The 69,820-nt window shown below is 51.3% G+C and overlaps 3 protein-coding genes across 6 annotated transcripts; 1 reads left to right on the top strand and 2 right to left on the bottom strand.

Moving 5' to 3' along the window:
- The first annotated feature begins 16,665 nt into the window (after positions 1-16,665).
- On the top strand, positions 16,666-18,085 carry MARCKSL1 (MARCKS like 1). The gene is made up of 2 exons (XM_054292354.1): positions 16,666-16,766; positions 17,473-18,085. Exons 1-2 carry the CDS (start codon positions 16,704-16,706, stop codon positions 18,019-18,021), a joined length of 612 nt encoding a protein of 203 aa, XP_054148329.1. The 5' UTR covers positions 16,666-16,703; the 3' UTR covers positions 18,022-18,085.
- A 9,989-nt stretch (positions 18,086-28,074) lies between these two features.
- On the bottom strand, positions 28,075-51,821 carry HDAC1 (histone deacetylase 1). The gene is made up of 14 exons (XM_054292248.1): positions 51,751-51,821; positions 46,479-46,591; positions 45,685-45,802; positions 43,284-43,358; positions 39,842-39,980; positions 38,469-38,610; positions 36,852-36,944; positions 35,797-35,905; positions 34,762-34,902; positions 32,735-32,843; positions 32,517-32,647; positions 30,563-30,709; positions 30,006-30,075; positions 28,075-28,102 (listed from the first exon to the last, which is right to left on the bottom strand). Exons 1-14 carry the CDS (start codon positions 51,797-51,799, stop codon positions 28,075-28,077), a joined length of 1,464 nt encoding a protein of 487 aa, XP_054148223.1. The 5' UTR covers positions 51,800-51,821.
- Positions 51,822-53,039: 1,218 nt separating this feature from the next.
- Positions 53,040-61,475, bottom strand: LCK (LCK proto-oncogene, Src family tyrosine kinase). Of its 4 annotated transcripts, none has more exons than XM_054292231.1 (12): positions 61,364-61,475; positions 61,155-61,205; positions 60,961-61,051; positions 60,752-60,850; positions 60,372-60,475; positions 60,134-60,283; positions 58,675-58,827; positions 56,895-57,074; positions 55,210-55,286; positions 54,956-55,109; positions 54,413-54,544; positions 53,040-53,242 (listed from the first exon to the last, which is right to left on the bottom strand). In XM_054292231.1, the coding sequence occupies exons 1-12, from the start codon at positions 61,473-61,475 to the stop codon at positions 53,040-53,042; spliced, it is 1,506 nt and encodes a 501-aa protein (XP_054148206.1). The 4 variants fall into 4 exon arrangements, with proteins under 4 accessions (XP_054148206.1, XP_054148204.1, XP_054148205.1 ...); XM_054292229.1 differs by having other exon boundaries at positions 60,961-61,110; positions 61,142-61,236; positions 61,374-61,475; XM_054292230.1 differs by having other exon boundaries at positions 61,155-61,236; positions 61,374-61,475.
- Between the last annotated feature and the right edge of the window lie 8,345 nt (positions 61,476-69,820).

The raw sequence follows: 69,820 nt of genomic DNA, 5'->3' as shown, positions 1-69,820 counted from the left end.
CCGGCATTTCCACCCCGGTGATGTCGGGGCACGGCGGGAGGAAACGGCCGTGTCCAGCCTTTCCCGAGGATGAGGATTTCCTTCCTCCCATTGAGCGGGGACCCTGGGGTTAGCACGCAGCCGTGGGGCACAGGACAGGACGGGGGGCCTGGCTGGGAATTGGGGGGCAGCGCCCCCCTACACAACCCTGGGGGCATCTCCTTATTCCCCTCTCTGACCGAGAATGAAGGAGCTGGATTTGGGGAGGGGGCGCAGGATGGAGACACGCGGCCATTTCCTCCTCGCCTTCCCTTCTTCCCACCCCGACAGCGCTGCGGGTATTTCTGGCTGCACACGGGGATTCTCGGCTTTCCCAGAAACGCCGCGCTGAGCTGTCACCGGGCGCTGTCACCGCCTCATTTCCCGTGAACCGGGGCTTTCCCGGGGCGGGGATGATGCCCCGGGGGATGAGAGGGGGATCCCGCTGGGAATTCCCCCGGCACACCACGGAGGGGGCTCCGCTGCCGCGGTCACCCCGGGGGTCGCGGGCTGTCCCCACGGGGGGGTCCCGGCTCCATCTGCCGCTCCCGCCCCGCTAATCCCGGGATTAGCAGCCACATGCCTGGGGCAGGTTTGCCGCAGGTAGCGAGGAGCCCTGGGGAGGAGGAGGTGACATCAAAGCGCGGGAATTGCGGCCGGTCCCACCCCAGCCTGGGGTCCCAGCAGGGAGGTCGCATCTGCCAGCAGCCAGCCTGGGGTGTCCCCAAGCGCAGCGGCCGCGCTGGAGCAAAATTCCCGGCAGAAATTCCCTCTAAAATGGGAAAGCTTCACCCTCCTGCTGCCCCCGGGAATCCCCTCCCGCTTCGCAGCGGATGCAGCTGATGGGAAATGTTTGTTTTCCCCTAAAATCCCCTCCCAGCATTGCTGGGAAGCCGCGGTTCCCACCCTTATCCCAATTCCTGGGAGCTCCGAGCACCAATTCCAGCCCGCTCCCAGCCCAGTTCGGCACAGATGGAGGATTGCTGGATTCCGGGTGATCCTGGGCTGCTGCACCCCGCATTTCTGGGGGCTCCTGCAGCTCAGCCCCCTCACTGGGCACCTCCCAAACCCCCCAGCCCATCCCTGGCTGCTTCACTGCCAAATCCAGCACCCAGCAGCTCCTGATGAGGACAAGAAGGCGGGAAAGGACAGGAGCATCCCCCAAAACTCAAGGTGATGCCACCTGAGCTGTGCCACCCTGCACCCAGAGGCTGGCAGCTTTAATTCCTCCCTAATAAAGATTTTTTACATTAATAAAGCCAGATCCCCGAAGCGGTTAATTAGGGATTCATTTACTCACGCTGCAGCAGGTTTGGGGCGAGACAAAGGTGGGGAAAAACATCAGGGAGGGGAAAACACCCCAGAGCTGATCCTGTCAGGGGACCCCTGAGCATCCCCCAGAGCCGCGGGGTCCCCTTGGGACACCCAAACTTTGGAGCTGCTGCACCGAGCCGGGCTGGGCAAAACCTGGGCAGGCCACGAACCCGTCCTGCCGTAATTACAAACCCTTAATTAGCATCCACGCATCCTCATTAACAATCACGCCCACGTCCTCATCTCCTCACTCAAACGAGCCCCAGGAGCTGGAGGGGACCCGAGGCCACCAAAGCCCTGAGGGACAGCGGCGACAGCGCCCGCAGCGCCCCGGGGCCCCTCAGCGGCTCCCGGGGCCCAGATGGCGGCTCCGGGCCGGGGCCAGATGGATCCCCCCGCCCCTGGTGCCCCCTCCGCATTTCCTCCGCTCTTCCTCCGCTTTTCCGCCCAGCCCGGAGCCGCCTTCCTGCCCCGGCCCCGCTTCCTGCCCTCCCGCTCAGCGTTCCCGGCTCCTCCGTCCTTCCCGAGCCCCACACAGGGGGATGCGAGGCCTCGGTGTGTGTCCCCAACGCTGTCCCAGGTCCCTGAGCCCTTCTGGAACCCCAAAGCTCCACGTGGGACCTGTCCCCGTTCCTCCCTCAGCTTCCTCCCAGCTCATCGGGAAAAGCAGGGATCTGTCCCCGAGTTTACCCCAGGGAGCTGCAATTCCCAATCCCAATCATTTTTGGGGCTCCCCCGCTGCCCCAGTTTCCAATCCCCGCTCGGGGATGGCTCGCAGGGCTCTGGGAACGAGCAGGAGCTTTTCTGGAGCATCCCCGCCCTCCCAGCGCGCAGATTTTGGGGAGCTGAGACCCCCGGGGCTGCTCAGGGCAGGACATTCCCACTTTGAACCCCCCAAACCGGTGGGACGGGGGGGACACGGTGACACAAGCGGTGTCTCAGCCGCGGTGACAGCGGCAGGACGGGACCCGCGAACAGGGAAGTGAAAATTTTTTCCTTTTCCTTCCTCCCGCCGAGCTGGGTGTCACCGCCTTGGGGTGACCTTCCCTTGCACCCGGCTGAGGGCTGGGCCGGGCTCTTATCTCCCTCCCAAGGTTTGCCCATCCTGCTGCTCCCCAGGGCCGCGCTGCTGATGGTGGCGCCATCCCCGAGGGTTCAGCGCTCCGTGTGTGCCACCGGCCCCTCCCGAGCCGGGACCAGCCGGGTTTTTACCCCTCCCGCTCGCTGCTTTTCCCCCTCCCAGCGCCCTGCGGGTGTTGGGAGCGGCTGCTCCAGCCAGGAATAAGTGGATTAGGAGCCAATCTCGTTATCGCTGCTGGCGAGGGGACAGTGACGGGGACAGGGCTGGGGACATTCCCGCTGATGGGGGGACAGCGGTGCCCGGTGCTTGGCACGGGTGGGACGCGGCCACCGTGCGCTGATAACGGGGCTCGGCCGCCTGCCGCCCCCAGGATGCGCATCCGGGCTCTAATGAGGCGGGACGGTTAATTAATCAGTGTCAATTCATGTTAATTAGCCGTGGGGGGGAGTGGAGGCGCTGCTGGCGCTGCCACCTGGCTGGGGAAGGGGGGACACGCGTGGGGCTGGGGGTGTCAGGGCAGGAGCGCGGAGCTCCCCGCGCTGAGACCCCGCAGGAAACCCCAGGGATTTCCGAACCGCCCCGGAAACCCCCGCGCTGTGATTTCCTCATTTCTGAGCCTCTTCAGGCGCCGGCAGCAGCAGCAGCACAGGGAGGCCAGGCTGGGAATTTGGGAGGGAAAAGGATGGGAAACGCGGATCCGGAGTTGTTTACTCCATCCAGCTCGCGCTGCTGCCGCTTCCCGAGCTTGTTTCTCCTTCTCCAGACAGGGCTGTGACCGCAGGAACAAAGGCAAAACTTTAATCCTGCAAATCCTCCTCCCTTCCCAGCCGAGGCCGGGGGGGTTTGTCCCTCTCGGAGGGGACACCGGGGTCGGACACAGCCCCGGGGGTGGCTCTGCCGCAGCCGGAGCAGCCAAAAAATCCCCGCGCGTCTCCAGCCACGCAAAGAGACCCGAATTCAATTCACGTTCATGCAACAGCCGCTGTTAACCCTTGCCAGCCCGGGGGGGCACTCGGTGTCCCCCCCGCTGCCCCTCCCGGCTCGCTGCCATCTGCTCCGGGCGTGTTGGAGGCGAGGAGGAGCCGCGGAGAAACGAGGTCAGGGCTGGGATGGCTGCGCCAGGGCCGTGCCACCCTGCCGTGCCACCCTCCCTGGCACCGAGGAGCGGGGATGGCTCTTTGGGGTGTCCCTGCAGCTCCTTGCTGGCATTCCGGGGGGGTTTCGCTCCGCCACGCCGTGCCCACATCGTGCTGCCAAGCGGCGCCGTGCCACCCCCGCCAAATTCAACTCAAACCCCGCCAGCCCCGGGGGAAAAACCTCACCCCAAAATTTGCTGCAAGTTTGGGCAGCCAGGGCATCGCACCCCGCTTTCCCTCCTTCCCTTTCTATGGGGGGCTCCTTATGCCCACCCTGTGCCCACCCGTGCCAACCCCGGTGCCCACGGAGCCCCCGCCCGTTCCAACCCCGGGGCCCATCCGAGCCCCACCCCGGTGCCCACCCGAACCCCAGCCCGTACCAACCCCGGTACCCACAGAGCCCCATCCCGTGCCCACCCCGGTGCCCACCCTCCCGTGCCCATCCCGGTGCCCACCGAGCCCCGTCCCATTCCAACCCCGGTGCCCACCCGAGCGCCCGCCCGTGCCCACCCCGGTGCCCACCCGAGCCCCGGTGCCCGCAGAGCCCCCGCCCGTGCCCACCCCGGTGCCCACCCTGCCGTGCCCGCCGCGCTGCGTGTGCAGCCCCCGCCTGCATTTCATGCATTTTTCAGCAGAAGAAGGTTACTGGGTCACTCCAGCGCCGCGGGCTTTCCTCCGGCTGAGCCGCTGCGCTGCCAAACGCGGCCGGGGCTGGCGGCGCGGGGGCTGGCACGGGCAGGGGGGCGGGCAGGTGGGCAGCACGGGGCTGGCACTGCCACCTCCAGTGTCCCCGTGGTGTCCCCAGAGCGGGGAGGAGCGGGGTCCCCTCAGGGGTGCTGTTCCCAATTGTGGGGAGGGGTCTCTGCAGCTCCTGTGGTGTTGAGGGGGTTAAGGGGGGCAGCACCCCGAGGTTCAGAGCCCTGGGGAGGAAAAACGGCCGCGGTCAAAGGGAATGAAGAGGAGCGGCCGTGCCAAAGCAAACAGCGGCGGCTTTGGTGGCACCCATGGGTGCCCCCTGTGCCCTCTGAACCTCCCCGAACCCCGGGACGGGGCACAATGGGGGCACACCCCGTGTGGGCGCTGCGGAGGGCGGGGAACCCGCCCGGGGAGACACGGAGAGGGGACAAGGAGGGTTTGGGGTGGTGGCACATGTGGGGTGAAGGGAGGCCTGGGGGGACAGAAATGTGGGGTGAGCCCAGAGCTGGGGAGAGCCAAAAGGGGGACGAACCCAGAGCTGGGAAAGGTCAGATGGGGGATGAACGCAGAGCTGGGAGAAGCCAGATGTGTGGGGGATCCTGATGTGGGGTGACCCCAGATGTGGGGTGAACCCCAGACACGGGGAGAAAAGAGATGGGGGGCGAACCCAGATGTGGGGTGAATCTGGACATGGGGAAAAACAGATGGGGGGCGAAACCAGACCTGGGAAAGGTCGGATGGGGGACGAACCTGATGTGGGGTGACCCCAGATGTGGGGGGAACACAGATGGGGAGCAAAACCAGACCTGGGCGAGCCCAAACCTGCGAAAAGCCAGACCTGGGTAAAGCCAGACGTGGGTGAATCCAGATGTGGGTGAATCCAGACCCGGGAAAAGCCGGATCCAGATGTGATCAAATCCAGATGTGGGGTGACCCCAGAGGCGGCCGAGCCGGCCCTGGGTGCGATGGCAGCGCTGCCGCCCCGCTCTGCCCGGTTCCCCCCGGTTGCCCCCGGTCCCCCCGGTGCCCCCGGTTCCCCCCGGCTCTCCCGCATCCCCCCCCACCCCCCGCATCCCCCCGCGCTGCCGTTGCCATGGTTACGGCCGAGCTGCATCCGCCGCTGCATCCCAGCGAGCCGTGGGGGCGGGGACGGCCCCGCTGCCCCCAGCCCGGCCCGAGAGACCCCAAAACCTCCTGGAGACCCCTCGGGGGCTCCCCCAGAGCCGGCGGGACCGGTGGGGACCCCCCGACCCCGAAAGCCGAGCGGGATTTGGGGGTGTGGGAACCCTCAGTGCTCCCTCACAGGAGGATGGAGCTCACAGGGCACGGCTGGGAGGGCAAAGCGCTCCCCAAAACCCCCCCGGAGCCCCCACGAGCTCTCGGAGGCCAAGGGGGAATTGTGCGGGCGGCGATGAAGCAATCCCGGCCGGGGACAGCCCGGCATGGAGGGAAGGAGGGGATTTCTGGTGGGAAGTTGCAGCCAACCCTGGCACGGCCGGGATTCCCCAGCCCGGGCTCCGCTCCCGGCTCCTCTGCAGCCCCCGAACCCCACCCGTGCGGGGTTTTTGGGGTTTTGGGGTGAGGTTTTTCCCTGGATTTCCCTCAGGACCTGGGGGAGAGGGAGCAGCAAGCGGAGCGTTGGTGGTGTTGATGTCGCAGGTTTAATTTGATAATTAATATTCCACCGGGATGAGCGGGGTGGGAACTCCGTGGCTCTCGGGGATGATTTCCCAGCGCCACAAACAAAACCTGAACGCTCGGTTCCAAGCAAACCGAGGTGATTTTAGGCTCCAGCATCCCTCTGCTGACACCCAGGGTCGGTCTGTGTGTCCTGTCCGTCGTGCTGTCCCTTCCCCCCTCATGCCGGGCACACAGCGGCCTCTTCCCCGCGCCCGGGCCCGTCAGATGTGGCTGAAAGGGAACAATGGCTCCTATTGTCTGGCCCCGCTCGGCGCTATCGGCCCCGGCAGCGCAACAAAAACCCGCATTGAGACCGGGGAGAAAGGGGCCCTCGCACGGCGGGGCTCCCGGGGGAGGCAGAGCGGGCCCGGTCCCGGCCCCTGCCCCATTCCCTGTCCCACAGTGCCCGGTCCCGGTCCCCGGCCTCATTCCCTGTCCCACAGTGCCCGGTCCCGGTCCCCGGCCTCATTCCCTGTCCCACAGTGCCCGGTCCCGGTCCCGGCCCCATTCCCTGTCCCACCGTGCCCGGTCCCGGTCCCGGCCCCATTCCCTGTCCCACAGTGCCCGGTCCCGGTCCCGGCCCCATTCCCTGTCCCACCGTGCCCGGTCCCGGCCCCATTCCCTGTCCCACAGTGCCCGGTCCCGGTCCCCGGCCTCATTCCCTGTCCCACAGTGCCCGGTCCCGGTCCCCGGCCCCATTCCCTGTCCCACCGTGCCCGGTCCCGGTCCCGGTCCCCGGCCCCGTTCCCTGTCCCACAGTGCCCGGTCCCGGTCCCGGTCCCGATCCCTGCCCCGGTCCCTGTCCCACAGTGCCCGTTCCCCGGCCCCATTCCCTGTCCCACAGTGCCCGGTCCCCATCCCTGCCCCGTTCCTTGTCCCACAGTGCCCGGTCCCGGTCCCCGGCCTCATTCCCTGTCCCACAGTGCCCGTTCCCCGGCCCCATTCCCTGTCCCACAGTGCCCGGTCCCCATCCCTGCCCCGTTCCTTGTCCCACAGTGCCCGGTCCCGGTCCCCGGCCTCATTCCCTGTCCCACAGTGCCCGGTCCCGGCCCCATTCCCTGTCCCACAGTGCCCGGTCCCGTTCCCCGGCCCCATTCCCTGTCCCACCGTGCCCGGTCCCGGCCCCATTCCCTGTCCCACCGTGCCTGGTCCCGGCCCCATTCCCTGTCCCACCGTGCCCGGTCCCGGCCCCGTTCCCTGTCCCACAGGGCCCAGTCCCGGTCCCACTCCCGGCCAGTGGCGGCCGCCGGCACCGGGGACTGGGCAAAAGGGGCGGGAGGGGCGCGGTGGGGTGTCCGAGGGGTCTGTGGGGTCAATGGGGTCTCTGGGGTCTGTGGGGTCTGTGGGGTCTGTAGGGTCTGTGCCACCTGTGGGATCTCTGGGGGTTTCTGGGGTCTGTGGAGTCCATGGGCCTGTGGGAGCTGTAGGATCCATGGGACCTATGGAGTCTGTGGGGCCCATAGGGTCTCTGGGGTCTGTGGGGATTGTAGGGTCTGTGGGATCTGTCAGACTTGCGGGGTCTGTGGGGTTCATGGGGTCTCTGGAGTCCATGGGACCTGTGGGGTGCATGGGGTCTGTGGGGTTTGTGGGATCTGTAGGACCTGTGAGGCCTGTGGGTTTTGTGGTGTCTGGGGGGTCCATGGGGTCTGTGGGATCTCTGGGGTCCATGGGATCTGTGGGGTCTGTAGAGTCTGTGAGACCTGTGGGGTTTGTTGGATTTGTGGGACCTGTGGAGTTTGTGGGGTCTGTGGGATTTCTGGGACCTGTGGCATCTCTGTGGTCTGTGGGGGCCGTGGGGCCATGGGACCTGTGGTGTCTCTGGGGTCTGTAGGACCTGTGGGGCCTGTGGAGTTTGTGGTGTCTGGGGGGTCCTGGGGTCTGTTGGATCTCTGGGACCTGTGAGATCTCTGGGGTCTGTGGAGTCTGTTGTGTCCATGGGGTCCTTGGGTCCTGTGGGGTCTGTTGAATCTATGGGTCCTGTAGGGTCCGTAGGGTCCGTGGGGTCTGTGTGGTCTGTGGGGTCTATGGGGTCCATGGGACCTTTGGGGTCTCTGGGGTTCCAGGGGGTTCGTGGGGTCTGTGGGGTCTGCAGGGTCTGTGGGATCCATGGGACCTGTGGGGTCTGTGGGGTCTGTGCGACCTGCGGGATCTCTGGGGGTTTTCTGGGGTCCGTGAAACCTGTGGGGTCCATGGGGTCTGTGGGGCCTGTGGGGTTTGTTGGATTTGTGGGACCTGTGGAGTTTGTGGGGTCTGTGGGATCTCTGGGACCTGTGGCATCTCTGTGGTCTGTGGGGCCATGGGACCTGTGGGGTCTGTAGGGTCTGTGTGACCTGTGGGATCTCTGGGGGTTTCTGGGGTCCATGGGGTCTGTGGGGTTTGTGGGACCTATAGGACTTGAGGGGTCTGTGCAGTTTGTGGGGTCTGGGGGATCCATGGGGTCTATGGGATCTGTGGGGCCTGTGGAAACTGTGGGACCTGTGGGGTCCATGGAGTCTGTGGGGTTTGTGGGACCTGTGGGGTCTGTGGGGTCTGTGGGGTCTGTGGGGTTTGTGGGAACTGTGGGATCCATGGGGTCTGTGGGACTTGTGGGACCTGTGGGGTCCATGGGGTCTGTGGGGTTTGTGGGACCTGTGGGGTCTGTGGGGTCTGTGGGGTCTGTGGGGTCTGTGGGGTTTGTGGGAACTGTGGGATCCATGGGGTCTGTGGGACTTGTGGGACCTGTGGGGTCCATGGGGTCTGTGGGGTCTGTGGGGTCTGTGGGGTCCATGGGGTGTGTGGGATCTCTGGAGTCTGTGGGGTCTCTGGGACCTGTGGGATCAGTGGGGGTCTGTGGGACCTGTGGGGTCTCTGGGGTCTGTGGAGTTCCATGGGGTTCATGAGGCCTGTGGGACCTGTGGGGAACTGTGGGATCCATGGGGTCTCTTGGGTCCATGGGACCTGTAGGGTCTGTGAGACCTGTGGGATCTGTGGGGCCTGTGGAAACTGTGGGGTCTGTGGGATCAATGGGGGTCTCTGGGGTCCATGGGGTCTGTGGGATCTGTGGGGCCTGTGGAAACTGTGGGACCTGTGGGACCTGTGGGGCCTCTGGGGTCTGTGGGGTTTGTGGGAACTGTGGGATCCATGGGGTCTGTGGGATCTGTGGTGACCTGTGGGGGTCTGTGGGACCTGTGCAGTCTCTGGGGCCTGTGGAACCTGTGGGGTCCGTGGGGTCTCAGAGGTACCATGGGACCTGTAGGGTCCGTGGGGTCTCTGCGGTCTGTGGGATCTCTGGGATCTTTGGGATCTGTGGGATCAGCACCGAGCAGTCACAGGGCTGTCCCTGTGTGCCCTGCCCAGGTGAGGCCGCACCTGCAGCCCCCGGGGCATCAGGAAGGGTCCGGAATTGCCAGAGGGAGCCCAGAGATGCTCCAGGGCAGAGCTGGGGGTGCCCACCCGGACAGGGGGAGCCTCAAACCCCCCCAGGGGCTCCAAGGGGGCTGCAGGGGTTGGGACAAAGCCCTGGAGTGACAGGAATGGTTCCCCACAGCCGGAGGGCAGGGCTGGCTGCGATATCGGGATCCCAAATCACACCCACCCCTCCTGGCCTGCCCTGCCCTGTCCCTCCACGGCGTGAGGGAGCCAGGAAACAGCGCGGGAAAAGCCGCGCTTGGAGCGGGCCTGGCCTTGGCTCCCGTTCCGAGCTCCCCCGTGGGCAGGGAGGGTGCTCGGGACGCTCTCCCTGCCCGGTCAGGGCAGCCGAGCCCTCCCAGCCCCGCTGGGTGAGCGCTCCCGGCTCTCCGCAGAGCTCAGGGTCAGGCAGCGCTTATCAGCCGGGAGAGGGAGATAAGGGACGGGGGATGAGCGCGGTGCCCGGGCCAGGGCCTTGGGGGGGTTCCTGTGCTGTGCCAGAGGGATCTGCGGGCTGGGAAAGGAAAGTGTGGGGGTGTTGATCCCCAAAATGCCCCAGAGTGTCACACGGTGCCCCCATTGCCACTTGGGGTGCACAGCCCGGCCTGAGGGGGAGCCTGGAGGGGTTTGGTGTTGGGGCCTGGTTCTGTTGGCAAAAATCACAATTCTGGGTTTGGGACCTGGCTGTGTTTGCCAAAATCCCAATTCTCAGTTTGGGCCTGGGCTCTATTTGCAAAAAATCCCAATTCTGAGTTTGGGGCCAGGCTCTGTTTGCCAAAATCCCAATTCTGGGTTTGGGACCAGGCTCAGTTGGCAAAAATCCCAACTCTGCCTTTGGCATCAGGCTCTGTTGGTAAAAATCTCAATTCTGAGTTTGGGACCTGGCTCTCTTTGCTAAATTCCCAATTCTGAGTTTGGGACCAGGCTCTCTTCGCAAAAATCCCAATTCTCGGTTTGGGGCCAGGCTCTGTTTGCAAAAATCCCAATTCTGAGTTTGAGGCTGGGTTCCCTTTGCAAAAATCCCAACTCCTGACCCCTAGGAAGGGCAGATGGGCTCCGAGATAACACACAGAGCAGATTCCTCTATCTTTTCCTGCTCTGTCACTCCCAGCACCTCCAGCAGGAGCAGGGCAGGGCTGAGGGGCTGGGAAAGGCCCTGGCTGGGGCAGATCCCATGGGATGGTCCCACAGGAGGCAGAAGCAGCCAGGACAGCAGGGCTGATCCCATGGGATGGTCCCACAGGAGGCAGAAGCAGCCAGGACAGCAGGGCTGATCCCATGGGATGGTCCCACAGGAGGCAGAAGCAGCCCAGGACAGCAGGGCTGATCCCATGGGATGATCCCACAGGAGGCAGAAGCAGCCAGGACAGCAGGGCTGATCCCATGGGATGGTCCCACAGGAGGCAGAAGCAGCCCAGGACAGCAGGGCTGATCCCATGGGATGATCCCACAGGAGGCAGAAGCAGCCAGGACAGCAGGGCTGATCCCATGGGATGATCCCACAGGAGGCAGAAGCAGACCAGGACAGCAGGGCTGATCCCGTGGGATGGTCCCACAGCCCAGGACAGCAGGGCAGTTTGAGGAGCCGCTGGTTGCCATGGGATCTGCACAGCCAGAGATGGCTGGGGCTCTGGCAAACACAAGAAGGGGCCCTTTCATGGTTTCTATGGGAAGGCAGAGCCTCGGCACAGCCTCCAGGGCTGGAGCCCTGCCCGGGGCAGGAAGGATTTGGGAACCCTGCTGGATTCCCAGGAGAGCTGGGCTTGCCCCAGGAGGATTTTCCCAGGTGAACATCAGAGCTCACTCAGTGCCCAGAGCTCCTGCTTGGCCCAGGGCAGAGATTCTGCTTGGAACAAGGCAGAGATCCCTGCTTGGAACAGGGCAGAGATCCCTGCTTGGAACAAGGCAGAGATCCCTGCTTGGAACAAGGCAGAGATCCCTGCTTGGAACAGGGCAGAGATCCCTGCTTGGAACAGGACAGAGATTCTGCTTGGAACAAGGCAGAGATCCCTGCTTGGAACAGGACAGAGATCCCTGCTTGGAACAGGACAGAGATCCCTGCTTGGAACAGGGCAGAGATTCTGCTTGGCCCATATCAGAGATTCTGCTTGGAACAAGGCAGAGCTCCTGCTTGGCCCAGATCAGAGATCCCTGCTTGGCCCAGGGCAGAGATCCCTGCTTGGCCCAGGTCAGAGATTCCTGCTGCTCCTGCTGTTCCCACCAGGAATCCCCCAGCCCCGAGGATTTTCCTGCTGCAGCCGAGGGAGCTCAGCCCCTTCACGCTGAACCCCATGGGATGCACATCTGGGACATCCCAGGGGAATTTCCACATCCCGGGAAGGCCAAAGTGCTGCAGGATGGAAGGGGCAGCCCCAGACCCCAAATCAGCTCTGGGCTGTTCCCAAGGGCTGTCTCCATCACTGCAGCCCCCAGACCCCATAGGGGCAGACCCTACAGGGACAGCCCCCAGACCCTACAGGGACAGCCCCCAGACCCTAAATCAGCTCCGGGCTGTCCCCAAGGGCTGTCCCCATTACTGCAGCCCCCAAATCCAACAGGAGAACCCCCAGACCCTACAGGAGAACCCCCAGACCTTGAACCATCTCTGGGCTATCCCCAAGGGCTGTCTCCATCATTGCAGCCCCCAGACCCCACAGGAGCAGCCCCCAGACCCCATAAGGGTGGTCCCCAGACCCCAAATCAGCTCTGGGCTGTCCCCAAGGGCTGTCCCCATCCCTGCAACCCCCAAATCCTGCAGGGCAGCCCCCAGACCCCAAATCATCTCTGGGCTGTCCCCAAGCGCTGTCCCCATTACTGCAGCCCCCAGACCCTACAGGAGAACCCCCTGACCCCACAGGGGCAGCCCCCAGACCCCAAATCATCTCTGGGCTGTCCCCAAGCGCTGTCCCCATCCCTGCCCTGCTGGCAGAATCCTCCCCCATCCCTCCAGCCCAGCTCTCCCCGCTGGAATTCTGTCTAATTAGTTCAATTCCCTCGCTATTTATAAATCAGCGTGGAAATCCCTCTGCTTTCATTCCCAGCGCTGCCCCTCGCCCCGGCCGGGCTCCTTTAACCAGGGATAAAATCCCGCCGAGGACGAGCCTGGATCGTGAATGATTAATTACCCTAATTGCTCGTTAAGGAACGGGGGAATTCGGGGCAGGTTCGGTCCCTCCTCGGAGCTCCCAGCTCTGCCCTGCAGCTCCTCCACGCCCCATAAATTAATGATCAGCCGCGCTCTAAGTAGGTCTGGAAAGTGGAAAACAACATCCGAGAGGAGCGGCGGAGATTTGTCTGCCTGTCCATCTGCCGGAGGAGCAGGCAGACCCCAATCTGTCCGTCCGTCCGTCCGTCTGTCTGTCCGTCTGCAAATTCCCAGGCTCCTGATGGGTTTGGAGCATCCCCGGGTCCCTGGAGGAGGCAGCAGGGCAGGGGTGGGACCCAGGGTGGGACTGGTGGGCGCTGGTTTGCGCTGGGAGGGGTTGGTGGTGTTGGTTTAGGGGGGAGTTTGGTGATTTCTGGTTTCTGGTGGGTCCCGTGGGCTCCACGCCGGTGTCACCAAATGTCCCCAGGGACACGGGGAGGGAGGGAAAGGGGGGAGCAGGGAAAACTGGGAGATGGGAAAGGTGGGAGGAGGGAAAGGTGGGAAAACTGGGAGCTGGAAAAGGTGGGAAAGCTGGGAGCTGGGAAAATTGTAAAATCTGGGAGCTGGGAAAGCTGGGAAAGCTGAGAGCTGGGAAAACTGGGAGCTGGAAAAGGTGGGAAAACTGGGAATTGGAAAAGGTGGGAGCTGGAAAAGCTGGGTGTTAGGAAAGGTGGGAGCTGGGAAAAATGGGAGCTGGGAAAATGGGAAAAGCAGGGAATTGGGAAAGCTGGGAAAATTGGAAGCTAGGAAAACTGGGAACTGGGAAAGCTGGGAGCTGGGAAAATGGGAAAAGCTGGGAGCTGAAAAGCTGGGAGCTGGGAAAACTGGGAATTGGGAAAACTGGGAGCTGGAAAAGGCGGGAAAGGTGGGAGCTGGAAAAGGTGGGAGATAGAAAAATTGGGAGCAGGAAAAGATGGGACCAGGGAAAACTGGGAGCTGGGAAAGGTGGGAAAACTGGGAATTGGGAAAGGTGGGAGCTGGGAAAATGGGAAAAGCTGGAAGCTGGGAAAACTGGGAGCAGGGAAAATTGGGAATTGGGAAAACTGGGAGCTGGAAAAGGCGGGAAAGGTGGGAGCTAGGAAAACTGGGAATTGGAAAAGGTGGGAGCTGGAAAAGCTGGGTGTTAGGAAAGGTGGGAGATGGAAAAACTGGGAAAATTGGGATCTAGAAAAGCTGGGAGCTAGGAAAAACTGGGAATTGGGAAAGCTGGGAGCTGGGAAAATGGGAAAAGCAGGGAACTGGAAAATCTGGGAGCTGGAAAAACTGGGAGCAGGGAAAATTGGGAGTTGGGAAAACTGGGAGCTGGGAAGACTGGGAAAGCTGGAAGATGGAAAAGGCAGGAGCAGGGAAAGCAGCCGTGGATGTGCCTGGGGACGGCCAGGGCCAGCCCCGGAGCTCCAGAGGCAGCAGATCCGGGCAGGGAGGAGCAGGGAAGGACAGACGGACAGAGGGAGCTGGAAGGACAGACGGACAGAGATGTGCCCTGGAAGGGGAGGATCCACCGGGAATTGGTTACTTATAACCACAGCCCTCACAGGAGAGGATCCGCAGGATGGGATGGGATGGGATGGGATCCATGGGATGGGATGGGATGGGATGGATGGGATGGGATGGGATGGGATGGGATGGGATGGATGGGATGGATGGGATGGATGGGATGGGATGGGATGTGATGGGATGGGATGGGATGGATGGGATGGATGGGATGGATGGGATGGGATGGATGGGATGGGATGGGATGGGATGGGATGGGATGGATGGGATGGGATGGGATGGGATGGATGGGATGGGATGGGATGGGATGGGATGGGATGGATGGGATGGGATGGGATGGGATGGATGGGATGGGATGGGATAGGGACAGGACAGGATGAGACGGGGCAGGGTGTTATGGGACAAGATGAAATGGAGATGGGATGGGATGGGATGGGATGGGGACAGAACAATATGGGACAAGATGAAATGGGAATGGAAGAGAATTGGATGGGGTGGATGGGATGGGATAGGGACGGGATGGGATGGACAGGACAACATGGGACAAAATGAAATGGGAAGGAAGGGGATGGGGATGGGGATGGGGATGGGGATGGGGATGGGATGGGATGGGATAGGGACAGAACAGTATGGGACAAGATGAAATGGGAATGGAACAGAGTTGGATGGGGTGGAACACAATGGAATGGGATGGGAGGGGATGGGATGGGATGGGGCAGGGTGTTATGGGACAAGAAATGGGGATGGCACAGGGACAGGATGGAATGGGATGGGATGGACAGGATGATGTGGGACAAGACGAAATGGGAATGGAAGAGAATTGGATGGGGTGGAACGGGATGGGATGGGATGGGATGGGGTGGGATAGGATGGGATGGCACAGCAGCACAAGGCCTGTTTGCGTTCCAGGATGAAATTAAAGTGGGAAGAGAAGCGTGAATTCACCGTGGGCATCTCCCAAGGCTGAACAGCTCCTGGCACACCAGCAAGTTCTGCCCAGCCCTTTTCCCTCCCCCAGGAACACCAGCCCGGGGCTGTGATTGTGAACAAACACCGCGTGCCCACAACCCCCCGCTCTCCCAGAGCCAGGAACATCCCCGAGCTCCGTTCCCAGCAGGGAACACCCTGCCCCGCTCCCGTGGGGACACTCGCAGCCCTCAGGGCCGGCCCGGCACCCGGCCAAGGGCTCTTTATCAACCGGCACCCAAAAGTCAATCAGGAGGACGCCGCCTGTTTTAATTAACAGCAATTTGGCTCTGCCGGGCGTGAGCAGCGTGCGGGGAGGGAGGGAGGGAGGCCAGAGACAAAACATGACCTTGTTGGTGCTGCGCACACAGCGGGACATTGTTTTCCCCTCTCGGCCTGGCCTTGGAGGCTGCGGGGCTGGTGGCACAGCTGGGCACAGGGGACAGGGGGTGCTGCCAGCCCTGGTGGGAGCAGGGAAAAGCGCAGGAAAAGTGCAGAGCTGGGGATTTGGTGCTTTAGAGCTGTTATCAGGGGATGTTGGAGGCTGGGAATGGGAAAAAAAGGGATTTTGGGAGCTCTCAGTGAATGCAGCACGGGCTGGGCGCTGCAGGGAGTGAATGGCACTGCTGGGTCCTGGCAGGGATCCAGCGCAAACAGCCCGCGAGTTTTATTCCATTTTCCTTTCCTCTCAGCTCTCCTATTCCGGGAAATCAGAGAGGAGGAATCACCCAGAGGGGGAAAACCTCGCTGTGCGTGTGCCAGGCTGCTCAGGGTGGTGACACGGGGTGACACGGCCTGTCCCCACAGCAGGACCTGTCCCCACAGCAGGACACCCCGGGGATGATGGGGCTGGGATGAACAGGACCCTGGAATGAGCAAAAACCTGGGATGAGACACCCTGGGGTGACAAGACCATGGGTTACAACCATGGGGTGACAGGACTGAGGCCACCTGCACCAGGACAGTTCTGGAGGGGACAGGAAGGGGACAAGTGGCACCGTGGGACCGTCCCAGATGTGACAGGGATGGGGTGAGCAGCACCCTAAAGGTGACAGGAATGGGATGAGCAGCACCCCAAGGGTAACAAGGATGGGGTGAACAGGACCCTAAAGGTGACAGGGCCGGGTGAGAGCACCCCAAGTGTGACAGGAATGGGGTGAGAGCACCCCAAGTGTGACAGAGATGGGGTGAGAGCACCCCAGGGGTGACAGGGCTGGGCAAGCAGCACCCCAAATGTGAGAGGAATGGGGTGAGCAGCACCCCAAGGGTGGCAGGGCTGGGTGAGAGCACCCCAAGAATGACAGGGATGGGGTGAGAGCACCCCAAGGGTGACAGGGCAGCACCCCAAGGGTGACAGGGATGGGGGCACGGGCACTGCAGGGGTGACAGGGATTGGGGCAGGGGCAGCCGGGGGTCCTGGAGTTGGGGGGAACAGCACCCCGAGGGTGACAGGGATGGGGTGAACAGGACGCCAGATCTGTCAGGGATGGGCGAGCAGCACCGCGGGGGTGACGGAGCTGCCGTGAGACCCCACCCAGGAACGGGGGTACCCCAACCCCCCCGCCCCGACCCCCGGGGCCGCACCCGCGGGGAGGGGGCTCTGCTCGGGCCAGAACCCCCCGGTGCGGGCGGGGCGGCGGCTCCGTCGCTCTCCCCCCGCCCCCGGGGCGGGCTCGGCCCCGTCCCGCCCCCGCCCCTCGCCTTATCAGCGGCCGGCGGGGGGCTCGCCCCACTCCCGCCCAGCGCAGCCGCCGCGGCGGGGCCGGCAGCTCCCCGAGGCCGCACCATGGGCAGCCAGGGCTCCAAGGCGGCGGGCGGCGACCCCGACACCGCCAAGGCCAACGGGCAGGTGCGTACCGGGGGCACCGGGGGGCTCCGCTCGCTCCGCCGGGACGGGCGGCGGCGCGGACAAAGCGCGGCGGGGAGGGCGCGGCGATGGAGCCGCGATGGAGCCGGGGGAGCCCTGCAGCCGCTCGGGGGGACTCTGCAGCCCCGCGGGTACCGGGGGATGCGGCGCCGCCCGCGCCGCGCCCCGGGCTCCCCCCGGCACCGGGCGGGTCCCGTCCGCCGCCGCCGCCGCCCCGGTAGCGCGAGCGGAGCGCGGGCGCCGCCCGGTGGTGGCGGTCTGGGCCCCCCCACAGCGAGCGGATCCCCCCGTGAGACCCCAACCCGGGCTCTTTGCACCCCCTTTTTGTGGCTCCTTTCCTCGGGGGAGCCCCGCGCTGTGCCCGGTGCTCCCCGTTTCCACCGGCTCCAAACCCCCCTTGTCCCCGTGCTCGGTGCCTCCGTCCCCGTCTCCTTCCCCGCGGTGGATCCCCCTGTGCTCGGTGCCCCCCGTTTTCCCCGGTGGATTCCCCCCGTGCTCGGTGCCCCCCATTCCCGGTGGATTCTCCTCGTTTCCCCCGGTGGATCCCCCCGTGCTCGGTGCCCCCCATTGGATCTCCCCCGTGCTCGGTGCCCCCCGTTTTCCCTTGGGACGCCCTTTGTGGGGTGCGGGGGATTTGGGGAGGGGGCTCGGGGGTCCCGGCGGTTCCTGACGCGCTCCCCCCCCGCAGGAGAACGGCCATGTCATCTCCAACGGGGACATGACGCCCAAGGCGGGGGTCGAGGCTGCCCCCCAGAACGGGAACGGCTCGGCGGAACCCCCCAAGGAGGAGAGCGAGGCCCAAACGGGGGGCGCCGACAGCATCGAGCCCGCCCCGGCCGCCGCCGAGCCCGCCGAGGGCGAAGAAGGGGCCGCGACCCCCAAGGAGGACGCCCCTAAAAAGAAGAAGAAATTCTCCTTCAAGAAACCCTTCAAGCTGAGCGGGATCTCCTTCCGCAAGAACAAGAAGGACGCCGGGGACTCCTCGGGCTCCTCGCCGACCGAGGAGCGGCGCGGCAGCGAGGAGAGCCCGCCCGGGGGGCTGCAGCCCTCGGCGCCCCCCGAGGAGGGGCAGGAGGGCGGGGAAGCCGCGGGCAGCCGGGAGGAGGAGGAGGAGGAGGAGAAACAGCAGCAGCAGCAGGGAGGGGAGAGCCACGGAGACACCGCCAAAGCCGAGGAGCCCTCGAAAGGAGCGGGGCCGGAGCCCGCGGCGAGCCCGGAGGAGCAGAAGGAGGAGTAGAGACCGCTCGGGCACCGTCCTCAGCGGGGACATCCCCGAGCAGCGCGGGGACTCTGACACCGCCCCGACCCTCCCCGAGCAGCGCGGGGACACTGACACCGCCCCGACCCTCCCCGAGCAGCCCGGATCCCCGGATTGTCACCCCTGGGGACTCTGACACCGCCCCGACCCTCCCCGAGCAGCCCGGATCGTTCTTACCGGGGGCTCTCACACCAACCCGGATCCCCGGATCGCCCTCACCGGGGACTCTCACTGCCCTCAGCCCTCCCTGAGCAGCCTGGATCACCCTCGACCCTCTCCGAGCAGCTTGGGGACTCTCACACTGCCCTCGATCCTCCCCGAGCAGCCCTGACCGTCCTCACCGGGGGCTCTCACGCCACCCTCCGTCCTCACGGGGACTCTTAAACCATCCCCGAGCAGCCCGGATCGTTCTTACCGGGGGCTCTCACACCACCCTCGACCCTCCCCGAGCAGCCCCGGATCATTGATCGCCCTCACCGGGGGCTCTCACCGTCCTCGACCCTCCCTGAGCCGCCTGGATCGTTTTTACCGGGGGCTCTCACACCGACTCCGATCCCCCCCGAGCAGCCCGGATCCCCGGATCGCCCTCACCGGGAGCTCTAGCACCGCCCTCCGTCATCACCGGGGACTCTCACACCGCCCAGGACCCTCCCTGAGCAGCCCCGGATCGTTGATCGCCATCACCGGGGGCTCTCACACCGACCCCGACCCTCTCCGAGCAGCCCGGGGACTCTCACACTGCCCAGGAGCCTCACCGGGGACTCTCACGCCACCCTCCGTCCTCACCGGGGGCTCTTAGACCATCCCCGAGCAGCCCGGATCGTTCTTACCGGGGACTCTCACACCGACCCGGATCCCGGATCGCCATCACCGGGGGCTCTCACACCGCCCTCCGTTCTTACCGGGGGCTCTCACACTGCCCGGGACCCTGCCCGAGCAATCCGGATCGTCACCACCGGGGGCTCTCACACCAACCCGGATCCCGGATCTCCATCACCGGGGGCTCTCACACCAACCCGGATCCCGGATCTCCATCACCGGGGGCTCTCACACCAACCCGGGTCATTGATCGCCATCACCGGGGGCTCTCACACCAACCCGGGTCATTGATCGTTTTCCCGGGGTCTCTCTCACCGCCCCCCGTTCTCCCCGTTGTCCCCGGGCCCGTCCCGGCCCCTCCCGCCCCCCGGACTGACCGCACGCCCCGCGCTCCCTCCCCGCCCACCCTCGCTGGGTTTTTCTCTTTCTCTCTCTCCCCCCTTCCCCGTAGAAAACGCTGGTTTGGATTCCCGCCGCCGCCACTTGGAGCAGTTTGAGCTGAATTCTTTGGGAAAATGGAAAAATGGAAAAAAAACCCAACAATAACAACAAAATCAAGCAGCTGGGGAGGAAGGTTTGTCCCGGACGCCTCTGGAGTTACAGTTTAAGAACCCAAATCCTGCTCTGGATCTCTGCAGCCTCCAGACTGTCCCCTCTCCTCTGACTGTTCCATGGGATTTCGGATTCATTTTTTAATTATTTTTTTTACCCTTTTATTTTTTCTCTTTGTTTCTCAGTTCGCATTCCCGGTTCTGGCTTTTCATTTTCGAGTATTTCGTGCTTTTTTTAAATTTTTTTTTTTATTATTTTTTCTCTAGAAATCGATGGTTTTCCAAAAGCTAATCTGGTTCGTTTTTTTTATAATGTCTCCTATTGGCTTAAAACCATAAAGCTTGTAAGTGCGCTGTGTTTAATTCTGCTTTAAGGGATCATTTTAGGGTGTGGGGTGGTCACAGGGGGGCCCTACCAGCTGTAAAATGTGAAGCCAACCTTGTTTATTTCTTTATTTTTTTTCTCTGTGTAAATAATTTTTTTAACGGCAAAAAAAAAAAAAAAAAAAAAAACCAAAAAAAAAAAAGCTTGATTTGCGATTTTCTAACTTGTAAAAAAAATACGAAAATCTTAAGAAAGGACAAAAAAAAAAATTAAAAAAAACCAACCAAACCAGCGAACAAAAGCTGTAAGATTTGAAAGGAATAAATGGTGACCCCTTTTCGGGAGAGCTCGAGTCCTTCTTGTCCTGGCAGTTGCTGATTGAGCGCAGCAGCTGCTGCCTTTAATTAGCGCTCGCTGTTAATTGACCGGCAGCAGATGCAGCCACAAAGGACCTTCCCAACCCATCCCCGCCGCTGCTCAGCTGCCGGCCCTGCGCCTCTTCTCCTCCCAAAGCCTCGATTTTTATTTTATTTCCCCATTCAAAAATTGAAAAGAACTCCATTTTCCCAGAAAAAAAAAAAAAAATTTAATTCATTTTCTTAATTAATTAAATTATTATTATTAATACGTCTTTAAAAAAATTCATTTTCCGAGAAAAAAAATTTTAAAATTTTAATTTTCTTAATGGAGATAATTAAATTACGACTAAAATTTAAAAATTCATTTGCCTAGGAAAAAAAAAACATTAAAAATTCATTTTCTTAATGAAAAGAATTAAATTATGACTAAAATTTAAAAATTCATTTTCCTAGAAAAAAATTGAAAAAAACTTTCATGTTCTTAATGAAAAGAATTAAATTAATATTAAAGTTGAAAAATTCATTTTCCTAGAAAAAAACATTAAAAATTCATTTTCTTAATGAAAATAATTAAATTATTATTAAAATTTTAAAATTCATTTTCCTAGAAAAAAAATTTAAAAATTAATTTTCTTAATGAAAAGAATGAAATTCTTATTAATACATTTTGAAAAAATTCATTTTCCTAGAAAAAAATTGAAAAAAATTTTCATGTTCTTAATGAAAAGAATTAAATTAATATTAAAATTTAAAAATTCATTTGCCTAGAAAAAAAAACATTAAAAATTCATTTTCTTAATGAAAATAATTAAATTATTATTAAAATTTTAAAATTCATTTTCCTAGAAAAAAACATTAAAAATTCATTTTCTTAATGAAAAGAATTAAATTCTTATTAATACATTTAAAAAAAAATTCATTTTCCTAGAAAAAAATTGAAAAAAATTTTCACGTTCTTAATGAAAAGAATTAAATTAATATTAAAATTTAAAAATTCGTTTTCCTAGAAAAAAACATTAAAAATTCATTTTCTTAATGAAAAGAATTCTTATTAACACATTTTAAAAGAAATTCATTTTCCTAGAAAAAAATCGAAAAAATTTAATTCTCTTAATGAAAAGAATTAAATTATTACTAAAGTTGAAAAATTCGTTTTCCTAGAAAAAAAACATTAAAAATTCATTTTCTTAATGAAAAGAATTAAATTATTACTAAAATTTAAAAATTCATTTTCCTAGAAAAAAATTGAAAGAAATTTTCATGTTCTTAATGAAAAGAATTAAATTAATATTAAAATTCAAAAATTCGTTTGCCTAGAGAAAAATTAAAAATTAATTTTAATGAAGATAATTTCATCATTATTATTATTATTATTACTACTACTATTATCATCATTATTATCATTGCTATTACTATGGGGGTTTCACTCAGCGTGAAGCTCCCGATTTAAATCCCGATTTAATTTCAATTTATTCATTTGTTAAAGCGCGGGATCCGCTGGAGCGCAAAGGGCGCGGCCGGGAGCAAAACCAAATCCCCAACAAAGGGAGGAGGAGGAGGAGGCGCCAATGGAGCCTCTGGCCCTGCATTTCCTGCATTCCCTGCATTTCCTGCATTGCCTGCATTCCCTGCATTTCCTGCATTCCCTGCATTTCCTGCATTCCCTGCATTTCCTGCATTTCCCGCATTTCCCTGCATTTCCCGCATTTCCTGCATTCCCTGCATTCCCTGCATTCCCTGCATTTCCCGCATTTCCTGCATTTCCTGCATTTCCCGCATTCCCTGCATTTCCCGCATTTCCCGCATTCCCTGCATTTCCCTGCATTTCCCTGCATTCCCTGCATTTCCCTGCATTTCCCGCATTTCCTGCATTTCCCTGCATTTCCCGCATTTCCTGCATTGCCTGCATTTCCCGCATTCCCTGCATTTCCTGCATTTCCCGCATTCCCTGCATTTCCCTGCATTTCCCTGCATTTCCCGCATTCCCTGCATTCCCTGCATTCCCTGCATTCCCTGCATTCCCTGCATTTCCCTGCATTTCCTGCATTGCCTGCATTCCCTGCATTTCCTGCATTTCCCGCATTCCCTGCATTTCCCGCATTTCCCGCATTTCCTGCATTCCCTGCATTTCCTGCATTTCCCGCATTTCCTGCATTCCCCTGCATTTCCTGCATTCCCTGCATTCCCTGCATTTCCCGCATTCCCTGCATTTCCTGCATTCCCTGCATTCCCTGCATTTCCCTGCATTCCCTGCATTTCCCGCATTCCCTGCATTCCCTGCATTCCCTGCATTTCCCGCATTTCCCGCATTCTGCCCCTTCCCGTTCTTCTCCTCCATTTGGTGCCTTTGCTCCCAAATTTCCCAGCCCCAGCCCCTGATCCTGATGGTTTGGTGGGAGAAAAAGCAGAAAACAACAACAACAACAACAACAACAACAAAATGGAAATAAAATAAATTTCAAAGCGTTGTTTGCACCGCGGTGAAGGGAAGGAGCAGCTGGGCTTCAGGTAGGTGGGGATGTCCAAAAATTCCAATTTTTTGTGCAAGGAGAGCAAAATCAGGGATTTGTTTCCTCATGGGATTCGTTTATTTGAGTAGAAAGGTGAAATAAATGGATTTTTTAGCCAATTTTGAAGGATTTGGGAACATCTGGGCTTGAGGTAGGTGGGAATGTCCAAAAATTCAATTTTTTTGTGCAAGGAAACCAAAAACAGGGATCTGCTCCTCAAATTGATCCATTTATTTGAGTAGAAGGGTGAAATAAATGGGTTTTTTAACTCAATTTTGAAGGCAAACTGGGATTTGGAAGCATCCGGGCTTGAGGTAGGTGGGAATATCCTAAAATTCAATTTTTAATGCAAGGGAACCAAAATCAGGGATCTGCTCCTCAAGTTGATCCATTTATTTGAGTAGCAGTGTGAAATAAATGGATTTTTTAGCCAATTTTGAAGGGGGTTTGGGATTTAGGAGTATCCGGGCTCCAGGTAGGTGGGGATGTCCAAAAATTCAAATTTTTTTGTGCAAAGAAACCAAAATCAGGGATTTGTTTCCTCATGGGATTCGTTTATTTGAGTAGAAAGGTGAAATAAATGGATTTTTTAGCCAATTTTGAAGGATTTGGGAACATCTGGGCTTGAGGTAGGTGGGAATGTCCAAAAATTCCATTTTTTGTGCAAGGGAACCAAAATCAGGGGGATGATTCCCAAATGCATCCATTTCTTTGAGCAGAAGTGTGAAATAAATTGAATTTTTACCCAATTTTAAAGGAATTGGGAGCATCCAGACTCGAGGTAGGTGGGAATATCCATACAAATTCCATTTTTTTGTGCAAGGAAACCAAAATCAGGGATTTGTTTCCTGATGGGATTCATTTATTTGAGCAGAAGGGTGAAATAAATGGATTTTTAACCCAATTTTGAAGGGGGTTTGGGATTTAGGAATATCCAGGCTCCAGGTAGGTGGGAATGTCCAAAAATTCCAAGTTTTTTGCAAGGGAACCGAAATCAAGGATCTGCTTCCCAAATGGATTCAATTATTTGAGCAGAAGTGTGAAATAAATTGAATTTTTAGCCAATTTTGAAGGATTCGGGAGCATCCAGACTCGAGGTAGGTGGGAATATCCATAAAAATTCCAATTTTTTGTGCAAGGGAACCGAAATCAAGGATCTGCTTCCCAAATGGATTCAATTATTTGAGCAGAAGTGTGAAATAAATGGAATTTTTAGCCAATTTGGAAGGATTCGGGAGCCTGGCAGCCGCTTTAGGAAAAGGGAATTCAGGGAGATCCCGCTGGAATTCCGGAGTTTTGTCCCCAAAGGGGAGGATGTCACGGGAGGGAGGGTGGGGCTGCTCCAGCACGCACAAAATTTGCTTTTTTTCACTCCAAAAAGAGCAAATTTGGGGTTTTGTGGCCATTTCGGGTGTGGTGAACGCTCAGCTCCACAATGGAGCTGCTCATAATTAAATAAATTGATTTTATCCTCTTGGATTGTGGATAAAAGCATTGAAATTCAGGCCAAAGATGAATTAAATGCTGAATTTCCCATCATTTATTATTCCCAAATTGCTCCGTTTTAACCACAAAGGGTCAGGGGTCAGGACCCAGCTGGAATTTGGGAATAAAATCACCAAAAAAATCAAAATTCCCCAAAACCCAGCAGGTTTGGAGTTCACTTTTCAAGACAGAGGGAGGATCTTTTTTAAAAAGTCAAATCCCAAAATAATTTACAAAGGAAATAACAATTTCCAAAAGAGATTCAAGGAGTTTTTTAGGTGTAGGATAAATAAATAAATGAAATATTTTGGTGGCTGGAATTAAACCAACATTCCTCAAAGGAGGAGGGAATAATATCTTTTTTATATATATATAATAGAAATATTTATATTTATTTAATATATAATATATAATATATTGCATATTGTATATTATATATTATATAATATAAAAATATACTATGTATAATATATAGTATATAATATATAATAATATATAATATATATTATAATATATAGTATATAATATATAGTATATAATATATACTATATATTATATATTATATAATATAATATTATATAATATATAATACGAAATATATAATACAATATATAATATATAATGTAATATGTAATATGTAATGTAATATATAATGCAATATAATGTAATATAATGTAATGTAATGTAATATAATATAATATAATATAATATAATATATAATATTATATTATATTATATTATTATATATGATAATATAATATAATATAACAATATATAATATAATATAATATAATATAATATAATATAATATAATATAGTATAATATAATATAGTATAATATAGTATAATATAATATGTAATATAATATAGCCTTATTTTTCCTACCTTAATTAATTATTAATGCCTTATTTTTCTTACCTTAATTAATTATTAACGCTTCATTTTTCAAACCTTAATTCCACCTCTCATTTTTTCGTTGGGATCTCCATGAAATCCAAAAAAAAAAAAACCTCTGAAAAGTAATGAATTAATTAAGGAAAAATCAGACCAAGCATAGAAACGGAGCAGTTTTATTACAAAGGTTCTGAAAATCCAAAATATTCTTCTTTAAAAAACCACAAGAGATTTTTTTTTGTTTTTCCCTCCCAGACACAAAGTTACACTGATCTCTCTCTCTTTGTTTCACATAAAAACACCGAAAATTCAGAGTGAAAACCTCACTCAGACCCCAAAGAGACTTCAAAAACTCCACGTGAGAAAGGGGAAAAAAGGGAAAAAAAAAAAGGGAAAAAAAAAGGGAAAAAAAAGAATTAAAAAATCAACCCTTTGCAAAAGAAGCCGGGGGAAGTTTTAGCAGCATTATTGGAGTTGAAACCTCAGCAGTGCAACAGCAAAAAAAATTCCTGTGGAATTGGAAAATTCCAGAATTGCACAGGGATCCCCCTGAGGAAGGAGAGCAGACTGAAAAAAAGGGAAAAAAATTCAAATATTTGGGTTTTTACCGCATGAAAATTGGGGGTTTTTTGGCATTTCTGGCTGTGGAAAAGGGGAGGAAGGGGAGGTGAGGGTGAGGATGGAAATGGGTTGGGATTTATGTACTGGCTTTGGGAGGGAAATTCAGATGGAAAGTTGGGTGAAAAATGAGGGAAAATGAGGGGAAAAATGAGGAAAAATCAGGAAAAAATCGGGGAAATAATCAGGAAAAATCAGGGGGAAAATGAGGAAATAATACAGAAAATAATCAGGAAATAATCAGGAAAATAATCAGGAAAAAATCAGGAAAAAATCAGGGAAAATCAGGGAAAAAAAGAGGAAATAATAAAGAAAATAATCAAGAAATTATCAGGAAAATAATCAGGAAAAAATTAGGAAAATAATCAGGAAAATAATCAGGAAAAATCATTAAAAATTCAGGGGAAAAATCAGGAAAATAATCAGGAAAAATGAGGAAACTAATCAGGAAAATAATCAGGAAAAAAACCAGGGAAAATGAGGAAAATAATCAGGAAAAAATCAGGGAAAAATCAGGGAAAAAAAGAGGAAATAATCAAGAAAATAATCAGGAAATAATCAGGAAAATAATCAGGAAAAAAATGAGGAAAAAATCAGGAAAATTATCAGGGAAAAATCAGGAAAGAATCAGGAAGAAATCAGGCAAAAAATCAGGAAAATAATCATGAAAAATCAGGGAAAAATGAGGAAAATAATCAGGGAAAAATCAGGAAAGTAATCAGGAAACAATCAGGAAAAAATCAGGAAAATAATCAGGGAAAATGGGGAAAAAATGAGGAAAATAATCAGGAAAAAATGAGGAAAATAATCAGGAAAAGAGGGAAAAATCAGAAAAAAATGAGGAAAAAAATGAGGAAAATTATCAGGGAAAAATCAGGAAAATAATCAGGAAAAATGAGGAAAAAATGAGGAAAAATTCAGGAAAATAATCAGGGAAAATGGGGAAAAATGAGGAAAAAATGAGGAAAAAATCAGGAAAAATCATTAAAAATTCAGGGGAAAATCAGGAAAAAATCAGAAAAAAATGAGGAAAAATGAGGAAAAATTCAGGAAAATAATCAGGGAAAATGGGGAAAAATGAGGAAAAAATGAGGAAAAAATCAGGAAAAATCATTAAAAATTCAGGGGAAAATCAGCAAAAAATCAGAAAAAAAATGAGGAAAAAAATGAGGAAAAAATCAGGAAAAATTTGGATTTTTTAGGGACACCCTTGAAGAAAAGATGTCAAAGATGTCAGGAAATAAAAACCAGATAAAAAATCCCAACCCATCCATGGACACTGGATGCAAATCTTGGAAATAACCACCCCTGAGGGTGATTTTATTTTATAATTTTAATTTATTTTCCAGATCTGGGGAGGCTGATTTTATTTTATAATTTTAATTTATTTTCCTTTATTTTATAATTTATTTTCTTTTATTTTATTTTATAATTTTAATTTATTTTCTTTTATTTTATAATTTATTTTCTTTTCTTTTATAATTTTATATTTTCCAGATCTGGGGAGGCTGATTTTTATTTTATAATTTTATATTTTCCAGACCTGGGGAGGGTGATTTTATTTTATAATTTTATATTTTCCAGATCTGGGGAGGATGATTTTATTTTATAATTTTATTTTTTCCAGATCTAGGGAGGGTGATTTTATTTTATAATTTTATATTTTCCAGATCTGGGGAGGATGATTTTATTTTATAATTTTATTTTTTCCAGATCTAGGGAGGGTGATTTTATATTTTCCAGATCTGGGAAGGCTGATTTTTATTTTATAATTTTATATTTTCCAGATCTGGGGAGGGTGATTTTATTTTATAATTTTATATTTTCCAGATCTGGGGAGGCTGATTTTTATTTTATAATTTTATTTTTTCCAGATCTGGGGAGGCTGATTTTATATTTTATAATTTTATATTTTCCAGACTGAGCTCTGGGGCTGATTAATTAAAAAAAAAATACACAAAATAACGAAAAAAAAATTGGATTTTTCAGGTTTTTTTTCAGCTGCTTCATCTCCTTCCCCAAATTCGCTGCAGGAGGAACCAACTGTGTCCAAGAACTGCCCGATTGTGACCCTGAGAAGTGGCACCAGCTGGCAGAATTTTGTTTTATTTTTATTTTTTCTCGCGGCGGAATCCAACTGGAAACCACCAAAGTCTCTCCCAGGCTTCGTTTGGGAATTTTCCCGTTAAAAAAAAAGAGAAAAAATCGAGGGAAAAAGCAAGAATTGATGGCGATTTTCCACCTGACGACGTCGAATGAAATGATTTTTGTTGTTTTTGCAAGGTTGTTTCAGAGGAGGGGAGGGTGGAAGGGATTTTTGGGGGTTTTTGGAAGGGGAGTGGAAGGCAAAGGGTGAAAGTCCCTGGTCAGCAAGGAATAATTTACAGTTCTGCAGCCATTTGTACAATTCTATAGAAATATGTACAGAAAATGTCTAGAAAATGGAAATGCTGGGGTCCAACCCGGCAGCCTCAGGTGGATTTTGGCTCCTCCTTCACCCTGGGGAAGAGAAAAAGAGAAAAATTCGGATTAAATCAATGATTGGGGTTTGGGTGTGACAGCAAGGGTTAAAAGTGGGGCTTGTTTGGTTCATTTTCAGCTAAAATTTCATTTGATTTAAAGAGATTAGAATGTATTATTTTAATAATATATTGAATTATAATATTTATATATTGTATTACATTACATCACATTATATTACATTACATTACATTACATTACATTATATTATTATAGTATTATATTACATTATATTACATTATATTATATTATATTACATTATATTATATTATATTATATTATGTTTTATTACATTATATTATATTATTATAGTATTACATTATATTATATTATTATATTATATTATATTATATATTATATTATATTACATTACATTACATTATATTATATTATATTATTATAGTATTACATTATATTATATTATATTATATTATATTATATTATATTACATTATATTATATTACATTATATTACATTACATTACATTATATTATTATAGTATTATATTACATTATATTACATTATATTATATTATATTACATTATATTATATTATATTATATTATGTTTTATTACATTATATTATATTATTATAGTATTACATTATATTATATTATTATATTATATTATATTATATATTATATTATATTACATTACATTACATTATATTATATTATATTATTATAGTATTACATTATATTATATTATATTATATTATATTATATTATATTATATTATATTACATTATATTATATTACATTATATTACATTACATTACACTATATTATTATAGTATTACATTATATTATATTATATAACATTATATTAAATTACATTACACTATATTATTATATATAATTCATATAATTATATGAATATTTTTAGATATTAATATATATTATATATTGTATATTGCAATGTATATAATACTATAATAGAATATATATAATATTATTATATCTATTGAATGTATAATATATATTATAATGTAATATAATGTAATATAATATAATGTAATGTAATATAATATAATATGATATAATATAATATAATATAATATAATGCAATATAATATAATATAATATAAGGCAATATAATATAATATAATATAATGTAGTATAATGTAATATAATAATATAATATAATATAATATAATATAATATAATACATAATATGTAATATAATATAACAATATAATAAATATATAATATATAATATTATAATAACTAATAATATATTCAATTATATAATGATTTAAATATCTTATTAATTTCATGACTTTTAATTCAATGAATTTAATTATTTTAATTCAGTGAATTTATTTCATTAATTAATATTAATGTCATTCTTATTCATTTATAATTTAACTATTATTAATTATATTTCATATATTAAATATATACATTAATATATTGCTGACAGAAAGAGCAATATTCTGATTTTTCAGCCCTCTCAACACCTGCAACCTTCCAATGAGGAATTTGTGACAAATTCACTCCAAGTGCCACCCAAACTGTCCCATCAGCTCTTCAATGCCCCCAAACCCCTGGGCATGGGCAGTGCCAGGCTGAGCTCCCCAAACCCCCTGGGCATGGGCAGTGCCAGGCTCAATGCCCCCAAACCCGTGGGCATGGGCAGTGCCAGGCTCAATGCCCCCAAACCCCTGGGCATGGGCAGTGCCAGGCTCAATGCCCCCAAACCCATGGGCATGGGCAGTGCCAGGCTCAATGCCCCCAAACCCCCTGGGCATGGGCAGTGCCAGGCTGAGCTCCCAAACCCCTGGGCATGGGCAGTGCCAGGCTGAGCTCCCCAAACCCCTGGGCATGGGCAGTGCCAGGCTCAATGCCCCCAAACCCCCTGGGCACGGGCAGTGCCAGTTTTACCCTTTGGGTTCTGCTGCTGCTGTTGCTGCTGCTGCTTTTTCTTCTTTTGCTTTTTCCTCTTCTTTCTCATCTGGAGAAAAAAAAAAATGAAAATTAAATTAAAGCCACACAGAGGAGGAAAAAATTCAATGGAAGACAAAGAGGGGGAAAAAATTCAATGGAAGACAAAGAGGGGGAAAAAATTCAATGAAGACAGAGAGGAGGAAAAAATTGAATGAAAGGCAGAGGAGGAAAAAATTCAATGAAAGACACAGAGGAGGAAAAAATGAATTTAAAGACACAGAGGAGGAAAAAATTAATTTAATGACACAGAGGAGGAAAAAATTAAATTAAAGCCACAGAGGAGGAAAAAACTCAATGAAAGACACAGAGGAGGAAAAAATTCAATGGAAGACAAAGGAGGAAAAAATTCAATGAAAGCCACAGAGAAGGAAAAAATTAAATGAAAGACAGAGAGGAGGAAAAAATTAATTTAATGACACAGAGGAGGAAAAAATTAATTAAAAGACACAGAGGAGGAAAAAATTGCAGGCAGGAGGGGCAGCCCTGGGGCTCACCTTTCTTCTCCTCCTCCTCCTTCTCCTCCTCTGCCTTCACACGTTTGGCTTTTTTGAAGTTGGCCACGTTCTTGCGGCCGCCCTCGCCCTCGTCCTCGGAGTCAGAGAATTCCTCGTCACAGGAGATTCTCTTGTTGGAGTTCCTGACTGAAAAGGAGAGCACAGATTTTCATCATCAGGAGGTTCCCAGCTTTAATTGTCTGAGTGGAGCTCACAGAAATCAGGATTGCGCTGCGATAAAAGCGATTTTTGTGGTACCTGATGAATTTTTGGGTTCATCCCTTCCCACCTGCTCCAAAATCGTGTGGACAAGTGGGATCAGCACAGTGGGATGGCGCTGCCAAATCTGCCTGCCACACCCCGAGCTGGACAGAAAATTCCATTTTTCACACCCAGGATTCTGCCAAGGATCCTGCCCCAGCCCTCAGGAACTGCCGGAATTCTGCCTTGAAAATCAAAGTTTATCCCACCATGGAAATCACCAGGCAGGAGAGATCCTGCAGTGCCCTGTCCTACCAAAATCCAGCAGGATGTGGGGATGGATTCAAAGCAGAGAGGGTGAAAACCCTGGGGCAGAGCCTGAGGTGAAGCTCCAGCCTCTCCCTGGGGTTTTTGGGGACCCACAAAGCTCCAGCCCAAGGCTTTGACTCTGGATGTCCCCACAAACCAAGGGGGCTCGATCCTTGCATTGAAACCCTACATGCTCCTCATGGAGAGCTCATGGATCCTGCTCAGCTCTGGGCTTTTCCCAGCACAATTCCCAGCAGAATTCCATTCCCATCAGAATTCCATTCCCATCAGAATTCCATTCCCAGCACAATTTCATTCCCAGCACAATTCAATCCCCCAGCACAATTCCTATCAGAATTCCCAGCACAATTCCATCCCCAGCACAATCCCCAGCACAATTCCATTGCCATCAGAATTTCCAGCACCATTCCCAGCACAATCCCATTCCCAGCACAATTCCATCCCCAGCACAATCCCATTCCCAGCACAATCCCATTCTCAGCACAATTCCATCCCCACCACAATTCAATTCCCAACACAATTCCATTCCCAGCACAATTCCACCCCAGCACAATTCCCTTCAGAATTCCCATCAGAATTCCATTCCCAGCACAATTCCATTCCCAGCACAATTCCCACAATTCCCAACACAATTCCATTCCCAGCACAATTTCCAGCACCATTCCATTCCCAGCACAATCCCCATCAGAATTCCCAGCACAATTCCATTCCCAGTACAATCCCCAGCACAATCCCAGCCCAATTTCCACCACAATCCCACCCCAGCACAATTCCATTGCCATCAGAATTTCCAGCACCATTCCCAGCACAATTCCATCCCCAGCACAATCCCAGCACCATCCCCAGCACAATCCCATTCCCAGCACAATTCCATCCCCAGCACAATCCCTATCAGAATTTCCCATCACAATCCCACCCCAGCACAATCCCCAGCACAATTCCATTCCCAGCAGAATTTCCAGCACCATTCCCAGCACAATCCCATTCCCAGCACAATTCCATTCCCAGCACAATTCCATCCCCAGCACAATTCCCATCAGAATTCCCATCAGAATTCCATTCCCAGCACAATTCCATCCCCAGCACAATCCCAGCACCATTCCCAGCACAATCCCATCCCCAGCACAATTCCATTCCCATCAGAATTTCCAGCACCATTCCCAGCACAATCCCATTCCCAGCACAATTCCATCCCCAGCACAATCCCATTCCCAGCACAATTCCATTCCCATCAGAATTTCCAGCACCATCCCCAGCACAATCCCAGCACCATTCCCAGCACAATCCCATTCCCAGCACAATTCCATTCCCATCAGAATTTCCAGCACCATCCCCAGCACAATCCCAGCACCATCCCCAGCACAATCCCATTCCCAGCACAACCCCACCACAATTCCCAGCACAACCCCACCCCAGCACCTACTGGAGATGCGTTTTTCAGGATCATCCTCCTCCTCATCCCCGCTGTCCTCCTGCACAGCATCCTCAGGAATTGGCTGCATCTGCACCCCGGGAGCGTGAGGGAGCATCCTCAGGTTCTCAAAGAGCCTCTGCCTAGAGCCAGCCAGGGAAGGACACTTTGTCACCAGGGGCCACCAAGGCCACCAACCCCCATGGAAGGGTCATCCCCTCAAGACTCACTTGATTTTCTCCAGGTATTCGTTGGTGTTCTGGTTGGTCATGTTGGAGGGGCTGATGTGCAGCTTGAAGTCTGGCCCAAAGTACTCAAAGTAGTCGTTGTATGGAAGTTCTGAGGGGGAAATTAGTGGTAATTAACAGCAGGTTATCAGCAGGATACAGCACTGGGAATCCAAAAGGGATCGTGCACGTCCCTGAGTGTCACAGATATATTTTTATGAAAAATCCTTTTGCTGGGATCTTTTTCTCCTGAGAAGCTGAAATGAAATGTAAACAATGATTATCTGCTGCTGTGGAATGCAACAGGTAAATCTGGGATTGGTCTCATGGGGTAGTTTTTAATTAATGGCCAATCACTGTCCAGCTGTATCAGACTCTGCTCAGTCACAAGATTTTATCTTCCTTTCCTTTCCTTTCCTTTCCTTTCCTTTCCTTTCCTTTCCTTTCCTTTCCTTTCCTTTCCTTTCCTTTCCTTTCCTTCCCTTCCCTTCCCTTCCCTTCCCATGAAATCCTTTCTTCTATTCTTTAGTATAGTTTTAGCATATCATTTTCTTTTAATATAATATATATCATAAAATAATAAATCAGCATTCTGAAACACGGAGTCAAGAATGAGAATCTTTTCTCATCTCTTCCCTTGTTGGGGTTGGCTGCAAATTCTACACCTGAGCTCTTGGAGATGTTCCAGATTTAAAGGCAGGATGGATTCTGTTACCATCTGTGTGGCAGCTGTCTTTTATCAAGTGGGCAGCTTTCCTTATCTCTCTCTGAGTGATCACAATAACTATTCTCTCAGGAGAGGACATTGCTGATAACAGCTATTGAATGTCCCTGCATGGCTGATAAGAACTACAGCATCCCATTGGGAGATGTGAGCCCAGAGGGAGGAGCCAAGCATTCCTACCCGGATAGAATCTGGAGATTACAAACATTCCTACCTGGATATAACCTGGAGATTACAAACATTCCTACCCGGATATAATCTGAGATTTCAAACATTCCTACCCGGATAGAATCCGATATTTCAAACATTCCTACCCGGATATAATCTGAAGATTTCAAACATTCCTACTCAGATATAATCTGGAGATTTCAAACATTCCTACCCGGATATAACCTGGAGATTTCAAACATTCCTACTCAGATATAATCTGAAGATTTCAAACATTCCTACTCAGATATAATCTGGAGATTTCAAACATTCCTACCCGGATATAATCTGGAGATTTCAAACATTCCTACTCAGATATAATCTGGAGATTTCAAACATTCCTACCTGGATATAACCTGGAGATTACAAACATTCCTACCCGGATATAATCTGGAGATTTCAAACATTCCTACCCGGATATAATCTGGAGATTTCAAACATTCCTACCCAGATAGAATCTGAGATTTCAAACATTCCTACCCAGATATAATCTGGAGATTTCAAACATTCCTACCCGGATAGAATCTGGTATTTCAAACATTCCTACCCGGATATAATCTGAGATTTCAAACATTCCTACCCGGATAGAATCTGGAGATTTCAAACATTCCTACCCGGATAGAATCTGGAGATTCTGGAACACCAGCAGGGCTTTTCACCACTGGATTGCCCAGAGGAACAGCAGCTGCCTCTGCCCCTGGATCTTCAGAGGCAGAGACTGCACCTTTCTCCAGGATCCCTGCTCCAGCAGAACCAGCCCTGACACTGCAGGAGGGCTGAGCCACAATTCCAATGGCACTGCTGCCAACAGCCTGACCCACAGGGTGTCCGGTTGGGTTCTGACTCTGGCAGTGCTGGTTCAGTTCACTGCATTGTTTATTTTATCCTTTTATTTTCTTCCCTATTAAAGAACTGTTATTTCCTGCTCCCATATTTTTTGCCTGAGAGCCCCTTAATTTAAAATTTATAGCAATTTGGAGGGAAGGGGGTTAATTTTCTCCATTTCAGGGGATGCTCCTGCCTTCCTTAGCAGCCTCCTGCCTTTCCAAACTGACACAGGGGGTATCAGTGATAGGGGGGGGCTCCAGGGGGGTTTTACCATTGGGGATCTCAGTGTCCAGAGCCACAGCAGTCTCGTAGGTCCAGCAGCGAGCCACGTTCCTGATCGTGTACCCCCCTCCTCCCAGCATCAGCATGGGCAGGTTAAAGCTCTTCACAAACTCCACACACTTGGCATGGCCTGCAGTGCAAAACAAAGGTCACATTCACGGTATAAATGTCAGTGTAAGAGCTGAAATGAGGGACTGCAGGCAGGCCTGGAGTCCTGCATCCCTCATTCAGGTCCTTACTAATGCTGCCCCACGTTGGGCGCCACTGTAAGAGCTGAAATGAGAGATGTGGGACTCCAGGGGCTCTCCAAAATGCAGTTTATTGTATCTAAGAGTTAGAGAGTCCAGGTTTATGGGTGACAGAGCTGTGCCCACAGCTGTCAGCTCCAGCTGCAGGCAGGCCTGGAGACCCTTTGGTTTTGGTCACAATGCATTCTATACTTTTCTTTTGGTCACAATGCATTCTACACTTTTCTTTTGGTAACAATGCATTCTACACTTTTCTTTTGGTTACAATGCATTATTTACTTTTCTTTGCTGAGCATCTTAACACAGCAGAACCAATCTATACCTTAACTTTTATCCATAGCCTATCATAACTACTGTAATTACCATATTCATGGTACTGTTCTCCAATCACTAAAAGTCAGTACATTACAGTTTCAGCTAGAAGATGTTTTTCAGTTTTCTTGCAGTGGAAAATTCTGAGACCTTTTTTCTACTTGACTTGTTTGCCTGTGCTATCTTTGTGCTTGGTAAAAACATCTTCTTGTTTGGGGTGGGTTTATCCATAAAAACCCCTTCTAACTAAGACACCCTTTGCCTCCTTGGTTATCCAGTGAGACTGGCTCAGCAATTCTTTTCTTCTAGATCAAAACTTGCTTCCATCTCTATTCCTTCATCAAACTCTACATTTAAAAATCTTTCTGCTAAGCACACATATCTGTGAGACCTTCCTGCCAAACTTTCATCCTCCCCAACATGCCAGCTTTCCCATGGAATTCCTGCTGAGCAGCAGCTCCTACCTTTGATGGTGAGGTTGAAGCAGCCCAGCCTGTCCCCAGACAGGGAGTCAGAGCCACACTGCAGGACAACAGCGCTGGGCTGGAACGTCTCCATCACCTTGGAGATCACCTAAAAAACAAAGGTTCTGTCACCTCCCTGCCCACAGGCCACTGTCACAGCACACAGTGACAGCCAGGCACATGGAGCCACTTTTGGGGGATCCACAAAGCTCCAGCCCCAAGGCTTTGACTCTGGATGTCCCCACAAACCAAGGGGGCTCGATCCTTGCATTGAAACCCTACATGCTCCTCATGGAGAGCTCATGGATCCTGCTCAGCTCTGGGCTTTTCCCAGCACAATTCCCAGCAGAATTCCATTCCCAGCACAATTCCATTCCCAGTACAATTCCCATCGGAATTCCCAGCACAATTCCATCCCCAGCACAATTCCAATCCCAGCACCATTCCCAGCACCATTCAATTCCAAGCACAATTCCATCCCCAGCAGAATTCCCATCAGAATTTCCAGCAAATTCCATCCCCAGCACAATTCCCAGCACAATTCCATTCTCAGCACAATTCCCACCACAATTCCAATCCCAGCACAATCCCCAGCACAATTCCATCCCCATCACAATTCCAATCCCAGCACCATTCCCATCACAATTCCATCCCCAGCACAATTCCCACCACAATTCCAATCCCAGCACCATTCCCAGCACCATTCCCATCACAATTCCATCCCCAGCACAATTCCCACCACAATTCCAATCCCAGCACCATTCCCAGCACCATTCCCACCACAATTCCATCCCCAGCACCATTCCCAGCACAATCCCCAGCACAATTCCCAGCACAATTCCATCCCCAGCACATTTCAATCCCCAGCCAACACTGGGGCTCCCACACCCAGGAGCTCCCACACAGACCCCGACTGCTCAGTGAAAACAGACCCCTTGGTGAATTTTGTCCCATTAAAAAAAATCCCCAAAAAACTCAATAAAATCCCCCCCAAAATGGCCCTGAGGACAAAGAGGAACCACAGATGATCCCTGAGCAGAGGAAGTTCCACTCACAGGTTTGAAAATGGCTTCGTAGGACTCGTCGTCGATGCCGTCCCGCAGCGGGTAATTCACAGCGTAGTATTTCCCTTTGCCTGCCCCAATGTCCTGTGGGGTGGGAGAGCAGAACAGAGCTCACCAAAAACCCAAATCCTGCCCCAAACTGGGAAAGGAAGCTTGGAGCCCAGTCAAATCCAGAGTAATTAATATTGTTAAATATTAACGATTTACTACCGACACGCACAGCAGCGCGCTGGGCTGGGCAGAGCAGTCACTGAATTTATTCAGTCACTGAATTCTACTTTCAAATCAAAATAAAATAAATAAAAACAAAGAAAAATAAAAAATTCTGCACTAAAATATTATATAGTTTAACATTTATCACTCTCACAGACAAGTGGTTTATTAAAAGTTATTTCATTCATGGTGCAGCACCAAGCTCTTGGTAGGGCTGAAAAATACAAATCCCAAGTGAAAGATTTTATTCAGTCACTGAATTCTACTTTCAAATAAAAACAAAATATTCTGCACTAAAATATTATATATTTTAATGTTTTTATCACACTCATAGCCAAGTGGTTTATAAAAATAGTTATTTCATTTATGGTGCAGCACCAAGCTCTTGGTAGGGCTGAAAAATACAAATCCCATGTAAAAGATTTTATTCAGTTACTGAATTCTATTTTCAAATAAAAATAAAATATTTTGCACTAAAATATTATGTGTTTTAACATTTTTATCATGCTCACAGCCAAGTGGTTTATAAAAATAGTTATTTAATTCATGGTGCAGCACCAAGCTCTTGGTAGGGCTGAAAAATACAAATCCCAAGAGGAAGACTTTATTCAGTCACTGAATTATATTTTCAAATACAAATAAAATAATCTGCACTAAAATATTATATAGTTTAACATTTTATCACTCTCACAGACAAGTGGTTTATAAAAATAGTTATTTCATTTATGGTGCAGCACCAAGCTCTTGGTAGGGCTGAAAAATACAAATCCCAAGTGAAAGATTTTATTCAGTCACTGAAGTCTACTTTCAAATCAAAATAAAATAAATAAAAACAAAGAAAAATAAAAATTTCTGCACTAAAATATTATATAGTTTAACATTTATCACTCTCACAGACAAGTGGTTTATTAAAAGTTATTTCATTCATGGTGCAGCACCAAGCTCTTGGTAGGGCTGAAAAATACAAATCCCAAGTGAAAGATGAGAAGATTTAGATCAAAAATATCACAATTCTTGTAAAAATCCCTTAAGAATAAGAAAAGAACCTTTCACCCCTGAGAACAGAAGTTCTGGTAATGTCACAGTCACAGGTGACACTGAGTCACTGCAGGAAGTGCCAACAAAACTCCACTCCCTCAGAAACCTTCACCAAGAGTTGGTGTCACCAAGCTGGGGCTGCAAAGTGACCAAAATGTCACTTTTGGAGTCATTTTTGTGAGCAAAACCCCACCAGAGAGACTGAGAGCAAAGATTTGGCTTTAAAAAATGATCATCCACACCTTTGCCCTCAGAAAATGGGTGTCAGGGTGGAAAAGCTGGGAAAAAAAAACCCAAAAAGCTGGAAAAAAAACCCCAAAAAAACCCCAAATTTCCTGGGAATTTGGTGGCTCTCACCCTCAGGTCCCCAGTTCCTGGGAAATATTCTCCATATTTGTGGAAGGACACGGTCATGACCCTGTCTGTGGTGTAAAAAGCCTCCTCCACCCCATCCCCGTGGTGGATGTCGATGTCAATGTACAGCACTCGCTGGTGGTACCTGGAAAAAATCAGAATATTTGATTTATTCTGAGGAAAATGTGACTCCAGAGCAGGGAATTCTGGCCAGGATCTACAGGGGAAGGGACAGCAGTGGGACAGAAAATAAAGTGATTTTTGCTGCTGGGTTTCTTTCAGAGTCAGCCAATAAAGAGCATTTTTATGCACATTTTTCTGCCCAAGCCTCCCACAGTGAGGTTTGCCTCGAGCCAGGAGCTGTCACACAGCCATGGGTGGGACAAAGAAAAGCAGGAGAAAAATGTGACATCTAAAAAGCTGCAAAAATCCTCTGCCCCCTGCACTGGTGGAATTCCAAATTCCCTCTTGTATTTCAGGGGGGGCCCTGAGGAGCTGGGATTGATTTATAATCCCCACAATTAGAATTTAATAATTTATAATGAAGGTACTATAATTTATATAATATTTATCATAACATTATATCTATAATAATAGTATAAATATTATAATTATTTCTAGTAAAGTAGATGATTATATTATATAATAATCTGTATTATAATTATGATAATTATATATATTATATATTATATAATACATATTATATCTTTTTCTAAATGTTATGCTATGTAATATTATAGTCTATTATGTTATATTATAGTATATATGATATATTTCTTATATTACATTATATCACATTACATATTATATATTATATAATATATATAATATCATTTTATAAAATGTCATGTCATGACATATTTATTTTATATTATATTATATTATATTATATTATATTATGTCATATATTATATCATATTATACTATATATTATACTATATTATATTACATTATATCATATTACATTATATTATATTACATTACATTATATTATATTATATTATATTATATTATATTACATTATATTATATGATATTATATTATATTATATTATATTATATTACATTACATTATATTACATTATATTACATTACATTACCTTACATTATATTATATTATATTATATTATATTATATTATATTATATTATCTTTTGCATAGTATATAGTATATATCATGTATTATATATCATATATTTTATATATTTTATACATTATACATTATATATTATATTCCCAAAATTTTTGAGGTTTTTTTCCCCCAAAATCCCTTTGGGGAGAGAGGGGATCAGAGCCCAAACAACCAGAAAAAGCCCAGAATAAATGAAAAATGCTGAGGAGAATCCATGAGGAAGAGGAGGCCGAGGGCTGCCCGTACTTGAGGAGCTCCAGGATGGCCAGCACGATGTCGTTGACGTAGCAGAACCCGGAGGCTTCCGATTTCTTGGCGTGGTGGAGCCCTCCCGCCCAGTTCACTGCAATGTCTGTCTGCTGCTTGTTCAGCTTCACTGCACTGGCTGGGGGAGAAAATGCAACACGGGTTAGGGCAGGAGGGGAAAACTTCAAACACAGTCTGGGGTGAAGCTTCAGCTCCTCCTTGGGGTTTTTGGGGGGCTCCCGCTCCAGGGTGCCCCCACAAATCAAGGGGAAATGGGAATATTTCTCATTCCTTCCCACTTTTTCCTCAGAGCAGGAAAATCCCACAAATCCAGCTGGGGTATCACTCGAGACAATTTGGGTTTCTCAGAGCAGAGCAAGGTTTGAAGAGAAAATCTCACACAGGAGGAAATCCCAATTACAAGAAATTAAGGCAGGAGGGAAAAACCTCAAACAGAGCCTGAGGTGAAGCTCCAGCTCCTCCTTGGGGCTTTTGGGAGCTCCACAAACTCCTGGGGGTTTTTGGGGGGTCCTGCTCCAGGGTCTGACTCTGGATGTCCCCACAAACCAAGGGAAAATGGGAAATATTTCACATCCTTTCCCATTTTCCCCTCAGAGCAGGAAAACCCCACAAAGCCAGCACCCAGCTGGGGTCTCTCTGCTTTCTCAGAGCCCTGAACAGAGCAAGGTTTGAGGAGGAAATCCCACACAGGTTAAGGCAGGAGGGAAAAACCTCAAACACAGCCTGAGGTGAAGCTCCAGCTCCTCCCAGGGGTTTTTGAGGGGTTCCTGCTCCAGGGTGCCCCCACAAATCAAGGGGAAATGGGAATATTTCTCATTCCTTCCCACTTTTTCCTCAGAGCAGGAAAATCCCACAAATCCAGCTGGGGTATCACTCGAGACAATCTGGATTTCTCAGAGCAGAGCAAGGTTTGAGGAGGAAATCCCACACAGGAGGAAATCCCAATTACAAGAAATTAAGGCAGGAGGGAAAAACCTCAAACAGAGCCTGAGGTGAAGCTCCAGCTCCTCCTTGGGGCTTTTGGGAGCTCCACAAACTCCTGGGGGTTTTTGGGGGTCCTGCTCCAGGGTCTGACTCTGGATGTCCCCACAAACCAAGGGAAAATGGGAAATATTTCACATCCTTTCCCACTTTTGCCTCAGAGCAGGAAAACCCCAAAAATCAGCACCCAGCTGGGGTCACACTGAGACAATCTGGGTTTCTCAGAGCAGAGCAAGGTTTGAAGAGAAAATCCCACACAGGTTAAGGCAGGAGCGAAAAACCTCAAACACAGCCTGAGGTGAAGCTCCAGCTCCTCCCAGGGGTTTTTGAGGGGTTCCCGCTCCAGGGTGTCCCCACAAATCAAGAGAAAATGGGAAATATTTCTCATCCCTTCCCACTTTTTCCTCAGAGCAGGAAAATCCCACAAATCCAGCTGGGGTCACACGGGAGACTATCTGGGCAAGGTTTGAGGAGGAAATCCCACACAGAAGGAAATCCCAATTACAAGAAATTAAGGCAGGAGGGAAAAACCTCAAACAGAGCCTGAGGTGAAGCTCCAGCTCCTCCCCGGGGTTTTTGGGAGCTCCACAAACCCCTGAGGTTTTTGAGGGGCTCCTGCTCAAGGGTTTGATTCTGAATGTCCCCACAAATCAAGGGAAAATGGGAAATATTTCACATCCACATTTTCCTCAGAGCAGGAAAATCCCACAAACCCAGCTGGGGTCATACTGAGACAATCTGGGTTTCTCAGAGCAGAGCAAGGTTTGAGGAGGAAATCCCACACAGGAGGAAACCCCAATTACAAGAAATTAAGGCAGGAGGGAAAAACCTCAAACAGAGCCTGAGGTGAAGCTCCAGCTCCTCCTTGGGGCTTTTGGGAGCTCCACAAACTCCTGGGGGTTTTTGGGGGTCCTGCTCCAGGGTCTGACTCTGGATGTCCCCACAAACCAAGGGAAAATGGGAAATATTTCACATCCTTTCCCACTTTTGCCTCAGAGCAGGAAAACCCCAAAAATCAGCACCCAGCTGGGGTCACACTGAGACAATCTGGGTTTCTCAGAGCAGAGCAAGGTTTGAGGAGGAAATCCCACACAGGTTAAGGCAGGAGCGAAAAACCTCAAACAGAGCCTGAGGTGAAGCTCCAGCTCCTCCCAGGGGTTTTTGAGGGGCTCCCGCTCCAGGGTGTCCCCACAAATCAAGGGAAAATGGGAAATATTTCTCATCCTTTCCCATTTTCCCCTCAGAGCAGGAAAACCCCACAAAGCCAGCACCCAGCTGGGGTCTCTCTGCTTTCTCAGAGCCCTGAACAGAGCAAGGTTTGAGGAGGAAATCCCAGTTTTGACTGGGAAAAAAGGGTTTGATCCTGGATGTCGCCATAAACCAAAGGAATAGGAAATATTTCTCATCCTTTCCCACTTTCCCCTCAGAGCAGGAAAACCCCACAAAGCCAGCTGGGGTCACTCTGGTTTCTCAGAGCCCTGACCAGAGCAAGGTGTGAGCTGAGCTATGTTCAGCTCATTGAGTGAAAACGCAGCCAGAGGAATTCTCCTCCTCCCCCAGCCCCTCCCACCAACTTTCTGCCCGTCCTGGAGCCTGCCAGGATCCCAAAAATCAGAATTCAGTGGAATTGTGCAGCCCTGGGAGCAGAGAGAGCACAGAGCTGCCCCAGCAGCTGCTGCAGGCACAGGAAATCCAGGCTGGAGGTGTCACTGCCACAGAGCTCTAGGCTGTGACACAAACACAAAACTGTGAGAAAATAAAGAAACATTTCAACGTTCCAGCTCTCAAACCTCTCAGTTTCTGCTTTGCCTCGTGTCCAGAGTTGGTGGTTTTTTAAAAAACAGCACCTCAACCAGCCTGGTTTTTCCTTTTCAGGTTGTGCCTGCTCAGGGTGAGACTTTTACAACTTTTATTTAAATGTAAAGCTCAGGTTGATTTTTTTTTTATGTTGTGGTTTTAACTCTTATTTTTTGTTTTAGCTCTTTTCTTTTTGTTTTAACTCACTGGTGTTGTTACAAAGCCACTCACTCCTTCAGTGAGGTAACCTAAAATAATGATTAATAAATGGGAAAGGATTCAACAGGCAAAGCTTGGGTTTCGTTATTAAATCAGCAATAGAGACAGAGTAGAAAACACAATAAAAAATACAAAAAATTTGTGATCTTACTTTATTAAAATGTAAATGTATTTATTTAAATGTAAATGTATTTATTTAAATGTAAAGCTCAGGTTGATTTTTTTGATGTTGTGGTTTTGTTTTAACTCTTATTTTTTGTTTTAGCTCACTGCTGTTGTTACAGAGCCTTCAGTGAGGTAACCCAAATTAGTGATTAATAAATGGGAAAGGATTCAACAGGCAAAGCTTGGATTCCATTATTAAATCAGCAATAGAGACAGAGTATAAAACACAATAAAAAATACAAAAAATTTGTGATCTTACCAACAGAGCCTCCAGCAGAGAGCTGACAGAACTCAAAGAGCCCATCAAACACAGGGCAGTCCTCCCCTACATTAACTGGAAGAGAATGGAAAAGAACCATTAAAATAAAAGCAACAAAATCAGAATTTTACAAATTTGGATTTGGAAAGTGGCCAGAAGTGTTGAACAAAATGCTGAGATCAAATGATGCAATGGAAATGTGTGGCTGACACTTTGCACACTCCCCTGACTTCGAATCACACAGCTCTGGGTTCTCAGCACAACCGGAGTCTCAGCCTCAATCAATTGTTGCTGTAATTAATTCCACTATCAAAAATAATCACTCATTACAAGAAATTAAACTCCAGGCTCTTTGATTTTACTCTGGCACGCAAAAATGGAATTAGAGACTGCTCATTCCCTTTCCAGCAGGTTTTGTTGAAAAGCTCTGTCCTTTACATGTTTAATTTCCACATTTTGGCTTTTTCAGGAATAAAACCAGCACAGAAAACCCTGAGCACCAGAGAGAGCTGAGTGTTGAAAATTTCAGCTCTGTCCTTTGCATGTTTAATTTTCACATTTTGGTTTTTTTCAGGAATAAAATCAGCACAGAAAAAACCCTGAGAACCACAGAGAGCTGAGTGTGGAAAAGCTCTGTCCTTTACACATTTAATTTTCACATTTTGGCTTTTTCAGGAATAAAAGCAGCACAGAAAAAACCCTGAGAACCACAGAGAGCTGAGTGTTGAAAACCTCTGTCCTTTACATGTTTAATTTCCCCATTTTGGTTTTTTTCAGGAATAAAACCAGCACAGAAAACCCTGAGAACCAGAGAGAGCTGAGTGTTGAAAAGCTCTGTCCTTTACATGTTTAATTTCCACATTTTGGTGTTTTCAGGAATAAAACCAGCACAGAAAACCCTGAGAACCAGAGAGAGCTGAGTGTTCATGAGCTGTGGCTGCTCCAGGGGTAAACAGGTCACTTTGGGTAAAAAATCCATTTTTGCTGGCTGTCATTTGGTGGATTAAAGGATGGGGGGAGGCTTTCAGTGTGTATTAATCACAAACCTTGTGCAGAAATATCTGTGCCCTTCAGCTCCCAGGGGCTTTCCAAGAGTGAAATGTTCTTTAAATGAAGCTTGAGCTCTCCCCACCGGTTGTCAGAAATTTATTTTGCCATAAAAACATCATTCAGATTGGCTGAGACACCAAATCCAGGGTTTGGAACCATTAAAGAGATTTTCCATGGATTGGAGAGAAATTAACCCATAAAATCATCAGATATTGATGAATGTATCACCCTGTCCCTTTCCCCTTTTCAGGCTGACACTGCCCTGAAAATCCTTCAGATTTGGGGTAGAATTGGGGATTTGGGGCTTTTTAATTTGCTGATTTAAAATTTGTTGGTTTTAAAGCAACAAATTTGGGTTTGGGGGCTTTTAATTTGCTGGTTTTAAATTTGTTGGTTTTAAAGCAGCAAATTTGGGTTTGGGGGTTTTTTATTTTGCTGGTTTTAAACCAACTCTCCCCACTGGTTGTCAGAAATTTATTTTGCCATAAAAACATCATTCAGAGTGGCTGAGACACCAAATCCAGGGGTTTGTGCCATTAAAGAGATTTTCCATGGATTGGAAAGGTTGGAACAAGAAATTAACCCATAAAATCATCAGATATTGATGATATCTCACCCTGCCCCTTTCCAAGCTGCCACTGGCTTGAAAATCCTTCAGATTTGGGGAAGAATTGAGGATTTGGGGCTTTTTAATTTGCTGGTTTTAAAGCAACAAATTTGGGTTTGGGGGTTTTTTATTTTGCTGGTTTTAAAGCAACACATTTGGGTTTTGGGGGTTTTTAATTTGATTTAAAATTTGTTGGTTTTAAAGCAACAAATTTGGGTTTGGGGGTTTTTAATTTGCTGGTTAAAAATTTGTTGGTTTTAAAGCAACAAATTTGGGTTTGGGGGCTTTTAATTTGCTGGTTTTAAATTTGTTGGTTTTAAAGCAGCAAATTTGGGTTTGGGGGTTTTTTATTTTGCTGGTTTTAAAGCAACAAATTTGGGTTTTGGGGGTTTTTTATTTTGCTGGTTTAAAATTTGTTGGTTTTAAAGCAACAAATTTGGGTTTGGGGGTTTTTTATTTTGCTGGTTTTAAACCAACTCTTCTGGTTGAAGATGAGCACTGACACAAAATCAACATGGTCAGAAATGGGAAAATTCTGTCATCTCCAAGCCAGGAAAGGAATTTAGGCAACAAAAAAAAAACCCCCAAAACACAACCAGGTCAAAGGATTTCACTCAGCTCCTTTAGCTTGGGAGTGGGATGTGGTTTTAAATTCTTTATTCATCAGAAAAATCCCAAAAAAAGCAAAGCCAGGAGAATGAAAGCTGATAAAAATTTGGGATAAAGTCCCAGGTTTTCACTCACATCTCTGCATCTGCTTGCTGTACTCAGACATGTTGTCAGGGCGGATGGACCTGAGGAATTTGATGTAATCATCACTGTGGTACTTGGTCATCTCCTCTGCGTTGGCCTTGTGGGGACGCTGCAAGGACAGAAACACAGCAAGGGTTGCTTTGGGATTTATTCCCTAATTCCCATTTCTAGTCCCACATTTCCCCCCAGGAACTGGGAAAAGTCTGAATTTGAAAGGCAAGAATGGCATTGTTGGTGAGTGTTACATAGGGAGATGTGGAAATAAATTGAATTTCCAGGATAAAAATCAGTTTTGCCATCTGCAAAGCCTCTCTGAAGAGGAACCCCTCACTTCACACAGAGAAAAAAACAGAAATACATAAAAACAACATGTTGTCAGAGTGGATGGACCTGAGGAATTCGATGTAATCATCACTGTGGTACTTGGTCATCTCCTCTGCATTGGCCTTGTGGGGACCCTGCAAGGACACCAGCACAGCTCTGGGATTTATTCCCTAATTCCCATTTCTAGTCCCACATTTCCCCCCAGGAACTGGGAAAAATCTGAATTTGAAAGGCAAGAATGGCATTGTTGGTGTGGAGATGTGGAAATAAATTGAATTTCCAGGATAAAAATCAGTTTTGCAGCCTGCAAAGCCTCTCTGAAGAGGAACCCCTCACTTCACACAGAGAAAAAAACAGAAATACATAAAAACAACTGAGTGGGGTTTATTCCTTTCCTCCCAGAGAAAAGCTCCACAATTAAAGCCTGAAACACCAATTATGGCATGAAATAATGAGCTTACATAGATCTCCATCTTCCTGTAGAGCCCATAGTTGAGCAGCAGGTTGTGGGTCATGCGGATCCTGTGGGGTTTCATGGGGTGGCCTTGGCCATAATAATAATTCCCAACATCCCCTGCAAGCAGAAAGGAGTTTGTGTCAGCAATTCCTGCACAGGGAACCGTCAGCTCCTCTGGGATTTATTTCTCATCCAGCAGTGGCTGGGATTTCCCACCGGGGAAATCCATGGATTCAGGGTTCATACTGAAACTTGAGACAGGGAATTTGCAATGCCACCAGTGGAAAGGGGCTGGAATTGGGTCAGTGCTGCTGGATCATCTCCCAACCCAACCCATTCCATGGCTCCCAACCCAAACCATTCCATGGCTGTGGCAAAGGAAGATCTCCAGGATTGGCACAGGGAAATCCATGGATTCAGGGTTCCCCCTCAAATTTGACCCAGGGCATTTGGAATGTCACCCTCAAATTTGAGCCAGGGAATTTGGAATGTCACCAGTCCTTGAAAAGGAGCTGGAATTGGATCCAGTGCTGCTAGATCATCTCCCAACCCAAACCATTCCATGGCCACAGAATGTCCAGGATTGGCACAGGGATATCCATGGATTTAGGGTTCATCCTCAAATTTCAGACAGGGAATTTGCAATGCCACCAGTGGAAGGTGTCCCTGCCCTTGGAAAGGGGCTGAAATTTGGATCACTGATGCTGGATCATCTCCCAACCTAGACTATTCCATGGATGTGGGAGTAGAGGAGGAATCTCCAAGATTGGCACAGGGAAATCAATGGATTCAGGGTTCATCCTCAAATTTGACCCAGGGCATTTGGAATGCCACCCTCAAATTTGAGACAGGGAATTTGGAATGTCACCAGTCCTTGGAAAGGGGCTGGAATTGGATCCTTGAGGCTGGACTATGTCCCAACTCAAACCATTCCATGGCTGTGGCAGTGGAGAGGAGGAATCTCCAATATTGGCACAGGGATATCCATGGATTCAGGGCTCCTGCAGAAATCTGAGACAGATTTGGAATTCCATCCTCAAATTTGGGAAAAGAGAATTGGGAATGCCACCAGTCCTTGGGAAGGGGCTGGGATTGGATCCTTGCTGCTGGATCATCTCCCAACCCAAACCATTCCATGGCTGTGGGAGAGGAAGATCTCCAAGATTGGCACAGGGAAATCCATGGATTCAGGGTTCATACTGAAACTTGAGACAGGGAATTTGGAATGGCACCAGTGGAAAGGGGCTGGGATTGGGTCAGTGCTGCTGGATCATCTCCCAGCCCAAACCATTCCATGGCTCCCAACCCAAACCATTCCATGGCTGTGGCAAAGGAAGATCTCCAGGATTGGCACAGGGAAATCCATGGATTCAGGGTTCATACTGAAACTTCAGACAGGGAATTTGCAATGCCACCAGTGGAAAGGGGCTGGGATTGGATCCAGTGCTGCTGGATCATCTCCCAGCCCAAACCATTCCATGGCCACAGAATCTCCAAGACTGGCACAGGGATATCCATGGATTCAGGGCTCTCCCTCAAATTTCAGACAGGGAATTTGGAATGTCACCCTCAAATCTGAGACAGGGAATTTGCAATGCCACCAGTCCTTGGGAAGGGGCTGGACCATCTCCCAGCCCAACCCACGGCATGGCTGTGGCAGTGCAGAGGAGGAACCTCCCAGATCTGGGGTCAGAGGAGCCCAGGGCTCGGTGCCAGGGATGTTCTCCCAGATTTGGGCTCAGTGCCAGGGATGTTCTCCCAGATCTGGGGTCAGAGGAGCCCAGGGCTCGGTGCCAGGGATGCTCTCCCCAAACTGGGGTCAGTGCCAGGGATGTTCTCCCAGATTTGGGCTCAGTGCCAGGGCTGTTTCCCAGATTTGGGCTCAGTCCCAAGGATGTTTCCCATATTTGGGGTCAGTGCTAGGGATGTTCTCCCAAATTTGGGCTCAGAGGAGCCCAGGGCTGTTTCCCAGATTTGGGGTCAGTCCCAGGGCTGTCCCCCAGCTTTGGGGTCAGAGGAGCTCAGGGTCAGTCCCAGGGATGTTCTCCCAGCTTTGGGCTCAGTCCCAAGGATGTTTCCCAGCTTTGGGCTCAGTCCCAGGGATGTTCTCCCAGATTTGGGGTCAGAGGAGCCCAGGGCTCAGGCCCAGGGCTGTCCCCCAGCTTTGGGGTCAGTGTCAGGGATGTCCCCCAGCTTTGAGCTCCGTCCCAGGGCTGTCCCCCAGCTTTGGGCTCACTCCCAGGGCTGTCCCCCAGCTTTGGGCTCCGTCCCAGGGCTGTCCCCCAGCTTTGGGCTCACTCCCAGGGCTGTTTCCCACCTTTGGGCTCAGTGCCTGCTCTCACACCCCCACTCCTCTTCTCACCCTTTTTATCCCTCCCAATCCCCCAGCAATTCTTTTACAGGACCAAAGCCACCTCCCCACATGGATTTCCTGCTCCAAACTGAAAAATTGAGATTTTTACCCCACCTCCTTTCCCTGGGGCACTCATTTCCCTGCAATTCCCCCAAATTTCCCTTTCAGATCCCACATGTGGCTGCAGGGAGCAGCAATCTCTCTGCCCAAGGCTCATTTTCCTGGGCAAGCAGAGCAAGCTGCTCCTGCTCCTGTTGGGAAGCTCCAATCCAGTCTGGCCAGCGACTCAGAGAGCAAAATTAATATTGAAATTAATATTTAAATTAATATTTAAATCAATATTTCATCAGCACAAGCAGCTTTTCCTCCTCTGGAAATTTTCAGGATTTTCAGTGGATCTATTTTCAAAAGATGCCAGAATTGCAAATCCCCCACCCAGGCAAACCTGCTGCTGGAATTTACCTGGCTGTTCTTTCACTAAATATATATTTTTAAAATTAAATATATTTTTCCCATTGAAAATAATTCAAGTTTCTGAAATTTTGCCAATACACTGCCACCTCCAGGGATGGATTTTACCACCTCAAAAATCAAAAATTTGGGGAACTTTCAATAAATATTTCAGGTTTTGCAGGGAAAATAGAAGCAGAGAACTCAGGGAGGCTTTTAAAAATCCCCATTTTAAATGGGCTAAATCTGAGCTCGTGTTCCCTGTGGATCCCTGATTTTTTTTTTTAATTAAATACATTTTTTTTAATTACAAATATTTTTCCCATTGAAAATAATTCAATTTTCTGAAATTTTGCTAATCCACGCTGCCCCTTTCAGGGATGGGTTTTACCACCCCAAAATCAAAAGTCTGGGGAACTTTTAGAAGATATTTGAGGCTCTGAGGAGAAAACAGAACTCAGTGAAGCTTTTAAAAATCCCCATTTTTAATGGGCTAAACCTGAGCTCATGTTCCCTGTGGATCCCTGAATTTTTTTTTAATTAAATACATTTTTCCCCCATTGAAAATAATTCAATTTTCTGAAATTTTGCTCAGGCAGCCCCAAAAGCAGCCAGAGCTGAAGGAGGTTCCTGTACCCACCCCCAGCCTGGCTCCCAAATCCTTTTTGTCCCTCCTGACCCCAAAATTCCATCCCAGGAGTGGCTCATCCTCCTCAGACCCCCTCCCCAAAATCTCCTGCAGCACCCCCTGATCTTCCCCCAGTCCCTAAAATCCTCACATTTCCCCATCCCACCCCTCTGACCTTCCCCTAAATCCTGATTTCCACATCTCCCTGATCTTCCCCCAATTTCCCAAATCCTTCCATTTCCTCATCCCTCTGATTTTCCCCTAAATCCCCAGATCCCATTTCCCCATCCCACCCCCTTGATCTTCCTCCAGATCTCCCCAATTTCCCCATTCCCTGATCTTCCCCCAATCCCAAAATCCCAACATTTCCCCATTCCATCCCCCAGATCTTCCCCCAAATCCCATTTCCTCGTCCCCCTTGATCTTCCTCCAGATCTCCACATTTCCTTATTCCCTGATCTTCCCCCAATTTCCCAAATCCTTCCATTTCCTCATCTCACCCCCTTGATCTTCCCCCAAATCCCAAAATTCTCACATTTCCTCATCCCCCTGATCTTCCCCCAATCCCAAAATCCCAACATTTCCCCATCCCACCCCCTCTGACCTTCCCCTAAATCCTGATTTCCACATTTTCCCATATCCCTGATCTTCCCCCAATTTCCCAAATCCTTCCATTTCCTCATCTCACCCCCCTGATCTTCCCCCTAATCTCTTCATTTCCCCATCTCCCTGATCTTCCCCCAATTTCCCAAATCCCAACATTTCCTCATCCCTCTGATTTTCCCCTAAATCCCCAGATCCCATTTCCCCATCTCACCCCCTTGATCTTCCTCCAGATCTCCCCACTTTCCCCATTCCCTGATCTTCCCCCAATCCCAAACTCCCAACATTTCCCCATCTCACCCCCCTCGATCTTTCCCTAAATTCCCAGATCTCCCCATTTCCTCATCCCCCTGTTCTTCCCCCAATTTTCTCAAATCCTCCCATTTCCCCATCCCACTCCGCTGATCTTCCCCCAAATCCCAAAATCCTCACATTTCCTCATCCCCTGATCTTTCCCCAATCTTCCAAATCCCCACATTTCCTCATCCCATTGCCCTGATCTTCCCCCAAATCCCCACATTTCCCCATTCCCTGTTCTTCCCCCAAATTCCCAGATCTCCCCATTTCTTCACCCCCTTGATCTTCCCCCGATCTCCAAATCCCCCACATTTCCCCATTCCCCCACATCTTCCCCCAAATCCCCAAATTCTCACATTTCCTCATCCCCCTGATCTTTCCCAAACTCCCAGATCTCCTCATTTTTCTATCCCCCTGATCTTGTCCTAAATCCTCACAGTTCCCCATTCCCCTGATCTTCCCCCAAATCCTGATCCCCTCATTTCCCTATCCCCCTGATCTTGCCCTAAATCTCCCAATTTCCCCATCCCACCCTCCGATCTTCCCCCCCCTCACCCCATTCTCCTCCCCAGTGCTCCCCACATCCCTGCCATGCCCCTCAACCCCATTAAAAACCCCACAGCACCCCTGATCTCACACCCTGACCTCCCCTGCCCATCAACACCCCCAATACCCATCCCCACAACCTTTAAACCCCCCCTCACCTCCATGACCCCAAAGATCCCCCATTCCCACCCTCTCCTCCCACCCCCAGCACCCCCATCCTCCCTCAGTGACCCCATTGCCCTCATCCCCCTCCCCATTCCCCCTCAGCGACCCCTCACACCCACCCCCTGCATTCTCCCCCCACCCCTCAACCCCGCCCCCTCAGTCCCCCGCTCCCCCCCGCCCCGGGACGGCTCCCCCGCGGCCCGGCGGCCCCGACGGGTGCCCGCAGCCCCTCACCATCGTAGTAGTAGCAGACTTTGCGCTTCGTGCCCTGCGTCAGCGCCATTTTCCTGCCTCCCCTCACAGCGCCCGACCCGCCGCCGCGCCGCGCAACCAACCCTGCCCGCCCCGGGCCCGCGGCCCCGCCTCCCGGGCTGTTCTGTCCAATCGTAGCTCTTCGTTCCGCCCCCTCCCGCCTGCTGACCAATCGCAAGCCGCAGCCGCACCTAGCAAGTTAGGCTGAGAGCCGGGGGAGCTTGGGCTGTACCACTGTGCGGAGAACAGGGGGGGGGAGGATGTACCATCGCTGAGGGGGGTCCAGGTGGGCGGGGAGGAACCATTCCCTGAGGGGGGGGCGGGGGGCTGAACCATCCCAGGGGAGGGGGGACCCCCGGGCAGGGGGTGGGCGAGGGAGGGTCTGGGAGGGCTCCCAGGGCTCCGGTGGGGTCAGGGGGGTCCCGGGGGTCCCAGGGGCTCCTCGGGGTGTGTTGGTGCGAGTGGGGTCCGTGTACCCCCAATGGGGTCCGTGCGCCGCGGGCATCACCCCACATCCCCCTCCCCATGGCAGCCCGGCCCTGCGAGGCCCCCGCCGTTGCAAACGCCTTTATTTCCCTAAAATTATTGTGAGAGAGGTGCTGCAAACACCTTGGGGGGGAGAGGGAGCGTCCCACAGGCGAGGGGTGCAGTGGGCAGCGCTGCTGAGGGGGCTCCTGCCATCACTGAGGGGTGAGGGGGCACAGGGCGGGCTGAGGGGAGCCCTGAGGGTCTGGGGCCGGGATGTGAGTCCTGAGGGGCCGGAGCCTGGATATAGCCCTGGGAAGAGCAAGGACAGCAGGGTGGGCACCCTCTGGGCACCTCTGCCATCCCTTAGGATTTGGTGGGGTCTGCTCTGACCATCCCCAGGGGGTGAAGGGGGCACAGAGCGGGCTGAGGGGAGCCCTGAGGGGCTGGGGCCTGGATGAGCCCCAGGAAGGGCAGAGACAGCAGGGTGGGCACAGGACAGCCGGGTGGGCACCCTCTGGGCACCTCTGCCATCGCTTAGGATTTGGGGGGTTTGCTCTGCCCATGCCCAGGGGGTGAAGGGGGCACAGAGCGAGCTGAGGGGCTGGAACCTGGATGTGCCCTCAGGGAAGGGCAGGGACAGCAGGGTGGGCACCCTGTGCCATCCCCCGGCCCTTGTGGGTCTGCTCAGCCCCTCCTGAAGGAGTCAAATCTGCTGCTCCCAAGCTCTGGAGCACTGCAAATGTTCACAGAGTTCACCCCCAGGCCGGGGCGGTGTCCATGGGGTCTGTGGGGACCCCCGAGGCTCAGGGCTGCTGCTGGTACTGGCCCTCGGTGGCGGTGAAGAAATCCTCGAGGACGCTCCTGAGGAAGTCGAAGGTGGGGCGCTCCTCGGGGCTCTCCTTCCAGCACTGCCTCATCAGCTCGTACAGCTCGGGCGGGCACTGCTCGGGCTGCGGCATGCGGTACCCGCGCTCCAGGTTCTGGATCACCTCGGGGTTCGTCATGCCTGCAGGGAGGGGAACGGTGTGGGGGTCAGGGTGGGTCACCCCTGTGGTGGGGGTGACATCCTGGGGTTGGTCATCCCTGCCAGGACCCAGTTTTGGTCACAGGAACCACCCCAGAGTTGGTCATCCCTGCCAGGACAATGTCCAGGACCCAGTTTGGGGCACCTCAATGTCACAGAGACCACCCTGGTGTTGGTCACCCCTGCCAGGACCTAGGTTGGGTCACCCCCATGGTGTTGGGTGCCCAACCTGGGGTGCTCCCCAGGCTCAGTCACCTTTGCCAGGACAATGCCCAGGACTCATTTTGGGTGACCCCAGGTTTTAGGGAGCACCCCAGACTCAGTCACCCTTTCCAGGACAACACCCAGGACCCATTTTGGATCACAGGGACCACTCCAGGATTGGTTATTCCTGCCAGGACAATGTCCAGGACCCATTTTGGTTCACCCCAAGTTTTAGGGAGCACCCCAGGCTTGGTCCCCCCGGCCAGGAAAATGCCCAGGACCCACTTAGGGTGGCAGGGACCCCCTTAAGATTGGTCACCCGTACCAGGACAATGCCCAGGACCCAGTTTGGGCCACAGGGACCACTCCAGGATTGGTCATTCCTGCCAGGACAATGCCCAGGACCCATTTTGGGTGGCAGAGACCCCCCCTAAGATTGGTCACCCCTATCAGGACAATGCCCAGGACCCAGTTTAGGTCACCCCAGATTTTAGGGAGCACCCCAGGCTCAGCCACCCTTGGCAGGACAACATCCAGAACCCATTTTGGGCCACAGGGACCACCCCAGGCTTGGCCATTCCTGCCGGGACAATGCCCAGGACCCAATTTGGGTCACAGCTGCCACCCCCCCCTCCCAAACCCCGCACGGGGGCACCTCCCACCCCCTTTCGCCCCCGTAACCCCTCCCCAGGTGGCTCCGGTGCCCGGTGCAGCCCCGCTGGGCAGCGAGCCAGGCTGGCAGCGGCGTGCGTGCAGCGCTGCATGTTCACACACAGACACACACCCACAGACACACAGACACACCCACAGACAGACAGCCACACCCACAGACAGACAGCCACACCCACAGACACACAGACACACCCACAGACACACAGCCACACCCACAGACAGACACACAGACACAGCGAGGGCGTGCCAGCCCCGCAGCCGCCCCAGGACCCCGACCTGGGTAGGGGATGCGGCCGTAGGTGACGATCTCGGTGAGCAGGATGCCGAAGGACCACACGTCCGACTTGATGGTGAACGTGCCGTAGTTGATGGCCTCGGGCGCCGTCCACTTAATGGGGAATTTGGCCCCTGGAAAGCGGAGAAAAGGGAAGGGAGGGGATGAAGAGCCCTGGCTGAGCTGGAATCGCGGCGTTAATCCCGGGGACTGTCCCCAGCCGGGCTCTGTCGCTGCCTGGGGACAGCCTGGCTTTGGTGGCAGCCACACAAAGCAGGAGCCCCCCGCCAGCTGCGGGGAGCGAGATGGAAAAGGGAAAAACATCCTTGAATCCCTCCCCGGAGCTCCAGGGTCCCTGTCCCGATGTCCCCAAGCCCTGTGACAGCTCTTCGGAGCTCCAGGGTCCCTGTCCCCATGTCCCCAAGCCCTGTGACAGCTCTCCGGAGCTCCAGGGTCCCTGTCCCGATGTCCCCAAGCTCTTCGGAGCTCCAGGGTCCCTGTCCCGATGTCCCCAAGCCCTGTGACCCCGGGCAGGGCGGGCTCACCCTCCCGAGCCGTGTACTCGTTGTCCTCGATGAGCCGGGCCAGCCCGAAATCGGCGATTTTGCAGCACAGAGTGTCCGACACCAGGATGTTGGCGGCCCTCAGGTCCCTGTGGATGTAATTCTTGGCCTCGATGAAAGCCATGCCTTCAGCGATCTGGGGTTTGGGATTATTAATGAATTGCTGTCGTTAATCAGCGGCTCCAGCCCCGCAGAGCCGTCCCAGCTCCATCCCCAGCTCTCTGCTCCCCCCTCACCTGAGCTGCCATGTCCAGGAGTTTGTTGATGCTGAGCTTGACTCCTTCCGAGGTCTTGAGGAAATCCACGAGGCTGCCTGAGATGAAAGCGGCAGTTCTCAGCTCCCGGGGGGGTCACAAGGACACTGTCCCCCCAAAAAAACTCTGGGAATGTGGCCAGGAGAACACAGAAAGGGATGGAGGTGGGAGAGAACAAAGGCAAAGCTTCCCCAGGGCTGGAGGCAAAGCAATGTGTAAAATTAACAAATTTCCACATTGCCAATCTTTCATTTTCACAGGTTTTGGAGCCTGCACTGGGAGGTGCTGCAGTCACATCCCTGGAAGGGTTCAAGGAATGACCAGCACAGCGCTGTGGCCCTGCCAGGACAATGGCCAGGACCACCCCAGTCTTGGTCACCCCTTCCAGGACAATGCCCAGGACTCAAATGGGGTCACTCCCAGGTTGTAGGGACCACCCTGGGTTGGTCACCCTTGCCAGAACAATGCCCAGGACCCACTTTGGGTGGCAGAGACACCCCCAGGCTCTGTCACCCCTGCCAGGACAATGCCCAGGACTCAAGTTGGGTGACCCCAGGTTTTAGGGACCAGCCTGGGGTTGGTTATTCCTGCCAGGACAATGCCCAGGACCCAATTTGGGCCACAGGACCCCCCTAAGATTTGTCACCCTTGCCAGGACAATGGCCAGGACCCAATTTGGGTGGCAGGGACCACCCCAGGCTTGGTCATTCCTTCCTGGATAATTGAAGGACTCAGGTTGGGTCACCTCAGGTTTTGGGGACCAGTCCAGGCTTGGCCACCCCTTCCAGGACAATGCTCAGGACCCACTTTGAGTCACCCACAGGTTGTAGGGACCACCCTGGGTTGGTCATCCCAGCCAGGACAATGCCCAGGACCCAGTTTGGGTGGCAAGGACCACCCCAGGCTCTGTCACCCCTGCCAGGACAATGCCCAGGACTTAAACTGGGCCACCCCCAGGTTTTAGGGACCAGCCTAGGCTTGGTCACCATTGCCAGGACAATGCCCAAGACCCACTTTGGGTCACCCACGTGTTGCAGGGACCACCCTGGGGTTGGTCACCCCTGCCAGGACAACGCCCACGACCCAATTTGGGCCACAGGACCCCCCCTAAGATTGGTCACCCTTGCCAGGACAATGGCCAGGACCCAATTTGGGCGGCAGGGACCACCCTAGGCTTGGTCATTCCTTCCTGGATAATTGAAGGACTCAGGTTGGGTCACCCCAGGTTTTGGGGACCACCCCAGGCTCTGTCACCCCTGCCAGGACAATGCCCAGAACCCAATTTGGGCCACAAAGTCCCCCTAAGATTGGTCACCCTTGCCAGGACAATGCCCAGGACACATTTTGGGCCACAGGGACCACCTCAGCCTCTGTCACCCTTCCCAGGACAATGCCCAAAACCCAATTTGGGCCATAGGGACCCCCCTAAGATTGGTCACCCTTGCCAGGACAATGCCCATGACCCACTTTGTGCCACAGGGACCACCCCAGGTTCCGTCACCCTTGCCAGGACAATGCCCAGCGCACATCACTCTGCCAGTTTAAACGGGAATTTTTCCCAGTTTGAACTTTGTCCCAAAGACCTTTCCCAACCTTAAACCCCCAGACCTCCGTGGCCACATCCCCGAGGACGGAGCAGCACCTGGAGCCCCCCGGGGTGGCCTCACCCTTCTCCATGAACTCGGTGATGATGTAGATGGGCTCCTTGGTGACCACGGCGTAGAGCCGCACCAGCCGCGCGTGCTGCAGCTTCTTCATCAGGTTGGCCTCGGCCAGGAAGGCGCTGGGGGACATGCTGCCAGCCTTGAGGCACTTCACTGCCACCTTGGTGTGCCCGTTGTACAGACCTTGGGGGAGAGTAGGAATTTTCTAGACTGGAGGTCCGTTTTGATTCAAGCGAAATGTGCATCTTTGTGTTAAGTCTGTAGTTTGAAAACTACAGTGTAGAAGTTTTCTAGAGTAGAAATTTTCTAGAGTAGAAATCCATTTGGATTTAAGTGAAATGTGCATCTTTAAGTGAAGTCTGTAGTTTGAAAACTACAGAGTACATCTTTAAGTCTATAGTTTGAAATCTACAGAGTAGAAATTTTCTAGAGTAGAAATCTGTTTTGATTTAAGTGAAATGTGCATCTTTGAGTTAAGTTGGTAGTTTGAAAACTAGAATTGGATTTCTACTCTAGAAATTTTCTAGGGTAGAAATCCATTTTGATTTAGGTGAAATGTGCATCTTTAAGCCTATAGTTTGAAAACTGCAGAGTAGGAATTTTCTAGAGGAAAAATTCATTTTGATTTAGGTGAAATGTCCATTTTTAAGTCTGTAGTTTGGAAACTACAGAGTAGAAATTTTCTAGAGTAGAAATCCATTTTGATTTAAGTGAAATGTGCATCTTTAAGTCTGTAGCTGGAAAACTACAGAGTAGAAATTTAGAAATTTTCTAGAGTAGAGATCCATTTTGATTTAAATGAAATGTACATCTTTGAGTCTGTAATTTGAAAACTACAAAGTAGAAGTTTTCTAGAGTAGAGATAGTATTGATTTAAGTGATATGTACACCTTTGAATTGTCTATAGTTTAAAAACTACAGAGTAGAAATTTTCTAGAGTAGAAATCCATTTTGACTTAGGTGAAATGTACACCTTGAGTTAAGTCTGTAGTTTGAAAACTACAAAATAGAAATTTTCTAGAGTGAAAATCCATTTTGATTTAGGTGAAATGTGCATCTTTGAGTCTGTAGTTTGAAAACTGCAGAGTAGAAATTTTCTAGGGTAGAAATCCATTTGGATTTAAGCAAAATGCACATCTTTGAGTAAGTCTGTGGTATGAAAACTGCAGAGTAGAAATTTTCTAGAGTGGAAATCCATTTTGATTTAAGTGAAATGTGCATCTTTAAGTGTGTAGTTAGAAAACTACAGAGTAGAAATTTTCTAGAGATCCATTTTAAGTGAAATGTACATCTTTGAATTGTCTGTAGTTTGAAAACTACAGAGTAGGAATTTTCTAGAGTAGAAATCCATTTTGATTTAGGTGAAATGTCCATCTTTCAGTCGGTAGTTTGAAAACCACAGAGCAGAAATTTTCTAGAGTGGAGATGCATTTTGATTTAAGTGAAATATATATCTTTGAGTTAAGTCAAGTCTGTAGTTTGATAACTACAGAGTAGAAATTTTCTAGGGTAGAAATCCATTTGGATTTAAGCAAAATGCACATCTTTGAGTAAGTCTGTGGTTTGAAAACTGCAGAGTAGAAATTTTCTAGAGTGGAAATCCGTTTTGATTTAAATGAAATGTGTATCTTTAAGTCTGTAGTTTGAAAACAACAGAGTAGAAATTTTCTAGAGTAGAGATCCATTTTAAGTGAAATGTACATCTTGGAAATGTCCAGAGTGGGAGATCCCGGCTGGAGGATCCCGCTGCTCACCCTGGTGCCTCAGTTTCCCCCTGACTCACCCATCCAGACCTCTCCGAACTGCCCCGCTCCCAGCTTCTCCACCAGCTTCAGCGACTCCCGCGGCACCTCCCACTCGTCCTGCCACCACGGCTTCTGCGGCTTCTGCGTCTGGCACGGCTTGCCCAGGCGGCAGCACAGCCCGTCGGAGCTGCCTGGGCACGGGGAGGGAGAGCTGGGCCAGCGCTGGCACCCAGCACAGCCAGGGCTGGCCTGGGGCACTGCGGGTCCTGCTCATCCCATCCCATCCCATCCCATCCCATCCCATCCCATCCCATCCCGTCCCATCCCATCCCGTGCTGTCCCACCCCATTCAATTCTCTTCTCTTCCATTTCCATTTCATCTTGTCCCATAACCCTGCCCCATTCCATCCTGTCCTGTCTCATCCCACTCCCTTCCCATCCCATCCCACAACTTTCCTATTCCATCCCGTCCCATCCCCACCCCCATCCCATCCCATCCCCATTCCATCCTGTTCCACTCCATCCAATTCTCCTCCATTCCCATTTCATCTTGTCCCATAACACCCTGCCCCATCCCATCCTGTCCTGTCCCATCCCACAACTTTTTTATCCCATCCTGTCCCATTCCATCCTGTTTGGCGCCATCCCATCCCATCCCACCCCATTCTATCCCATTCCCATTCCATCATGTTCTACTCCATCCAATTCTCTCCCATTCCCATTTAATTTCATCCCATAACACCCTGCCCCATGCCATCCTGTCCTGTTCCATCCCACAGCTGTTCCATCCCATCCCCACCCCATCCTATCCCATCGTGTTCCACCCCATCCAATTCTCTTCCATTCCCATTTCATCTTGTCCCATCCCATCCTGTCTCTATCCCATCCCATCCGATTTTGTCCCATTCCCATTTCATCTTGTCCCATGTCATGCTGTCCCATTCCATCTTGTCCTGTCCCATCCCACAACTTTCTTATCCCATCCTATATCATTCCCTCCTGTTTGGTGCCGTCCCATCCCATCCCATCCCATCCCATCCCATCCCATCCCATCCCATCGTGTTCTACTCCATCCAATTCTCTCCCATTCCCATTTCATCTTGTCCCATAACACCCTGCCCCATCCCATCCTGTCCTGTCTCATCCCACACCCTTCCCATCCCACAACTTTCCTATCCCATTCCATCCTGTTTGGTGCCATCCCCTCCAATCCCATCCCATTCCCATCCCATCCTGTACCATCCCCTCTTATTCTCTCCTATTGCCATCTTATCCCATCCTATCCCATTCCAATTCCATTCCATCCCACCCCATCCAATTCTCTTCCATTCCCATTTCATCTTGTCCCATCCCATCCCATCCCATCCCATCCCATCCCATCCCCTCCCCGTTCCTGCCCTGTTCCCGTTCCTGCCCATTCCCATCCTCTTCCCGCCCCGTTCCAATCCTATTCCCTCCCCATTCCCACCCCATTCCCATTCCCGTTCCCGTTCCCACGTGTGTAGTGCTGCACCAGCTCCCTGAGGCTGCCGAAGGGGGCGCGGGGGGAGATGTAGAAGCCGCCGTTGTCCAGGTTCCGGATCTTGTAGTGCTTCACCGTCTCTCCCTGGCTCTCGTCCAGGTCCCGCACGGACAGCGAGTACGAGCCTGGGGACAGGGACACGCGTGGGACCCCCGAACTCTCCCAGGGACCCCTGAGCTCTCCCAAGCCCTCCTGGGGACCCGCGGGTGGCACCTTTGGAGGTCTCGCTCTCGCGGATGAGGAAGGAGCCGTGGGTGTTGCCCGAGGCCAGGAGCTGCCGCTCGGCGTCCTTGCGGCTGATGTTCTTGAAGAACCACCTGGGGACAGGGCAGCGTCACGGAACAGGGGAACCGAGCACTGGGGATTTGTGGGGTGCTGCGGGGTCCTTCCCAGGGCTCAGATCCCGCTGGGACTTATCCGTGGATCCATCCATCCATGGAGAAATCCATCCATCATCTATCATCCATCCATCATGGATCCATCTCTCCATGGATCTGTCCATCCATCCATCATCCATCTCTTCATGGATCCATCCATCCATCCATCCATCCATCCATCCATCCATCCCACACCCTCCATCCCTCCCCACTCACGGCTCGGGCTCCAGGCTGTTCACCAAGGCCACGAAGTTGTGTGGGATCAGCCCCTCCTGGCCTGTGGTGAGCGACTGCGCCTTCCACCACTCCCCGTTCCTGCAGGGACAGAGCTCAGTGAGACCCTCAACCCTCAATGAGCCCCCCAGACCCTCAGTGAGCCCCCCAGACCCTCAGTGAGCCCCCCCAGCCCCTCTGGGGTTCCTCACTCTTCCAGCACTCGCAGCTTCTCCCCCTTGCGCAGCCCCAGGTCCCCGTCGTGCTTGGGCTCGTAGTTGTACAGGGCCACCACCAGCTTGTCTGTGGGGACAAGAGCAGGGACAGGGTGGCAGTGACGGCTCTGGGGGTGGCAGTGACCGCTCCAGGGGTGTCATAGCCCCCCCAGGCCACAGCCATGCCTCACCTTGCATGGGGGAGCACGGAGGTGACGAGGACTCGTAGGACACCAAGGGGTCTCGCACCTCGGAGCCGTTGCGGATCAGCCTCTGCCAGGGGACAGGAGCTGGTGAGCCCCCAGCTGGTGGGGTTTGGGCACCTCTGGGGGGTTTGGGCACCTCTGGTGGGTTTGGGCACCTCTGGGGGGGTTTGGGCACAGGGATCGGGGTCTGTCACCCCTGCTCACCTGGCGCTTGCTGTCGGGCTCGATGGGGTAGTTGCAGTGCTCACAGATGTCGATGTTCTCAATCCAGTCCTCGTCATAGTCCGAGCTGCAGCAGCAGCCCATGGTGGCTGTGGGGGACACGGGTGAGACAGGGCAACCCATCGCTGGCTCTCCTCATGCTCCAGTTCAGGAATGAGCTCATCCTCATTCCTGTATCCATCATCCATCCCTGGATCCATCCCTGGATCCATCCCTCCATGGATCCATCCATCCATCCATCATCCATCCATCCATCCATCCATCCATCCATCCATCCATCTATCCATCCATCCATCCATCCATCATCCATCCATCCATCCATGGGCCATCCATCCATCCATCCATCCATCCATCATCCATCCATCCATCCATCCATCCATCATCCATCCATCCATCATCCATCCATCCATCCATCATCCATCCATCCATCCATCCATCATCCATCCATCCATCCATCCATCCATCCATCCATCCATCATCCATCCATCATCCATCCATCCATCCATCATCCATCCATCATCCATCCATCCATCCATCCATCATCCATCCATCCATCCATGGGCCATCCATCCATCCATCCATCCATCCATCATCCATCCATCCATCCATCCATCCATGGGCCATCCATCCATCATCCATCCATCCATCCATCCATCCATCCATGGGCCTTCCATCCATCCATCCATCCATCCATCCATCCATGGGCCATCCATCCATCCATCCATCCATCCATTCATCCATCCATCCATTATCCATCCATCCATCCATCCATCCATGGGCCATCCATCCATCCATCCATCCATCCATGGGCCTTCCATCCATCCATCCATCCATCCATCCATCCATCCATCCATCCATCCATCCATCATCCATGGGCCATCCATCCTCCATCCATCCATCCATCCATCCATCCATCCATCCATCCATCCATCCATCCCTCCGTCCGTCCATCCATCCATTATCCATCCATCCATCCATCCATCCATCCATCCATCCATCCATCCATCCATCCATCCACCCCAGGGCCATTCCCTGACTCCCTCACCAGCCGTTATTTCCCCCTAATTTATCCTGCCTCCGTTAATTAAACCACTGATGGCAATTAGTGCCCAGCCTGAGGCTCCTCTGTGCCAGCTCCTCCCTGCCGTGCCGCTCTGGGGCTGATCCCTCTGCTCTCCCTGCGCATACAGCCTCCTCATTAACATCCCATTAGCAATTAACACACTCCTGCAGCTCTGCTTTAACGAGCTCTGGCTGGGCAAGCACCTCCCCGACCCTAAACCCATCTCACAGCCCAATGTGGGCACATCCAAACTCCTTTTCCTACAAATTCCCGTCCTCTGCACACCCAGCCCCGTTCCTGCTGCACGGGGATGTTCCTGAGCCCCCAATCCTGCAACGCCCCCAAGGCTTGGCCACGGTGACACCGCAGTGCCACCGGGGCGCGGGCACCTTTGTCAGGAGCTCGGCAAACCCCACGGGCACCTCTGGCCTTCCCAAAAATGCTGAGCGTGGCACAAACCCCGTGGGCACCTCTGACCTTCCTGAGTGTGCTGAGCATGCACCTCTGGCCTTCCCAAAAATGCTGAGCATGGCACAAATCTGGGCACCTCTGGGATTCCTGAGAGTGCTGAGCATGGCACAAATCTGGGCACCTTTGGCATTCCTGAGAGTGCTGAGCATGGCACAAATCTGGGCACCTTTGGCATTCCTAAAAACACTGAGCGTGGCACAAATCCTGTGGGCACCTCTGGGTGAGAACACTGAGCGTGGCACAAACCCCACGGGCACCTCTGGCCTTCCCAAAAACTCTAAGCATGGCACAAATCTGGGCACCTCTGGCACTCCTGAGAGTGCTGAGCGTGGCACAAACCCCGTGGGCACCTCTGGGATCCCCAAAAACGCTGAGCGTGGCACAAATCTGGGCACCTCTGGCCTTCCCAAAACGCTGAGCGTGGCACAAACCCCGGCAGCGGCGCGTGGGCCCCGGAAAAGTCTCAAAGTCTCTTCTGCAGAATCCCCCACGCCCACGGGGCCAGGATCCGTCCCAGGTGTCACTTCCGTGGGGTTTTGTCACCTCCAGCCAGCCCAGGTGTGTCACAGCCCCAGCTGTGCCCCCCTGGCCTGGCAGCCGGTGAGAATTTGGGGTGCCCAGGGGGGGTTTTGGGGTCCCCAAGAAGGGTTTGGGCTCCTTAAGGAGTGTTTGGTGTCCTTAAGGAGGGTTTGGGGTCCCCAGAGAGGGTTTAAGGTTCCTAAGAAGGGTTTGGGGTCCTTAAAGAGGGTTTGGGGTCCCCAGGGAGGGTTTGGGGTCCCTGAGGAGGGCTTGGGGTTCCTAAGAAGGGTTTGGGGTCCTCAAAGAGGATTTGGGCTCCCTAGAGAAAGTTTGGGGTCCCCAGGGAAGGTTTGGGTTCCCTAGAGAAGGTTTGGGGTCCCCATGGAGGGTTTGGGGTCCTTAAGGAGAGTTTGGGGTCCCCAAGGACGGTTTGGCGTCCCTAAGGAGGTTTTAGGGTCTCTAAGGAGGGTTTGGGGTTCCTAAGAAAGGTTTGGGTTCCCTTTTTCAGACTCTTCCCTTACAACTCCCCGCACCACCAAGACCTCCTACATCTCATCCAGGCAACCAGAAAAGCAAAAAGTCCAAATTTCACCAACATTTTGAGGACTTTTCTGAGCAGAACCCAACTTAATTTTTAGGACCAGAACAGCAGCAAAGTGCCCACATCTCATCCAGGAGAGCAAAAAAAAATCCAAAATTCACCAACATTTTGAGCAGGACTCAGCTCAAGCTCTGATTTCAAGGACCAGAACAGCATCAAAGTGTCCACATTTCATCCAGGTAACCAGAAAAGCGAAAAAATCCAAATTTCACCAATATTTTAAGGACTTTTCTGAGCAGAACCCACCTCAAACTCAACTTTTAGGACCAGAACAGCAACAAAGTGCCCACATCTCATCCAGGTAACCAGGAGAGTAAAAATTCAAAATTCACCAACATTTTGAGTCTTTTCTGATCAGAACCCAGCTCAATCCCAGCTTTTAGGACCAGAACAGCAACAAAGTGCCCACATCTCATCCAGGAGAGCAAAAAATCCAAATTTCACCAATATTTTGAGGCCTTTTCTGAGCAGAACCCAACTCAAACTCAACTTTTAGGACCAGAACAGCATCAAAGCGCTCACATTTCTCACCCAGAGCTAAAGAACCGCTGAGAATTCCCAATTCCACCCCTGAGGCCCTGGAGGAGCTGCCCAGAGCCCCTCGAACCCCTCCAGAGCTGTTTTTTCTGTTTTTCCCTCCCATGCTGAGCAGGGAGGTGCTGCTTTTGTGCTTTTTTCTCTCCCAGCCCCAAGCCACAGCGTAATTTCCACCCAGCAGCCGTTTCACGAGAAAAAAAAAAAAAAAAAAACCAAAAAAATAACCCCAAAAAAGGTTGTTTGAAGTTGGTTTTTTTTTTGTTTTGTCGGCGCAACTGAATTTCTTTGTGCTGGCACGGGGTGGCTGTGCCAGGTGTGTGCCCGAATTTTGGGGGTTTTTCAATCTGGGTTTGGGGTCCCTGTCCTGTCCTGTGCTGTCCCTTCCGTGCACGTGGCGCTGCTGGTTTGTCACCGCTGTCACCAGGGTGAGGAGGTGAAATCTGAGCTGTCCCCATGGCTGGTGGCGCCCCGAGCCAGATGTGAGCCAGATGTGAACCCTCTGGGTGGGCAGCCAGGGATGGCACAGCCTGGCAGGGCCACCAGGGCCGTGCCCCCAAGGGTGACACTGCAGCAAAAATGGGAAATTCCGAGCGCCTGAAGCCCCAAATTTGGCCCCAAAAATGGGAATTGGGCACCAAAAAATGGGAATTTCTGAGTGCCTGGAGCCCCAAATTGGGCACCAAAAATGGGAATTTCTGAGCATCTGAAACCCCAAATTGGGCACCAAAAATGGGAATTTCTGAGCACCCAAAGCTCCAAACTGGGCACCAAAAATGGGAATTTCTGAGGACCTGAAATCCAAAATTGGGCATCAAAAATGGGAATTTCTGAGAGCCTGAAGGCCAAACTGGGCACCAAAAATGGGAAATTCTGAGAGCCTGAAGCCCCAAATTTGGCCCCAAAAATGGCAATTGTGCACCAAAAATGGGAATTTCTGAGTGCCTGAAGCCCAAATGGGACACTAAGAGTGGAAATTGGGCACCAAAAATGGGAATACCCCAAACCGGGCACCAATTTGGGCACCAAACTTGGGAATTTCTGAGGGCCTGAAGCCCCAGATTGGGCCCCAAAAATGGGAATTTCCCAAACTGGGCACCAAAAATGGGAATTTCTGAGTGCTTGAAGCCCCAAATTTGGCCCCAAAAATGGGAATTGGGCACCAAAAATGAGAATGTCCCAAATTTAGCACCAAAAATGGGAATTTCTGAGGACCTGAAGCCCAAATCGGGCACCAAAAATGGGAATTTCTGAGAGCCTAAGCCACAAATTAGGCACCAAAAATGGGAATTTCTGAGCACCTGAAATCCAAAATTGGGCACCAAAAATGTGAATTTCTGAGTGCTTTAAGCCCCAAATTGGGCACCAAAAATGGGAATTTCTGAGAGCCTAAGCCACAAATTAGGCACCAAAAATGGGAATTTCCCAAACTGAGCACCAAAAATGGGAATTGGGCGCAGAAAATGGGAATTTCTGAGTGCCTGAAGCCCAAACGGGGCACCAAAACTGGGAATTTCTGAGAGCCTGAAACTCCAAATTTGGGACATAAAATGGGAATTTCTGAGCACCTGAAGCCCAAAATTGGGCACCAAAAATGGGACTTTCCCAAACTGGGCACCAAAAATGGGAATTTCTGAGAGCCTGTAGCTCCAAATTTGGCCCCAAAAATGGGAATTGTGCCCCAAACATGGGAACTTTTGAGCACATGAACCCCAAATTGGGCACCGACCTTGAGGCACTGGCACCGAGCTGCTGCCAGTCCCTCGGGCACAGCCCTGGGGACAGAACTGGAGATGGGGGTTTGGGGAGGGCACCATGCCCTGGCAGGGCCCCGAGGCGGGCAGGGGACACGGGGACAGCGCCTTGGTGTCCCCAGGGACGTCCCAGAGGGACGCAGAGCCCGGCCTGGCTCGGAGCGAACCCGAACCCCCATTGCCACCCCTCCCACCCCACAGGTGCCCCCCAAACCCCCCCGGCTCTCACCTGGTGCCGCGGGGCGGGCGAGGAGCGGCCGCTGTCACTGAGCCATGTCCTGCCCTCACATCCTCCTCATCCTCGGCAGCCCCACAGGAGCCCCCCGAGCCTTTTGGGGTGTAAAGGGGAGCCCCCCGAGCCTTTTGGGGTGCGGAGAGGAGTCCTTCAAACCTTGTGGAGTGAAGAGCGGAGCCCCCCGAGCCTTTTGGGGTGCGGAGAGGATCCCCCCGAGCCAGGAGGGATGCAAAGAGGATCCCCCCGAGCCTTTTGGGGTGCAAAGCGGAGTTCCTCAAGCCTTTCGGGGTACGGAGAGGAGCCTCCCGAACCTTACGGGGTGCAAAGAGGATCCCCCAAAAACCTTGTGGGGTGCAAAGAGGAGCTCCCGAGCTTTGTGGGGTGCAGAGAGGAGCCCCCAGAACCTTGTGGGGAGCAGAGCAGAGTCCCTGAAGCGTTGTGGGGTGCGGAGAGGATCCCTTCGAGCCTTTTGGGGTGCGGAGAGGATGCCCCCAAGCCTTGCGGGGTGAAAAGCAGAGTTCCCCGAGCCTTTTGGGGTGCAAAGAGGATCCCCCCGATCCTTTTGGGGTGCAAATCGGAGTGCCCCGAGCTTTATAGGGTGCACAGTGGAGTCACCCAAGTTTTAATGGGATGCAGAGAGGAGCCCCCCGGGGGTTTTGGGGTGCAGAGAGGAGCCCCCAGAACCTTGTGGGGAGCAGAGCTGAGTCCCTCGAGCTTTGTGGAGTGCAGAGAGGATCCCTTCGAGCCTTTTGGGGTGCTAAGCGGAGTCCCCCGAGCCTTATGGGGTGCAGAGAGGATGGCCCTGATCCTTTTGGGGTGCAGAGAGGATGCCCCCAAGCCTTGCGGGGTGAAAAGCAGAGTTCCCCGAGCCTTTTGGGGTGCAAAGCGGAGCCCCCCGGGTGTTTTGGGGTGCAGAGAGGATCCCCTCAAGCAGGGAGGGACGCAGAGAGGAGCCCCTCTAACCTTGTGGGGTGCGGAGCAGAGTCCCTCGAGCCTTTTGGGGTGCGGAGAGGATCCCCCCGAGCCTTACGGGGTGCAAAGCGGAGCCCCTCGAACCTTGCGGGGTGCGGAGCGGAGCCCCCCGGATCTTTTGGGGTGCAGAGATGATTCCCCTCGAGCCGGGTGGGGAGCAAAGCGGAGTCCCTCGATCCTTTTGGGGCGCCGAGCGGAGTCCCCCGGGTGTTTTGGGGCTCGGAGCCCCCCGGGTGTTTTGGGGCTCGGAGCCCCCGGCCCGGCCGCGCCGCCGCTGTCCCCGCCTCGCTCCGGTTTCCGCCGCATGAGCGGAGCCGAGAGGAGCCCGGAGCCGCTCTCAGCTCGCCCCCGACCGCAAGAGAACGAGTGACAAACCCCGATGGCTTCCTGCCACCGCCGGGCCCCCGGCAGGGCACGCTGAGGGGGTGGCACCTGCTGCCAGCGCCCCTCTGTCCCCCTCTGTCCCCTTCTGTGTCCCCCTCTGTCCCTGCACTGTTCCCTCTGTCCCTGTGCTGTCTCCTTCTGTCCCTGCTCTCTCCCTGCCCTGCCCCTGTGCTGTCCCCGCTTCACCCCAGTGTCCCCTCTCTGTCCCTGCGCTGTCCCCTCTGTCCCCGCACCGTCCCCTCTGTGCCAGCCTGGCGGTCCCTGCCCCACCCCAGTGTCCCCTCCTGGCACTGCCACCCTCCTCCATGTGCCCCAATGTCCCCTCTGTGCTGCGGGACGCTGCTCAGAGCCCCCTCGGGCTGTCACCACCGTGTCACCTTTGTGTCACCACCGTGCCACGGCTGCCCTGAGAGCCGCGGTGACAAGGAGCGGACCGGAGGGGACCCGCGGTGCCCCCCGGGGGTGGCAGCGCTGTTTTAGGGCCAGCTCCGAACCACAGCGACATTGTGACATTGTGCTGGCTGCTTTGATGGGGCGGGAAGCCGCAGGCGCAGGCAGGAAGCGCAGAGGTGACAGAGGGGGGGGGGATGTGGCACCTCGGGGACACGTTCGGGCTCGGTTCCTGTCCTGGCAAGGAGGAACAGCCCCAAAATGATCAAAATGATCCCCAAGGCTCCCCTGGCGCTGTTCACCCGCGGTCTGTGGATGTCACATCCCCGAGTGGCACCTGGAGGTGTCACCGGCACGGAGAAAGGGCGGCAGTCACATCTGGAGGCGCCGATAAGGAAAAGCCATCGGCTCTGAGCCTCGGCTGCTTTTATTGCACCTCAGAGCCTGAACCCCACACTCCCCACGGGCTGAACCCCGACAGCCCCGGGGACAGGCCCCAAAATGCCCCGGGGGGATGGTGACACTCCTGTGCCCTCGGGAATGGTGACACTGCCATGCCTGGGGGGGGGGGGGGGGGGGGATGGTGACACCCATGGGGATGGTGACACTCCTGTGCCTGTGGGAATGGTGACATTCCTGATGCCTTGGGTATGGTGACACCCATGGGGATGGTGACACTCCTGTGCCCGTAGGGATGGTGGCCCTCACAGTGCCCATGGGGATGGTGACACCCATGGGGATGGTGACACTCCTGTGCCTGTGGGAATGGTGACATTCCTGATGCCCTGGGTATAGTGACACCCATGGGGATGGTGACACTCCTGTGCCCGTAGGGATGGTGGCCCTCACAGTGCCCATGGGGATGGTGACATTCCCATGCCCTAGAGGCGATGGTGATATTCCCGTGCCCCTCAGGGGTGGTGACACTCCTGTGCCCGTGAGGGGATGGTGACATCCCCAATGCCCTGAGGATGGTGACACCCATGGGGATGGTGACAGTCCCATGCCCATGGGGGAATGGTGACATCCGTGGGGATGGTGAATTCCCGTGTCCCAGGGGAGATGGTGACATTCCCATGCCCCTGAGTGATGGTGACATTGCTGTGCCCATGGTGATGGTGACATCCGTGGGGATGGTGACATTCCCGTGCCCCGGAGAGATGGTGACACCCATAGGGATGGTGACACGCCCATGGGGGGAGGGTGACATCCATGGGGATGGCAACACTCAGGTGCCCATGGGGATGGTGACATTACCATGCCAGTGGGGATGGTGACATTCCCGTGCCAGCGGGGATGGTGACATTGCCATGCCCTGGAGATGATGGTGACATTCCCATGCCCCAGGGATGGTGACAGCCATGGGGATGGTGACACTCCCAGTGCCCGTAGGGATGGTGACATTCCCGCGCCCATGGGGCAATGATGACATTCCCGTGCCTTGGGGATGGTGACGTTACCATGCCAGTGGGGATGGTGACACCCATGGAGATGGTGACGTTGCCA

The sequence above is a fragment of the Melozone crissalis genome, unplaced genomic scaffold (genome assembly GCF_028551555.1).
Source record: "Melozone crissalis strain CALT ecotype California unplaced genomic scaffold, PUWL_Pcris_2 ptg000108l_1, whole genome shotgun sequence".
Lineage (NCBI taxonomy): Eukaryota > Metazoa > Chordata > Aves > Passeriformes > Passerellidae > Melozone > Melozone crissalis.
Note: the sequence above shows the minus strand (reverse complement) of the source record. Positions and strands in the feature narration are given on the sequence as shown.

Bases quoted from the DNA above. Each gene is read 5' to 3' on its own strand.
- MARCKSL1 (XM_054292354.1), top strand. From the start codon at position 16,704: ATGGGCAGCCAGGGCTCCAAGGCGGCGGGCGGCGACCCCGACACCGCC. The intron at 16,767-17,472 runs GTGCGTACCGGG...CCCCCCCCGCAG, and splicing joins CCGCCAAGGCCAACGGGCAG to GAGAACGGCCATGTCATCTC.
- HDAC1 (XM_054292248.1), bottom strand. From the start codon at position 51,799: ATGGCGCTGACGCAGGGCACGAAGCGCAAAGTCTGCTACTACTACGAT. The intron at 39,981-43,283 runs GTAAGATCACAA...TTTCTCCCCCAG, and splicing joins CTCTGCTGGAGGCTCTGTTG to CCAGTGCAGTGAAGCTGAAC. The intron at 34,903-35,796 runs GTAGGAGCTGCT...TTTGCACTGCAG, and splicing joins CTTCAACCTCACCATCAAAG to GCCATGCCAAGTGTGTGGAG.
- LCK (XM_054292229.1), bottom strand. From the start codon at position 61,475: ATGGGCTGCTGCTGCAGCTCGGACTATGACGAGGACTGGATTGAGAAC. The intron at 61,111-61,141 runs GTGGCCTGGGGG...ACACCCCTGGAG, and splicing joins ATGCAAGGTGAGGCATGGCT to CGGTCACTGCCACCCCCAGA. The intron at 58,828-60,133 runs GTGGGAACGGGA...CCCCGTGCCCAG, and splicing joins GCTGGTGCAGCACTACACAC to GCAGCTCCGACGGGCTGTGC.